We start from the raw sequence: 65,191 nt of genomic DNA, 5'->3' as shown, positions 1-65,191 counted from the left end.
CAAAATCGAACGCCAGGAAATTGTATCGTCATATGATACTATAGGTAGGTACCACTTTATATGCATCATAGTACCATCATATTACAATGTCATCGAAGATACGTAGTATACCAAGTTTAAACCCAATCGAACCCCAGGAAATGGTATCGTAATATGGTACTACATTATGGTACCTCTTGATATGCTTCATGGTACCATAATATTGCAATGTCATCAAAAATACGCAAGTATAATCAATCATAATATGGTACTATAGAAGGTACCACTTTATATGCATCAAAGTACCATCATATTAGAGTGTCACCGAACATACGTATCATACAAAGTTTAAGTCCAATCGAACGCCAGGAAATGGTATCGTAATATGGAACTACATTATGGTACCCCTTGATATGCTTCATGGTACCATAATATTGCAATGTCATAAAAAATACGCAGGTATAATCAAATATGAGCCCAATCGAACGTCAGGAAGTGGTATCATAATATGGTACTATAGAACGTACCACTTTGTATGCATCATAGTACCATCATATTACAATGTCACCGAAGATACTTATTATACCAAGTATAAGTCCAATCGAGGAAATTTAATTACAATCAAACGTCACAAAGTGATTATAATTCAGCTCTAAGATTTAACTCCTACTAACATGGCAATTTAAATACCTAAACGTTTGAAAAAAGAGCTCTGATCTATTTTAATATGTTTAAATCATAGACAAACTAACAAAATCCTTTTGTTAGTTTGTCTATGGTTTAAATGGTGTAGCAAATTTGAAGGTAGGCTTTATAAGGAAGTATTACAATATGAATTGCACAATGGCAACACTGCATAAAATTCGTTTAAATTTCGTTTGTAGAAAACTGTTTTCCTTTAAATTTATCGCCATCTATTATGTAGTAGCGAAACTACCGCATCAAAATATCTGATTTGGAGACAGGCTTTTAAAACCATTTTAAAACCTGTCTCCTTTTGATACCTACGATTTTATACGTGTAACGAGGCTTCTGTTGCGTAGCTAGATATTCTGTGCTTCTAGCCTTTTTCCCTTTTGGGCTTCTTTTGGGGAAACAAAACGCTGATAACACACTCTATGGCAATAGTGAATCAAATACGTTTAAATTTAGTTTTGTTTCCCCAAAGAGTTTTTATTTGAACGTATTTGTAGTGAATGTATACCATAGATATAGATGCTATTATGATTATTATGATTAATGTACGTCATTAGTCTATGGTGGTATGGTGGTTAGTAGTTGGATGTATGACCCTTTTGATCTATGGGTACTACACTCCATACTCCATAGCTATTTGGATAATCCATAGTACAAAAACTTGACAAATGACAAAAACAAAAACTCAAAAACGTGTCTTAATTATCCTTTAAACTGAAAATATAACAACAAAATTTATAACTAATATAACATTTAAAAAAATATGGGTGACAAAAAAACTGAATATGAGAATGTGCGAATTTTCACCATATATTAAATACTGTATATTTATATTAATAATTTTCAATTCATCTAGGTCCATTTTACAACGAAGATATTAGGCCAAAGCGTAAATAAACTAAACAATATATCTGAAAGAACATATGTTAAGCCTGTAAGATATAATATTCTTGTTACTAATATATCCAGTCACCTAAAAAATATTTTTTTTATATCTAGCTATGTGTGATTAAAAAAGGCTCAAGAGACTATTACCCAAGTAATATTCCTCGAGCTAGAGATTCCATGACCAATACCTATATTATTTGTATTATTTCAGTAACCTTTAGTAAGTTTACAATTTGAAGTGATAATTTAACATAGTAAAACACTTTATTTTCTTTGCAGTTCACTTTGTTTTATCTAACAACAAAACATCACTTTTATGTAAGTTTTATTTCTAAATATTTTTTCTGTATATTTTTAATTAAATTTATATTAATTTTAGGTACCTATTTATTTTCAATATTTTTCTACCTTATCTTGAATATAATTTATAGAATTATACTTTTCCTCCATGAATTGAAGCACCTCCATTCACGATATGACAGTTATAAAGATTTAATTGTAGCATCTTTTAGTTGCAATATTAATTCAATGGTGTGTTTCGGAGCATGTGTTTTAATCATCGTTTATTATGTTACTTCTCAAGGATTACCAGTCTTAGATGACAAGTATCTTATACCCTGTGTTTTATTTTTCTTACACAAATTACTAGATTTGGTTAGTATATTCTCTCCAATATAGTTTATTCGATGCTCCTAAACCCTCAACTTTTTTAAGGATTCGAATTCAATCAATGATTCTCTATGCATAGCTAAAGAGAATGGTTTGGATTATGGATCAGGGATGGCTTATTCCTTTTTCTTTGGATATTTAAATTATATTTTACCAAAAACAGGAGACAAGATGAAAAATTTAGAGGAAATGATGAAGGATTATGAAAGTTTAAATAATGTTCAATTTGAATGTCATAAAATCTTTATTTTAATTCCTAAATCTTTAACGTGCCACGTTGAAATTAATGCAGTTTCAAGCTTAATGGAACTTCGAAGTGTAAGTGAAATAATCTATTTATTAATTCCACTATATGTTTTTAATTCCAGTCATTAGAAGACAAAGTAAAAACAGTAGCGGGCGTTCGAGACAGGGTTTACAGAAACTCTGTATACACTATCCAGCATGAAAGAACAGGAAAATTGATATACGTGTGTGCTGAGTATGCTACACCATTGAAGACTTTTAAAGAAGTTTGCGAAAAGTCAACTCCACACACAAGTAAAAGAATGCTCTATCCAATATAATATTCGAAATTTATTATGCTACTTATACAATATGATCGAAAAAAAAAACGGCGTCAGCGATAGATGTGAAATTAAGATAGATGTCACTTCATATCTAAAATTATATGGGGTCATTGATCCTCATTTCTAAACCAAATGGACACCCTTTTTTTTGCAATCATATGGTAGTTGTATTAAAGAAGTTTAAAATTGCATCGGTTGTAATACCATAAATAAACTAAATTGTTTTTAGATTATTATACTCGTCACAAAAACGATATTCTTCTACAGTTTTATTTAACTTTGAGTAAAATATTGGAATTTACAGAGATGGACAAAAAGTGTGAATTAGTTTATTATGACGGTAGGTTTTATGTTAATAAAAATATACCCATCAAAATTAACACTGTGTCTTTCTCTAGATAAAGATGATAACAATCAATATTATGACGTTGGAAGAATTTTGTTAGGAAAAATAGTGGAGCTTAAGAAAAAACAAAATGATTCCAAGAATAAATAATAAGTCAACAAGTGCCTGCTGCTGTTTTTTGGTATTGCTTAGGTATATATTTTGTAAGAGCTTTTTAATGAATATATATATTTTCTATAGGTAACTGTTTTATTGGAACCCGGCATTGGTTTTAATTAACAATAAACATAATTCAGATAATTTTATATCCGATTTAAAAATCATATTTGAACTTAATAAAAATACTTTATTTGTATTGAGTTCTGAAAAGTACAGGGTGGGTCAAATTCGACGCTTTTAAATGGAAACACCCTTTTCTATAGGAGATAGACAAAAACTAATATCGGTGTCTGGAGCTCAATTTTCATCAAAAACATAATGCTGAAAACCGCACATCAATATCTGTTACTGTTTCGGAGTTACGGGGTGTTTTTCAAAAACGTGCATTTTTAACAAATCGCTGTAACTTTTTTGCTATGGAAAATTTTGTATTTCTATGAAAATATTTTCAAAGCACCTTTTTACGTAGAATTTAATGGTTTAAGTATAATTATTTTAAAATTAATAATTTAAGAGTTATCAACAGAAAAAATGATTTTTTATTTGGGACACCCTCTATATTTTTAATTAACTGAAAAGAATTTAAAATTACCTTTCCAAAAATATAGCACACTTAATATTTTGTTATAATCCCCTTCGAAATACAGAATTTTGAAAAGTTCGCCACTTTTAACTAGTAGGCTTTAGGCCCCTTATTGATGATATGCCCTTAATGGAACTCGAAAACATATTTTTCCACAAGACGACGCACCGCCTCAGAACGCTGAAGTTATCAGCGTTTTTTTGAAGCCAATTTCAAGAATAATAGAATAACTAACCAAGATCCCAGCCGTTGGCCGTCGAGGCCGCCTGACTTAGTGCCCATGGATCTAATCCTTTTTGCCAAAAATCATGTTTTTGGCAAAAAATTGAGCTCCATACACTGATATTAGTTTTTGTCTATCTCCTATAGAAAAGGGTGTTTCCATTTAAAAGCGTCGAATTTGACCCACCCTGTACAAGTGAACTAGGTATGTAAAAATATTTAATAAGTTATCAAATTTTCCAATTGAATTTTCAAAAATTGCGAAAAGCCTGTTTTACGTGGGTCTATTACGTCAATCTAAAAACTGCCGTGAAAATTAATGCAAATTTTGTTGTTTCTTGATATCAACTTTTGGTCACTTCATTGCAAATTTACGTTTATTCGAACACGCTCATAAAGGTCGTTCTTTATGACTTTCAAGCGTATTGATAGTATTATTCAATTCGTTCTTATAATTTAATAAATTTATCAAACATTTCAGATATCTCCATATCAATCAATCAGAATTAAATGAATAACATGAATAAGCAATAACAGATCAATATACAGGGTGGACCGAATTATATTCGGAAAAGTTGGCACGATATTCTGCAGATCTGAGATACAGGATGTAGGAGTTTCATTTTTATTTCGATTTTTTCCCAATAACCAACGTCGATATTTGGATCAAAATTGAGGTCTGGGAGTCTTTTGACGTGGGAAATCTGATTTTGATGTCAATATAACGGCAACAAAGTTTCTATTCTCTGTATTGAAGCACAGCCTTTTAGAAGATACATTTATACAAACTTTTTTACTTATTTTTATCTGCAAAATACGTTGCTGAAGTTTCCCGAAAACAATTCGGACGACTCTGTATACTTATATCAGAATTCATTGATCACGTTAAGCAAAAATTTACATAGTTAGGAGTCAAAATAAAACACTTTCCTAGAGTGCTTGTTAAGATTTATTATTCAAATACACTTTAATCATAATTTAATAAACAAAAATCAGCACAGGATTGATATATAAACAAACAGCACTTTACACTTATACATGACATTAATATATTAACACTAAACACTATAATTAGACTGAATTTGTCAAATTCTTTTTTTTTTGGTTTCTCCACCTTGCAACCGGCTTATATAAATCCTAACACAACTTTTTCTAAGCGACAATATACGGTTATATAAATACGAATGTGACTATTAACGTGTCAAGAGCTATGAGAGAAAACAAAGAACGTTCCATCTGATCTGCTTAACCTAGAGAGTACTAATACTTAGGCATCCTTGGTCTGGATGAACTTGATGAGGTCGACGACGCGGTTGGAGTAGCCGTACTCGTTGTCGTACCAGGAAATCAGCTTGACGAAGTTATTGTTGAGGGAGATGCCGGCGGAGGCGTCGAAAATGCTGCTGTGGGTGTCGCCGATGAAGTCGGAGGACACCACCTGCTCCTCGGTGTAGCCCAGGATGCCCTTCAGTTCGCCATCGGCAGCCGCCTTGATCTGTAAGCAACAAATTAAGGTGCACGTTATTCAACATATCATATCACATACAAGAAAAATCTTATTAAAAGTCCTCCAAAAAGAAAATTATAAATGGGATTAACCAATATTAGGAAAAACCTCTAAAACCATTAAATCAAATGATTCCGCGCACACTAAGGTCCTGGCCGTCAGTTGGTCATTGCGACCAGTAGACTGCACTAAAATATTATAATTTTCTGCCGCTTGTTGCCGGTTTTCTTCCAAATTAATAATTTTTCAGATGAATTCCCTCAAATTCAACGCACAATATTTTATTTTCTATAAGATATAGTGTTTTAGTGTAGTTTTTGCACACGTGCAGAAAATCTAAAGAAATAGTCTACAGACTGGATCAAAGGGAAACTTAAATCTAGTCACTTTTTTTTATCAAGGGTCGATTCTAGTAAAAATTCAAAACATTTTTATATGACATACTCTATTTATGGTTGGTATGATACCTGTTATTATACCTTCGAGTTTCGAGTTCTACAACCACTTGTTTTTTTTTCTATTAAATCATTTTTTTTAGTTGTCTTGTAGTCATGTACAAGGAGGATAACTGTATTTTAAATATTATATTTAATTTAACGTTTTTCAAACAGGTTCCATTAGACTATATTTCTACTAGGTACATTTTTTAAAAAAAAAATGAGTAAAAGTAACTTAAACATTCATAAAAATATAAATATTTACTGTTGTAGATTCTCAGTAACAATAAAAAATGGGAATTTATATTGTAAACATTGAAATAACTGGAAGCTAAACTTTCTACCTGCTTATACCTAGAGTCAGTGTCTGACGACCTTTTTTTACGATGGCCCTAATAGGTTTACTTCTAAAGTCGATAAGAGCCATCAGTAGAAGTCCATATGGGTAGAAAAAAGAAACAGAATATCTCCCTTTTTGCCATTCGCGCGTACACAATGCTTTATGTTCGGCCTATTTGTTCTGCTTGTTCGTGCGCGCACCGTTCGTTCAGGGTTAAAATGCTCAAGTCTGGACGCACCTTTAGGAACAATACTGTTTTTGTCCTTTATTGATATAATGCTGAAAATCTCACGAGTAACATGTCTCACTCTACACATATTAAATTACATAGACGTAGGATGTAGAATATTCTGTTATGAAACGACTGATGGAGTAGCAGGCATCGCGGATTTGAAAAACATGGAAATAACGACGTTGTCGTGTAGTCGGGGTTGGGATTTTACTTCATTTACGACACCAGTATTTATTAACGAAAAATCCAAGAATATTTTAAATGCATTATTTAATATTAGAACATTTAAAAAGCTCATGAATAGCAACTTCGCTTTTTAGTTAACTCGGATATTTTAACATTTCTGAAACTTAACTCTTTCTGAAACAATATTTTCTAATCGGTAAAACGTAAAAAATCGTTAGATCTGACAACTCTGTTGAAACTGGTCGTTCATCTGGCCGCAGCTATAAACGCTATACATCCGGCCAGCCGGCGGCCAGGTCGTTGCGACCTGGTCGTCAGTGAGTTAGAGCCCTTAGTCTATGTTTTAGAAATTAATATATTGAATAATAGTTTACCTTGGCCTTGATTTCATCCATGCTGGCCCCTTTGCCTAACCTGACGGTCAGATCAACAACGGAAACGTTGGCAACGGGCACTCTGAAGGCCATTCCAGTCAGCTTTCCATTCAACGATGGGATAACTTTGCCGACAGCCTTGGCCGCACCTGTCGCGGCGGGAATGATATTTTGCTGGGCACCGCGACCTGAAAACATAATCACACCCCATATTATTGTGTCACAAGTCACAAGTCGTTTTAATTTAAATAAAATTAATAAGAATGTCAAATTGAATTAGATTTTACTAACCATCTCTCCACAATTTTCCGGAGGGTCCATCGACAGTCTTTTGGGTGGCAGTGGTTGCGTGCACAGTGGTCATCAAACCCTCAACAATTTCAAAGTTGTCGTGAACGACCTTGGCCAAGGGAGCCAGACAGTTTGTTGTGCAGGAAGCATTAGAGATAACCTACAAAGTAGAAACAAACTGTTAACATTTTATTAATAAAATAATACTGGGGATATTATGATGACGAAAGGAAATATTAACCTTATCGGCCGGGTTGTATTTATCCAGATTGACACCAACTACATACATTGGGGCGTCGGCTGATGGAGCTGAAATGATGACTTTCTTGGCACCGCCCTCCAAGTGAGCTGAGGCTTTTTCAATGGTAGTAAAAACGCCAGTGGATTCAACAACATATTGGGCACCGGCTTTACCCCATGGGATAGACTAAAAGAGAAAGAAAAGACATAAAATAACAAAGAAATAGACCACAAAAACCATGTTTGATAAAATAACCTGGAATAAATAATGTAGACAAAATAATTTTACACTCAGAGTTATACTAGTCAATAGTCAATAGAAAAATCCAACTTTTTTAACGTCTAACTTAATAGATAGTTATTTTCTTTTAGCCATGCATTTAACAAAACATTTAACAATTCATGGCCGTGAACTACTCCATAGGTATATGTTATTCATTACTTTTAAGCTATTTTTTTATCACAGCTTATATATTTTGCTTAGAATTGTTAGAGTAGATATCTTTACTAGAAAACCCTTAATAAACATATAATTGATAATTACCTTGGGGTCTCTTTCTTGGAATACTTGAATGGCTTGTCCATTTACAACCAAATTTCCTCCTTCAACACCAACTGTACCCTTAAAGCGGCCATGGGTAGAGTCGAATTTGAACAAGTACACCATGTAATCTACGCTAATGAAGGGGTCATTGATGGCTACTACTTGAGCACCCTTATCCAATGCAGCTCTTAGTACCAAACGACCAATACGGCCAAATCCATTAATTCCAATTTTAGACATAATGTTTCGGTAATTTCTGTAAAACAATGCAATGCTGTTATTGAACAAAAAAAAATAAAAAAAATTGAAATACCTAGGTAGGTACAAAAAAAAATTTATATATTTTCATCATCTTGTTAATTAGTGTAATTACTCATTTAACGCTACAATTGAAACTAAAAGACAAACTTAATACCTAACTGATGAAAGGATAGCTAGAAAACAGACTTTAAATGTAAAATAATTAATTTTGATTGATTTTTAACAATAGGTACATTTTTATTCAACAAAACATTTAAATGTAAAATCAGCACGCTGCGACAAACCATCTGATTTATTACAAATTACAAATACTTAAGTAACTTAACATTAAGTAAAATAAACTAAAAATAGGGGAAAAACGAATAAATATATTTTATTTTCCTCATAATCTTTTCTGATCAAACTCTGAAGGTCAAAGAGGTCAAATACCGGCACTACTCTATATTTCAATATTGCATAATAATAAGAAAAAAATTAGGAAAAAAGAATTTACCCTTCAATAATATCTCAAGGTGGGCACTTCTCATATTTGATAATGTTTATTAGATGTTAATAAGATTATAAATGTGTAAAACCACAAAAATGGAGTTAAAATTATAAGCTAAAAATAGCAGTCAATTTAAAATATAAAGTTGCCTAATTTAATTAAATATTTGGTAAAATACTAAATCAGATAAAACTATACTATGCAAATTAAAATAAGAAAAAAAAACTTACAGGTAAAAACTAAACTACCTTACCTCCAAAAATATCAAACACCTCAGTGCTGCTACAACCAATGACACGTTCAAAATGTCATTTGAAGGGCATGAATTCTTTTAAAATGATTCTTGCCAGTCACGTGATCAATCATCTGATCGAACATTACCTCTCTTCGTGTGTGTTTGACTGCAAAAAAAGATGTACACAAAGCACGTAGGAAAAGGATAGAGATACGTAAGAGAGACTTTATTTTCTCTTTGGTAGTAGTCTGGTATCAGCTGGTATGGAGTCTGAGTTTGCGGCCACAGCTCTAGGTCCAGGACTATTCGGCCGGTAGATAAAAGTTGATAAAAGTCATTTGGGCAGTGTCCTAAAAAAATTACGAATCTATGGTTAATGATTAGACAAAGACATGACAAAGACAACAACATAAAAAAACAAGGAACTTAAATCAGAGATAACTACGAGATGCCCAAGTCAATGTGTATAACTGGTTCTCTAATAACTATATATAAAAATCACAGATAAAAATCCAATGATGGACCCGTTGAATCTGGAGAGAGCTGGCGCTGCGATCGGCGCTGAGCGATTCAAAAAGCGCGCCTTTATTTGAATTTAAATATTTTTATAATATATATTATAATTACCAAATAAAAGACTAATATAAGAATTAAATTATTTATTCAGAGATAAAAAAATAATATTTTCAAATATGTTACAATAAAATGATAATTTTAAATAAACATATAATAAATAAATGGTAGAAGGAAATAAAACAAACATTTGAAATACAAATGTTGCAGTAAAAAAACAGTAAAAAATTGAATATCCGCCTTTTTTCATATGAAAAAACCATGACATCAGGGAAAAAGCTTCACGTGCCATATGCTTAATGCACGTTGGGTCCACGTGGAAACACACAAACATTCAGCACGGCGAAACAACGTGGCCGCATCCGAAACTCCTTCCAAAGAAAACTTTTCAATACATTGAAAATTTTTTATCCTGTGTCCATCCTTGAAAAAAAAATATTATTAGATGTGAATGAATTGGGGTTTCTATTTCTATACATCCGGATTTGGCATGTTTGAGTTTTTATGGTGTCTGGGGTATTATGCGATTAAACTGTTTCACAAAATTATTTAGTTTTTATGATCAGATTTACCGCACTTTCTTTCAATTTCCAATTGGATTACCCTTAAAATCGATCGGACACCTTAAAAATTACAAAGAACATTCTTTCTAAGGTTTCCTTGTTTAGGTTTTTAAGGTCGTGTTTATTAGGTGCATACCTAATTATAGTAAAATAAAATATATTCTTTAAAGTCTTAAAAAAATTGAAAATTAAAAGGGTTACAAAATATGTATTTCTTCTTTATGTATGTATATGCTAGAAGAGCTAGAAGAATGTCAGACTGTACTAATGAAAATTACACATAATTAATTGCAGTATGCCATATATAAATTCTAATATAAGACCATATGAGGAATACATTTTTTTATTTGAAAGTGGAAGACAAAGACATATTATGAAATAAAATATCTTCTTTAATTAATATTATATTTAATGTTGAAATTTTGTACAAAAAAATCAACATTCTACTGATATTTTTCTGATCTATCTACTGATACTGATCTGTACAGAATACTGATATTTTATATGCTACACCAAGGATATTTTTATATATACTTAAATACTTCTATCAGTACTTTTTGAAAACATATTATAATCTACGTCCTACATCCAATCTAAGTCCAATGAAAAATATCGAATTTTGGATTGTAGATTTCAGAGAATCATAGTGCGTTGGAACAGTGTAGAACAGATGGTTGTATGAACATCAGCATTTTCTACAATACTAAATATAATAGATTTATTTGGTATTTTAGTATTTCAGATTAATTCTATAAAATGTATTGTTCGTTCTTAATATAAATGTTGGTTTAATTAATTCACGGTTATTCACCTCATTAGACACGGAGTAATGTACTGTAGCCAAACGATTAGATTTTTACAAATTGTAAGTTTTGGATTTGTTGTAGGACTATTTATAATTATTTGCAACAAGTACAGTGTCCCAAATAAATAAAAATATCAAACTCTAGTTAAGTAGATGTAAAAGAGGACTAATTAATATGATCTCAGTATTCGAACTACATACATTAATTGACTATTTGCGTTGATTAATAATTGCTCCACTACTAAAAAAAACTGAATTTTGTATGTGTATTAGACAACGTGGTAAAAGTAACACCTTCTAAATTTTATGTCATTTTTTGATAAATGCTTATTTATATAACAGAGACGTTCATATTCATAACTTATTAATATATTGATTTCTGATTCAAATCTACATTTATTTATAATAATTTATTAACTAACACAATTAAATGTGATTAATTAATATTTGGGCGGAAATAATGGTGGTATATTTAATTAATGGTACACTCTTTTGCAAATATTTAAATAGTTATATCTTTGTAAACAAATGGGCTAGCAATATTATCGTTTTTAGCATCGATACAGTCTAAAATGTCAATATTATAAGAAAATGCATTTTCTATGAGAATTTGGAGATATAGGTAAAATGTTATATAATACAATTAAATTGTGCATCTGATTCACGTAAAATATACAGGGTGTTCCATTTAAATTAATCAAGTTGTTGCCGTTTAAAGCTAGCAATTGTTCAAATAAATTTAATATAAAATGGGTACTACCCAGGCACTCTAGATGATAAAGGTTGCAATTGTTCAGGAAAAATGTAATTACAGAAAGATTTTTAAAAAAGTATAATTTGTTTTCAAAGAGAATTGTAATTTTAATGAAATTTTGCAGTTGCTTCCAAGAAAAATGTTAAATTTTAGAAAAGTTGTAAATTTTAGAAAAAGTGAAATTTTCAAAAAAGTGTAAATTTTCAGAAAATGTTTTTTTTTTTTTTTTTTTTTTTTTGAAAAAAATATAAATTACAGAAAAGTGTAGGGTACGAAAGAAAAAGTAAATTTTTTCAAAAAGGCAGAATTATCAAGAAGAGTGTAATTTTCATAGGTTCTATGATTTTTCAGAAAAATGCAAATTACAGAAAGAGTCTTAATTTTTGAAAAATTGAAATTTTTCAAAGAAGTGTAATTTTCAAGAAAGTTATGGTGCTGTAAAAGAGTTGCAATTTTTCGAAAAAAAATGTTATTTTAAAAATTAAAATGCGTTTAAATTTTTAGGAAAAGTGAAATTTTTCAAAAAGATAACTAGAAAAAAAAAAAAAAAAAATTAATTTTTCATAAAAAGTTACGTTTTCAGAAAAAGATATGAATATTTACAGAAAAGTCAAAGAAAGAAATTACATTTACTCCATTTGCTATCAATTTACCTACTTACTTTTCCAATAGCCCAATGTTCTAACTTATCGTTTTTGTTACTTTTTTACGTTATTATGTTTTTTTGCCTCTTTCAGTGGGAAAAACGATAGGTCCCTGCAATGGCAAAATCGTTACTTTTTTTGTAAAATTTACATTTTTTCTAAAAAATTGCACTTTTTATGAAAAATTACACATTTCCTGAAAGTTTACACTTTTTTAAAAAATTTCACTTTTTCTAAAAAACTACACTATTTCTCAAAATTTACACTTTTTCTGTAAATTTACATTTTTTTCTGAAAAATTGCAACTTTTTATGAAAAATTACACTTTCCTTGAAAATTTATACTTTTTTTGAAAAATTTCACTTTTTCTCAAAATTTACACTTTTTCTGTAAATTTACATTTTTTTTTGCAAAATTGCAACTTTTTATGAAAAATTACACTTTTCTTGAAAGTTTATACTTTTTTTGAAAAATTTCACTTTTTCTCAAAATTTACACTTTTTCTGAAAATTTACACTTTTTCTGAAAAATTACACTATATCTAAATAACCCATTCATTAATTAACGCATCTAAAAGATGTTAGACTAACAAAAGCCAGAATAGATGCCGAATGCGGCACTTACCACCAACTTTTAATTTCAAAAATGAAAATCTAGTTAAAACCCAAACATCCACACTGTAAAAAGCAAAACAACATGACCAGATTGAACGTACGGGGTCTAGAGAACAACAATACCGCCGACGCCCTCCGGGAAGCCGTCAAAGAATCACTTCAACCGATAACTTCAATCTCAATATTGGAAGCTGAACAAGGCTGGACACAATTAAGGGATGCGATTCATAACTGCCAATATACAACTAATGCAAGAAAAACACCACATGGGAGGACAAATTCTAGCTATGCAAACCTAAATTAGTAATTATTAATAATTAGTAAATGCAGGACAATGCAATATATTACTAATTATTATTACCCTTTAATATAATTAATTAAAGGGTAATAATAATTAGTAAATGCAGGATATAAAGCAGTCTTCGCAGTGGAAAAATTACTGGTAACCGCAGTGGGAAAATTACGAGGACCTATCTTACTTTGCTCATTTTTATCGCGTCTTTAATATAATTAATTAAAGGGTAATAATAATTAGTAAATGCAGGATATAAAGCAGTCTTCGCAGTGGAAAAATTACTGGTAACCTCAGTGGGAAAATTACGAGGACCTATCTTACTTTGCTCATTTTTATCGCGTCTTTAATATAATTAATTAAAGGGTAATAATAATTAGTAAATGCAGGATATAAAGCAGTCTTCGCAGTGGAAAAATTACTGGTAACCGCAGTGGAAAAATTACGAGGACCTATCTTACTTTGCTCATTTTTATCGCGTCCCTAAAAGACGAAACAAAACGGGACGACACGGGACGGACGGGATGGGACGGGACGGGACGGGACGGGACGGGACAGGACGGGACGGGACGGGTCGGGACAGGACAGGACGGGACGGGACGGGACGGGACGGGACGGGACGGGACGGGACGGGACGGGACGGGACGGGACGGGACGGGACGGGACTGCAACCTAACCTACAAATATAAAAATATTATTGCGAAATCATTCCCGCTTTAATATGACCTAGAACACCGCCCAGAGCATTCTACTCTCCGTCGCACGGGCAATGCCAGGAATGCACGGACAATTCGAGGTGTACGCGAACAAAATCGCGGGAAAAAGCTAGTTGTAATTTATTTGTTAAAATCTCATATTAGCATTTTGTAACATTTTTTGTACAATTAATTTGGATAATTTTTACTTTTATGGCTTTACTAGTGTTTTATTGTTTTGTTACCTGACTTTGTTTGTTTGACTTACTTTCGGTGTTTATTATTTGTAACATTTTAGCTTCCGGGCATGAAGATGGGATTTTTATTCCCGAAACATGTTGAATAGATTTTTTAGAAAGTAGAAATTTAAATAAAAAATGTTTTATAAGAGGCTGTGAGTTTGAGTCTCCTGGTCTCTAGTTTAACTAATTATTATGTACATATGTCATTATTATATACTCACATTGTGTCGCTGAACGCTTACTATATAATATAATTTATTACAGTTATACAGTTATAGTAAAATTAGTAACTAATTATGGAAATTAAGATCCAACCGTAGATGATTTTTCCTAACCGACTGCTTTTGCATATTGAAATTTTGTTGCAAGATCCGGCAATATCGCATAAAAGAAATGTTCCAACCCAACATTTATCTCTTTTTAATACATTTCATTTCCCATTAAGCTGTCTACATCACTGTCTTACACGTTAAAATCCAGACCACACTTCTAAAATCACCCAATGTGTTTATCAGTGTTTACTTTCTTACGACATGTGATATTTACAATTTTGACGTTAATTTGAATAAGCCTATCAGTTTAATTTATCTATTTACATTCAAACCAAATTACAATTTCGTTTACAAAAAAGTGCGTATTAGATACTTGTTCGTTTCAAAATCAAGCTTAAATAATTCGAAAGCTTAGCATGCATTCAAAACAATTTATAACTATATATTGTATCTTCTTTTGTATCGGCTGTCTTTCTGCTAGAGCTATCATTAAATCCGAATTGGATAATACGAAGAGCGGGCTGCAAGAAACGAACCAGATATTCAAAGTACTACGTAAAGAGTTGGCAGTTAGACAATATAATAATTCCCAATCAAAAGCAAGTCAGAAATGCATTTTGTGTTCGATGAAGTGTAAAGCTGGATACATCAAAATAAATGGTAGTTGCGTACGAACTTATACATAGATTGTATTAAAATTATAACTTATTTTGGTGAGTACTACTATTCAAATATTTTTATTATAATATTTCAGACAATTTCTCAATTTTTCAAGTTTAAATTATCATTATTTTCTACGTAATCAACCATTTCCCAATTATGGTGTGAAGGCTACACCATATTAGATAGTCTCTTTGTAGTTGTGCTCATTGTTGTCTATTGTTGGCTAAGTTATACCTGCTCATTTCCTAAAATCATGGTCCCATATCAGGTTTGGCCTTCTTCTCGGTCTCTTAGTTCCTCATGAGTACCATGCTGTAATTTTTCTGGTCTATCTGTTGTCCGTCCTTCTTGTCAGGTGTCCTGCCCATTGCCACTTGACGGATTTGATTCTGTGGATGACGTCTCTAGTACCTGGGTCTTTTATCGTATCCACTCTATTCTTTTACGGTCTTTCTATGTTATTCCCAGCTTATTTCTTTTCATTGAGCGTTGTGCGACTTGTAAAAATTGTTCAAATTAAGCATGTGTTTTCAGCATACTCAGTCCTTTAAAAAACTAATTTACTATTTTACTGTAAAATCAATAGGGCTGCCAATATTTAGACAGTTCAAAATTTGCACGGGATTTCTTATGTTTCTATCGCCGGTGCCCCCACCACCCGGATTATATATTTCTCTACTATTTCCAGTGTTGTTATTTATTAGTATGTCTTTTTTTGTCTGCTAGAGTTCGTTGTACATTACTTTAGTTTTTGTTAAATTCATGTTGAGACCTACTTTATAAACTTAAACTTAGACATATCTGTAAAGGTTTATAACTCCCGTTTTATTGTTATAATAAAATAGTTAAAGTTATATAAAAATGATTTTTAAAAAATTTATACAGAGAACTAATATGTGCTAAACATTAGCAAATAAGTCAATGTCATTGTTTTCAAACATCCTGTCGATATATAGATAAGAAATTAGTAAGTATTATTGATCCTGAAACACTCTTATTTACTTTTCTACTGATAAGTTATACACATAGATAAACCATAAATATAGAAAATGTTCACTGTAACTTCCTTTATCTCATACACATATAACACGTGGTGAACTATTTGAAATATCGAAAAAAAATGAGTTCCAGAAGTTTTTTGAATGTGGTACTGGTGTTATGTTTAGTGTTTAGTGTAAACTCGAAATTTTCTTCTTACGAAACTTTTTTGAACAAATCCGGAAACTTATCGAAGGCCAATATTCTAAAGACTAAACAGAATTGTGGGCAATATCAAGTACAACTTTTTCCAGGGCATTGCCGTTCGATTTACTTTTAATTATGAACTGTTATGTGGCAATAATGGTATGTGATCGATCAATAACCTGAATTAGTGTAAATGCGCTTAAATTTAAAGTCAGTATTAGAATTTTGTTTTAAATTCATGTATAAAATAAATCTGTTATTCGTTAGAACTATACGCGTTGTATTGCTTTTGTAATGCAAATCCATTTACTCTAACTTTATTTCTAAATACCCCCACCTTAATATATTTTGATTCGAGTCGACCGATTTTGATGATATTTTAAGAAATATGTAGCTAAATTATTTGGCTTTTTAGTGTACCTTTCTGAATTAAAAATAAAAGTTTCCGTCTGTCAATTATGCGAGGGAAAACATATTGTTGATATTTTGGTGAAAATTTTAAACATCTTATGGAATATGTTAACAAATACCATTTTGTTTAAGCGAAAATGTCAAAAGTTGACGTATGATATGTCATTCAGTATTCAGAATTCAAAATGTTATTTTCTCTTAAATAAAGTAAAAAATCATTTTATCATCTAGGTATGTTTTTTCTCGAGTTTTTTTAAGTTTCAAATTCCTTGCTTTTTATCATCTTAATCATTTTATCATCTAGGTACGTCTTTTCTCGATAGTTTGTTTTAGATTTCAAGTTACTTGTTCCGAACTCTCATCAAAGTAACATCATTTTGTACTCACTTTCATTTTTAATTTAGAGATACTAAAAAGCCAAGTAATTTAACTAGAAATTGCTTTAAAATCATTAAAATGGGTCCACTGGATCACAATATAATAAAACTTTAAAATACATGCCGTTGAGTGTTCTAATAAGAGGACGTAGAACACTACACCTTTTCTAATTTTTTTCAGTTGAAAATATAAGTACATTTCAACCAACAAAAAAACATACTATTTCACATATATCGATAATATAACTGTGATAACTATGAGGTCATGAATAATGATCTTTTATCAGTAAACGTACTTTATTACAAACAGGAACGAGAAACACAATATTTCGTTTTATAAAACGCTCTTCTGTGTTGTTTCGTGTTTAAAGTTATTTTACAATAATTAATTCAGTCAAAATTGCTCAAATATGTCCTCCACGTATTGGCTGTGTATATTTTTATTCATATCAGTGACCGTTTGTACAAAAATGCTAACAACAGACGCGGGATTTTTGACCTACAAAGAGTTTACAGAAAACAACGGTTTTATCGATAAAAAAGGAAATATATTTGGTATAAGACAGTGTATTAAAGGTTTTGTGTATCTCAGAGGAAAATGTCGGAAAACTTTTAATGGAAAATGACAGTAAGTAAAATTATTGTTTTTGTTTTAGTAAATATATTTTGTTTCAAAAGTTGCTCCATCTGTTTCCTCTACGAGATTCTGTGATTGCACTTCATTTTTATACAAAGTATTCAAGCAAGCTTGTTTGATATTTTCAAATTAATTTGATGTATTAATAAATAAAAAATCGGTAAAAAAACTTTTAAGTTAAACGGTTTTATCTTATGTGCACTGAAAACTAGAAAATAATAATAACAATTAAGTATTTTGAACTTCTAGTTCAGAAATATTTTAGTTCTAGACAGAATAGCTTTTAGGCATATTAGACTAAAATAAAAACGTGGGGCCCATTAACTATTGCTGTAATACTTTCTTCTATACTAAGTGTGGATTGCATCGACTTACTATAATCGTAACTGGAGATTTTGACAATCAATAACCAGCCGTGGCGGCTTCACCAGCGAACGCCGAGCTCATGATCTACCAAAGTATAAAGATATGCTTTGCCATAGGTAGGATTTCAGAGGGGCCCCACGTTTTTATTTTAGTCTAATATGCCTAAAAGCTATTCTAGTACTAAACTATTTCTGAACTAGAAGTTCAAAATACCTAATTGTTATTATTATTTTCTAGTTTTCAGTGCACATAAAATAAAACCGTCTAAAATGCTTAGTTTCGGAGATACAGGGTGTAGAAATTTGATTTTTATTTCGATTTTTTCCAAATAATTTAAGAAGTAACGTCAATATTTGGATGAAAATTGGTTTCTGGCAGTTTTTGGACATGAGAAATTTGATTTTCATGTCAATATTACTCCTACTTGTAGAGGGCGCCACCTACATATGCTTTAACTGGTTTGAAGAGTAATAACTTTTCATCCATTCCTGTATAAAACTACTGAGTAAAAAAATATAAATATACAACATTTTTTACATAATAAAGGTCTCTTGGTAAAAAATCGCTACGAGTAATGGTTCACGAGATATTTGAAATTGAAATTATCAATACCTGAAATCTTTTTGTGCCAAAAGTCCAACAGAAACTGTTTAATCATTTTTTCGCAGAAAAATTTATGATTAATTTAAAAAAATAAACATTTATTATTTCAGTCAAATAACTCTATTCAACGTGTACTTATTTTTGTCAATAATGACATGTATTGACTATTTCTATTTTAAATATCTTGAGAACGGTTGCTCGTAGCGATTTTTACCAAGAGACATTTTTTACGTAGAAAGCCATGGAAATGTAATTTTTTTTAGTTAGTAGTTTTATACAGGTACCGTCGAAAAGTTATTACTCTTCAAAGCAGTCAAAAGGCATGTAGGTGGCGCCCCCTACAAATAGGAGTCATTTTGTCATTATAGTCATTAGTCAGTCATTATCACAAGACCACCAGACACCAATTTTCATCCAGATATTGACGTTACTTTTAGAAATTATTTAGAAAAAATTGAAATAAAAATGAAACTTCTACACCCTGTATCTCCGAAACTAAGCATTTTAAGACATACATTTATAAGAACTTTTTTACTTATTTTTATCTGCAGAATATGCTGCCGAAGTTTCCGGAATACAGTTCAGACTACCCTGTATATTGCTATCAAGGATTGCTATCCATGTATTCATGCATAGGCGGAGGTAGGGCCGTAAGAGTGGAAATTCATGAGAGTTCTGTTTGACGATTCATTTGAGATATTTGAATTTGATTTGAAATTTTGTGGATTTGCCAGTCTATACTGAGTTTGTTTTGGTTATTTACTATTTATTCTACAACTGGTAGTTGTTTAGAAGTACTACTACTTCCTTTAGCCAAAATAGATATTTATTGAATGATTTTGTTTTGTTTTTTCCTGATAGTGAAACACAAAATTTCATCCTAATAGGTAGATTATAATAATATATTATCATTCAGTGTATTACAATATTTTTTAAATGCCTTATCATTTTACAGCAGATACGAGCTTTCTCAGAATAGCGAAGCACCCTGTATAACTTTCTGAATAAGAATAAACCACATCCTATTTGATTCATAATATTCGTAGGTACAACAAACAAATTAACAAGAAAAAAGATAAATATAAACCTTTACGACTATTTGCTTATGGATTTGTTAGAACTTTTCAAGTATATTAGAAATTGTATGATATTCAATTTCACTAATCTGAAAAGCAAATCATTTTGACAAAATGCGTTTCAGTAGAATGATTATCATTCTGTGCAGTTTAATTATTTTGTTGATTTGTTCGATTTCTATTAATGATGTTCACGCAAAATTCGTAAAATACGAAAAGTTTTTAACAACGAAACCTGCTAAATTGGGACAGTTGATAAGAATAGTGAATTGTGCTAGAGGACATTTGCTTATGAACAGTCAGTGTTTGAAAACCTTTGGCTCAATGTAATAAGAATAAGTAATTATGTAAGTACCGAATTATTACAAACTTTTTAACATTTGTCATTCTCTTAATTAATTCATTTCCAATTGAATTTTTATTTTACTAATAATTATTAATTATGATTTATTGTATGATAGCTGACGAACAGAAAATTAGTGAATAAAAAAATGGTATGTTTACTCTTCATGTTCTTCAGATATCAATATTTGTTTCTCTACTTAATAAAAAGCAATGACTAGAAAATCTATAAAATTTTATAACGTCACTGGTTGGAAATAAATGCCAAACCGATATATATACATTACACCACTCAAAATCAACAAAGCATTTTGTACACCTATATGTAATTTCCTATTGTTCGAAAATCAGACTCAAGGCTGACCTTTTATGTGCTTTCTTTAGCGCGAATAAGCATAGTATGTAGATAAGTAGTAGAAAAACCATATGAGTAATTCTGATCTTACTGTTAATTTCTGAATACGTATAACTTTTTTAAGTCTATATCAAAATAAATTTAGTTGTTTCTTTGAGCGTGATCTATTTATATGATGTATGATTTGATAATATCCATAATTTTTTACACTGGAAGAAAATCTACAAACGAAAAAAAATCTCTTTGATGACATAAAAGCAATTTAATTAATTTGCCCTAATCCAGTTTAACATTGCTTTACTTCGTCCATAGATAAACAGGAATATAAAATACAGATAAGTGTAAAATACAATACAAATTACAATAAAATTCAGAGAAGACAAAATTCAATAAATTTCAGTGAGAACTAGTGAGGACATCGCGCTCAATATACACACACTGGTTCCCGTAGACCGTGTTAGGTACGGCGGTTAGTAAAAATTAATTTATAGAATAAAACGTATTATTGACTTCCAAATAAGATTTGATATATGACAACATTGTGCACGACTTAAAAAGTTACAGTTAGAACGGAATTACCCATACAGATTTTTCTCAGACTTGCCTGCTATTTTCGTAAAGAAAAATATAACGTATTGATGGCTTCTAATTATTCCCGACTCGTGTGATACCTGACCTTATACCACACGTAAAAATCAATTATGCTGCAGTTCGAACTGATGATTCTCATCTCGCAGCATCAGCACCAGTGATGTGCGTGATTTCGCTAAGGATAGTACTAGCAGTAGTATGTTCGATATTAATGTTACATTGTGTCAATCTAGTCCAAGCTAACTTCACAACTTACGAAGAGTTCGTAATGTCCAACGCACTCAAAGATGGTCAAGTTATAAAGATATTCAGCTGTGCCAAGGGATACTTGTTGAAAAAGAACAAGTGTATTAAGATATTCGGAAAATAGTAGGAACTAAGGTTTGTTAGTTTGTTTGTGTCTTTAATGTTGTAGAAGAAAATATAATATGGTATGAATAAAACTATTGTTCAGCTCTTTTAATTTCTAATCGTAAATTAAGTAAAATTAAACAATTTTTTTATCCAATTTTTTATTATCAGTAAGTTTTTACTCGCAACATATTTGCAAAAGCAAAACAAAAAAGCAAAACAAAAAAAATTGTCTTCAGAAGGAAAAAAATAAAAAGTAAAATGAAAACACATTTTAAGTGTCAAATGTAACTACTACAACATAATTTTAGATTTTTAGTACAAACATTATACGCTCAAGGACAGGAAAAACGGGTATCTTAAAATTTTGATGTATTTAAAAGTTTTATAATATATTGTGTTCCAGTTGACCGATATTGATGATATTTTAAGCAATTTGTAGCTAAATTATTTGACAATTTATTTTTAAATTCCTTGCTGAATTTACATATTCCAAAGGGGTTTTCAAACTGTCACAAAAATATCAACATTTTGTTTTCTCTCGTATAATTGAGAGATGGGAATTTTCATTTTTTTTTGTTTAGAGATACTAAAAGTTAAATAATTTAGCTACAAATTGCTTAAAAATAATTAAAATCGACCCACTAGAACAAAATATATCCCATCAAAAACAGAATGTAAAAAAGGAGGGCAAAAGGGGTAATCGCAACGCAATTCTTCCACTATGAAAAGTTGTGAGATCTCATGTAAAACCAAGTCAGTTTATTTTATTTTGCCTCTTTTAAGCACCTATTCAACAATTTTGTTAATCTCATGTAAACATGCATGCAACTTGATTACCTAACCAAACTTCTTTATCATTGAGATGTATATTTTTTATAAAAATCTTTATTGTCACAATTATCGCTTTCGAGTGATATCACAATTTTTTTATTTTTTTCAGTTTACGAATTATTATGAAATCTTATCTCAAATAAAAATATTACGTATTTCACGTCAACGATCTTACATATTATTTGCTCAGGCTCAGGTATAAATCAATATAAAAGATACATACACAATTAATTACTTTTGTTGGTTGAAAGCCGGGTCAGTCTAAAAGATCTATCGCTATTACTATATTATTCCGATCTAAGCAAAACAAACAATATGTCTGTACTTTTATTGTTCTTTTGTATTCTGTTCAGTGTTAACTATTCAGGTCGTTACGTGGAATGCGTGTTTCGATCTTACAACGAATTTCACTTGAGTAAATATTTACCAAACCTAAATCCTCAAACCGCTCATATCTTTTCGGTAAAACGTCGTTGTTCCAGCGGATTTATTTTTATAAGGAACATCGGATGCCTTAAAACTTATTCGTTTGTATACTAAACTGATATGGAACGAGGCGTTAGAACTGAAGGTGTAAGTTTATTAAGATATCTTAATCATTTTGTCTGTGATGATAAATGTATGTCTAAGCTAACTGTTTAATTGATGTGTTAAGTAAACATTATATTTTGTTTGTTCATTAGTCAAATATGCTTTTAGACATACAGAGTGTTTCATAAACATGTGTCGTCTCTTGTAGGGAGATTTTCCTCACGTAAAAATGTGATTTATTTTTTATATCAGTATAGGTCTAGTCTAATTCTGCCTTGTTTCATAGTTACAGGGGGTTAAAGTTTTCATTTATTTTTCGATTTATTATAATTTTCTTACAAGTGGTTTTAGCGATTCGAGTGAAATAAAAGATGCCGATTAAAAGTTGTATTTTGATATTTTGATGATTTTGATCTTCTTGTTTTCTTATGCAACCTTTCCTGCAACCTAACCTAATCTTCCTTCCACACAGTTTCAATAATATAATAAACCTGATTTTAAATGGTAACATGCTTCATAAGATATTAAAATATTAATGAATTTTATTTCTGTATGCATTTACTTTTAAAATAAATTTCTAATGCTCAATAATATTATAGTCCCATCAAAAACACAGTATGTAAGTCTCAATACAATTCTTCCACTATAAAAAGATGTGAGATCTCATGTAAAACCAAGTCAGTTTATTTTGTGTAGTTTCTCTTTGATAAGTACTTCAACAATTTTGTTACAAATTGTTTGTATCAATATTAGACATCTATATTTCTGTAATAATTATAATTACTTGGCAATTGCACAGCACCATAATTAAAAAAGAGTAATCTACCATTTCGATTACTAGTAAAATAATCGAAACCTAAGTAAATCTAAAGAGTGCCCTTAATAATAAAGTTTAATTAGCAGATAATATCATATCGTGCAATTGCCAAGCCATTTTACAGAAATAAAGATATCTAATATTGATACTAGCAATTTGTAACAAAATTGTTGAATAAGTACTTAAAGAGAAACTACATAAAATGACTTGGTTTTACACGAGATCTCATAACTTTTTATAGTGGAAGAATTGTATTGTTAGACTTGACATTTTTTACATTCTATGTTTTTGATGAGATTTTCATTTCTTTTTGTAGATTATCGTACATTGTACTATTGTATATAATTATCGTACTCTTGTAATATATCATAACTAGCGTGTACCAGCGATTTCGTTCGCGTCGAATTAATCATTTGTAATGGTGATGATAAAGCAAACCAAGAATTTCCATTAACATAGAAACTGGATAAAATGTTCTTACATTTATGTCAGCATGAGAAAAAAACAATATGGCGATATTATTATATAATTTGGTAATATTTGAGGGGTAGTTTCATCTCGTTGGAATTTGACTTTCGAAAAATCCGTTTGCGAAAAATAAGCTTTTTACGTCAAGCTGTTTAAGCAGAATCGTGGTTAAGAAATTGCCCAACTTTTTGGAACACCCTGTATGATTTTTTAAAAAATTTCAAAATATGTAAAAAAACCAAATAAATTATGCTTGTCCAAGCGTTTTCCCGAAAAACTAACCGTTTTTTAAATAACAAATATTGTAATATTTGAGGGGCGGTGTTTTCACCCTCTTGGAATTTGAGATTCGAGAAATCCCTCCTTATCGAACCTCTACACACCGCAGTCAATTCTTTTGCCAAAGATCAGCTTTAAACGTCAAACAATTTAAGCAGAATCGTGACTACCTAATGGTTATATTTTATGAAACACCTTTTATAAATTTTTAAAAAACCTTAAAGTATGTAAAACAACAAAATAAAATATACGTGTTTAAAAGTTTTTCCGAAAAACTCACCGGTTTCTAAATAAAAAATATTTTAATATTTGAGGGATAGTTTCACCCCTTTAGAATTCGAGTTTCGAATAATCCCTTCTTATCGAATCTCTACACCCTACACGTTTTCCAAAAATCAGCTTTTTACGTCAAGCGATTTAAGCAGGATTGTGATTAATCAATGACCTAATTTATCGAGACACCCTGTATACATTTTTAAAAAATCTTAAAATATGTAAAAAAAACAAAATAAAATATATGTGTTTAAACGTTTTTTTCGGAAACTTGACCGTTTTTTAAATAAAAAATATTGTAATATTTGAGGGGTGGTTTCATCCTCTTGGAACTGGAATTTCGAAAAATCCCTTCTTATAGAACCTCTACACCCTAGAATCAACCTGTATGCCAAAATTGAGCTTCTTACGTTGAGTAGTTTGAACAGGATCGTGATTAATCAGTATGTCAGTCACTTAAGGATTTTATATATTAGTATATAGATTCATAAACTTTGAATAATTAATGACTTGTGTTTCCGAAGTCATAATTTTACCAATGCTTGTTCAAAATCATGTTTTTGTCAATTTTTGTTTTATCTTTAAAACTATAAGATATAGGTATAAGATAGTATAATAGAGAAATTATATGAGATATGAGATAAAAAAAGTTTCCAAAAATATAATAATATACTAGGTGTTTCATTTAAATTAACAAAGATGCTACCACTTTTCAAATGATCCGGCAACACTGTAACGCTACATATAATAATTAAAAGTTCGCTGTACACATTGTGTATAGATTTTCTTCTCAATTTATATGGTATAACTACCCAAAGACGGGTAAAATCAAACATTTTAAACAAGGTGATATATTAATTTTCTGTTGTATTTTTGTTTCAGATATCTACATCGATTCAATGCCACCAACACTAAGAAAAAAATCTCTTAATTTAAGACCTCATTCGAATATATTTCAACTTAGTTCATAATATTTATCTTTTAGGTATTTTATGTTTGCTATTTATCAAAAGTTGTTATATTTATAAAAAATAATGTTTTACATATGTACAATGCCAAGTATAAGTTTGTTTTAAATGTGTCTTATGTGGAGCAGGTATTTTTGTTAAGAATAAGTTTAATAAAGAATAATATGTGTTTTGATAGAGTTATTTTATGTTAGACTTACTAGTTTATTATTACTAGTCTTTTTTTATTCTTCTGCATTTTCTAGTTTTATAGATTAACAAAAAGATATAACAATGATATTTCAAATCCCTTAAGGTTTTGATAATAAAAATAAACAATATTATACTTTGTACTCCCCTATATCAAATTACATTTATATCATAACGCCATTTACAAGAAAACTCATAACATTTTGAATCCTTCTACCATTTTTGCAATCAGTTTAATATGAATATCAGAATGGGTGTTTTCTCAATGGTTGTATTTTTAGTGCTGTTACCCATAGTAATAGAATCCCGACATATGAAACATCATACGACCCCAAGTGCTACAGAATCTTCTACTAACTTCATAGAAGCTTCTACCACCAGCAATCCAACCAAAGATTTTGCTTTAGGCAACATAATAACAACGAAATGCCGAGATGGTTATATTTATGTTCACGGATCCTGCAAGGAGATCTTTGGATAGCCAGGTCAGTATATTAATTTAGTTTTTTTGCTGAACTGCTAAAAAATGCTATAAAAACATTTTAATAATTATAATTATTTTCCCTTTTTAATTTTGCTCTAAACTATACTTTTCTAAGGTATGTATTACTAAAATATTGTGACTGTCATTTCATTAATACCATGTGAAACACGGCATAGGAAACCCCATGTAAATTTCGAAAAGTTCAAATATTATCTCGGCAAATAATTAATTAATAAATATTATCTCTCCTGATAATTCAACAACCCATTCTATTGTGTCCCATTATCATACCTTTAATACAGTTTTTTTTTATTTCAGGTGGACAGAATGGTTTGCTTGCTTTTGACATTAAGAAGATTTTTATATTAATATTTATCTATAATACGCTTTCCAATATTAACAATCTTTATTTAAATCTAATTATACAGGGTCAGTCTTAAATAAGAGCAAATGTTTTAGGGATTGTATATTTCGACCCCAGAAGCAGATTTGATCTATATGAAGTTTTATTCGTGCAAAAGAATTGAAAATTTGAAATTTTTTCAAATATTTTTGGAAATTTTATGAATCTTTAGTTAAAAAACATAACATATTTATAATATGGCAACATAGGTTGTAGATTAAATTTACAAGAAAAAACCCTAAAAATGATCCAGCGAGTGGTCCAATCAATGTTTTTTAAATTTTTACAGTACAATAACTCGGTTATTTTAGACTTATTTGAAAAACGGTAAAGAGAAAATATGTTTCTTTTATCAAGATCTGCCAGTCCTAAAAATATTTGCATTTATCTAAGCCTCACCCAGTGTAATATTATGTAATGCAAACTGGCGCTATTAAATATGTAATTATTCTTTAATTTGGTTTAGGTTTTTTATGTATTTTAAATATATGTGCAATAAGATTATTTTATTTTTAGTATACTTAAAATGAAAACTATCCAAAATTATTAACAACATTAACTTACAATTATTGGAATTTTAATTTTAAAATTTTGTATCGCCTAGCGCATTCGCCATAATTTTTCGAAATAGTTTTCAATTTTATTATAAAATACATGCTAAAAAGTGTAAAGATATTTAATTTTATAATGTAAATATAAATTTATAATACGGGATAACAAATTAAAAAAAAATATATATTTTCAAGTAACCAATAGATCTGATTTTAATTATATTTAAGAAGCCATTTATAAACAAAATAAACAATAAGAATAAAATTATTGATCAATTTTTTACTCTTTCCTTCGCCAAATTGTACAGATTTTTGTAGACTTTTTTTATTAGCTTCTAAAAAAATTTAAATCAAAACTATATCTTTTATGTTTTTAGGATAGTTTCTGTTGTATTTGTTAGAATATAATCACTGTTACTAATTGTTGTTGCTGCTAATAATGGTAAATTTTGCCAATATTTGAGTATATTGTCAAGGTCCGCGAATTATTAATTAAAAATGTGATAAATTCAATTTTTTTTGTTTGATTTAATATAAATTTAACGCAATTCTCACTTAAATTATATTACAGCGTTGCTAATTAAAAACTGTCTTTTTTAATTCTTTTGATTCAATAATTGGAACAAGGTTTCCATAATCGTGATAAAAAATGATCTGAAGACCTCTTGTGTTTGTCTTAAGTATGGATGCAAGATATTATACAATTCTTGACAGCATCGCCTTTTTATGTATGATATTCCGTAAATAATATCTATCAGGTGGTGCATCGGCGATGGAAACATAAGAATCCCTTGTAAATTATGAACTGCCCAAAATCTGGCTCTCCTGTTGATTTTACAGCTAAGTCGTTAATAGGTTTTTTAAAGGTCTACGTACGTATGTTGAAAATACCCAATTTGAATAAGTTTAGACAAACCGTGTTTAACTAATTACAGAACAACTGTATCCATTTCAAATTAAAACTGAACAGGTACATGCAAAACCAGACACATGTCAACATACCTTAAGTCCTCAATCTATGATTTTGTCAATTTGTTGTGCTGTTTACGCTACTACAGTTAATATTCCCGAAATGCATTTTTGTAATTTAACATTTGTTACACACAGACAAAAGCCTATAACGTTTAGGAAATACAATTTGACATTTACAAAATCATAGGTTAACAACTTAGTAAGGAATGTCGGCATTACCGTGGTTTTGCATTTTTACTTGTTCAGTTTTATTTAAAAATATAAGCATTTTTTCTTAAATTACTTAAACTCGGCTTCTCCAAAATTGTTCAAAGTTGGCATGCGTATTCAGCATAACCAAATCTTTAAAAAACCTGAAATCAGAATGCATTCTAATTACAGCTAGAAGTAGTAGAATAGAACAGTTCATTATGTTCGTAAACAATCTGCGAACCCTCGTATATATTTTAAAAAATACCATTATGGAAAATTCCGTCAATATTTCAAACAATCAGCTTCGAACAAGTGTGCATCTGTTTAACTCAGTCGTGTCAGTTGGCAGACAGGAACTATAATGAATATTAATTTGCCTTAGTAAAAAAACTCGAGGCAGTGAATCACAGTTTTTCGCATATTATTATTCTTAAATCAACCGGTTAAAAAATTGACTAAAAGATTTTTAAAGGATGCTCTGATTTACTTAATTATAGTAGATTATTTTATTTGACCAAGAAAGAAACTAAGAACAGGATTAGAAGTGACAAGACATTTATTAATTTTAATACTTTTAATAACTAACAATATAAACTAAAGTAAGGTACAGACAGAAAAGACATTGTAATAAAGAAGAATACATGTATGTAGAAGAATACATATATTTCGAACAACTAATTCACCGCTCGGGATCCCTACTACCTATCACTAGAAATCAATCGAAGAATTAAATTAGCATGGATTACTTATCGAAGAAACTCAATCATATTCTAATCTAGAATGCCAGTCATGACCTATGCATGCAAAACCTGGACTCTTAAAACGGATATTATAAGGAAACTGCAAGTCGCACAACGCTCATTGGAATGAAATTATGGTGAAAATAACCAAGAAAGATCGTAAAAGAATAGAGTGGACACAACAAAAGACCCAGATAATAGTGTCATCCAGAGAATCAAATCCCTCAAGTGGCAATGGGCGGGACACCTGGCAAGAAGGACGGACAAGAGATGGACCACAAAAGATACAGCATGGTTCGTAGAATTAAGAGACCTAGAGGAAGACCAAAACTGAGATGGGACCATGATATTAGTTAAATAAATATTTTGTGTTTCTATACTCATGTTTTTGTGTACACTCATTGGTACGAAGAATGTGCACCTTAAATTTTTGATGTATTTTAAAGTTTTATATATTGCGTTCTAGAGGACCGATTTAGTTGATCTTTTAGGAAATTTTTGTAGCAAAATTATTAACTTTTTAGTATTTCTTTCTAAATTTAATATGAAAGTTCCCATCTGTCAATTATACGAGGAAATACAAAATATTGTTATTTTGATGAAAGTTTGTAACACCCTGTGGAATAAGTTAAAAAAGCAAGAAATTTAAAAATAATTTTATCACATAGGTGCATCTTTTATCCATAATTTATTTTTTGGTTCATCTCAATAGAATTATTTTTTTTTAAGATATTCGCTTTTGAAGAAGATACTGGCATTTTTTCGTAATTTTTCCATTAAAACCATTTATTAATTTTATAATTTAAAGAGAGAGATACTAAAAGTTCAAATAATTTAGCTACATAATGCTTATAGTCATATAATAATATATATTAATTTAAATATATAAATATATAAATATATAAATATATTATTTAAATCATCTAAATCGGCCCACTAGAACAGATATATTAAACTTTAAAATACATCATAATTTTAAGGTGGTAGCTATTTTAACCGTTAATTGCTGTTTATGAAGAAGGCCAGTTCAGAGCGTTACAAGAATACCTTGGTGCATATATCGAATCATTTATGCAATCTTTTGATTAAGTATCTAACTAAAATGTAACTAAATAGAAATTAAAATCCAAGCGCATGTTATTAGATAATGTCGATGTGATTTTATATGACTTTTTCCATGTCACCCAGCGGTCAAATTTATTACAAATAATAATGCACATCTGAATCAAAACTAGATAGAGCTAGAACTTTCTAATATCTATTTTTTTTTCAATTGCCTAAGATTCATTAAGATGTAAAATAGAGGATACATTAACTATCGTTGAGTATTGTGCAATCACATGATGCTCATGTCGTATGACGGTTAAATCTTTGGTTAGAATTTTTGTTGTTGTTTTTACCTGTTTTTAGAGTTTTTACTTTATTTTTCTATTTACATCAGATTTATATTTTGTAATTGCCTATCAGACAATACGTATTTAGAAAAATAATAAGAATTAGGATCGTGTTTTTTTTTAAATCCTGTATATTAATTGGAACCCTTGATAACATTACTGCTTTTGATATAAAAAGTGCATTTTTGATTATTTACTTGGGCTAGGATATTAAAATATCGGTTGGATTGTACGACATAAATAGATGTAGGTATGATTATTTATATATATGTATGTATTTATAAAGCTTACTATCTGATTTGCATTTTCAGTTTTTGATCAGATATTTCATTTTATTTGTGAAATGCCCACAAAAAAGCTTCCAATGATTCAACATCAGTGTGTTTGCTGCATAATGGATCATTCCTGCTGAATTTTTAGATCATTTGAAGACTACACGGAAAAAACCAGATAATATGTTACATTTTCATAGAAATTGATAGCGAGACAATTTTATAGGCAAGTGTTAGCATTATTCGAGGCACCATCAAAGAAAGGAACAATAATATGCTTAGTCCCAAAGATATTACAGCTTAGTTATTTTGCCCTACAGGAGAAAAACCAGAGTAGTTCACTCGTAATTGCATTTTCTCGGCTCCAGTTAAAATGAACAAAGCTGGTTTTTCCTGTGGTCTTCATTTGAAATAACGTAAATAAATGTTTATACATATGTATGTGATGATTAAATTGGTGTTAAGGAAATAAAAATGTCTTTCGATATTAATATATATTTTTCGATATTAATATATACCTAGGTATAGGTATATGTATATTTATTTTGAAATAAATTACACTTTTAACAGTTTAATGGAGTTTTTAAAGCCAGTTATAATATTTATATTTTAAAAACTTGAAATCATAATGTGGATGTAATCACGCATTAAACCACAGACTAACTTATATAAGTCAAAAAGTAGATTTTAGTGTTAACTTTATATAACTTGTAAGTAAAATAATATATAAAACAAATATGAAAAAACCAACAATTCTAATGTATATATTAAAATACAGTACAATAATAGGTATCTGATATCCTCACTTAACGTAGAATAATATTCTACCCAACTCAATACTATGTCCAACATGAGTTTCAAATATATCGGGCCCTAATCGTTCCTGAAAATAGTATTTTTTTACATTGTTATACCATATTCTAAACTATTTAATATTTCAGTCACTTAAAAAGTTAATTTGTATTGAATAATTGCCTACCATTAAAGCAAATTTGGACTAGTATTCTTAATGGGCATATTCTGTGTATGGATATAGGTACTTCCTCCAGATTTTGGGTTCAACCAATTTATTCTTAAAACCTGAAACATCTACATATAAAAAATAGACAGGTTACTAATTATAATAAAATTTACCCTTAGAATTATACTTCTTTAACAAATAATTTCCATTGGTATACTTTTCCATGACAAGTAATCAACTTCCTAACATTTTTTAATTGATGTAATACTTCCTCACGATGCGAAAAGAAAATCTTTTCTTTAGCACACAAAGGACAAACGATATGTTGGCTTACTTTCAGATTAGTTACTTTTCCATAGATATCCTCATGTCAATTCAAAGACGATGAACATGAAAATGATCATCACATGAAACATCACAAACTAAAAACCTAATAAACAAGTTTATATCGAATATAGAAATAAATTTAGTCTTCTTACCTATTGTCGTCCAAATCCACGTTAATAGATAATTAATTTTTTGGATTTTTATCTTTTATTTTTAAATATATCTTTCGAACTACTGGTTTTAGTAATCATTAAATTAAACGTACTAAAAAGTCAAAAATAATAAACAATTAATTCTCTTGTCAATTGTCAATTTTCTCCAGGCACCGAACATTATCGATAACGCACGATCTACGACGATTACTCCTTTGATCTGATTGGACGGTTCAATGACGGTTGGTTGCGTATTTTAACAGGGCCATGTAAGTGAAATATTAAAAATGGTTCCAGCAAAAGTTTCCCAATTATGACGGATGATGGCGCTGATCGTCAAAATTTTTGGACAGGGATTTTGCTTACCGACAATACGACGTGAGCTACGACCGGACCAGGACCAATCAGAATGATCAGTCTTTCTTGGACATTTGCCGCGGAAGTGTGTGTTAATTTCTGTTGTGATAAGTGTGGTTGTGTTTGCAGTTTGATTTCTCGGTTTTGATATTATGTTAAAATTAATTTTGAAGTATTGTATCACCTGTTTTTATGTAATAGTACTTTTTTTAGTTCTATGATCTGATATGTTATGATTTGTTAATGTTTGTTTAACAATGTTATACCAAAGAGGTTATACTTAATATACTTATGAATTTGCATAGCCTAACTTTTTTATCAATAAACTTCAGATTATTTAATTCCTTTTGTTTCCGTTTGTAATTTTATTTTTAAGATATATTATGTGATTGTTTCACATAATATGCTTTAAAAATAAAATTGCAAATAGCGAATAAAAATAATTAAAATAAAAAAGTGTATTTTACAATTCCCCCCGGCCCCGCACCCCTTTGGCTAACCTATAATATCAGCTATGTCGAGAGATGGCGTTACGAAAATGGAACCTATGGGGACTGGTATTGTCATCTCACTTTAATCTTTGTTTTCTCTGTCAATTCATCTCGATTGGAGAGGGTTGGCAACACTGCCCGGGAGTGAGCAACAAGAACGAAATCGACACACATCACTTTGTATAATGCTGATGTAAATTGAACATTTTTTGTAGGAAATAAAGAGTTAAGTTTCTCGCAGTGTTCAGGATTATTGCAAGTTAAGTGCGAACATCCCTCTGGACCCTACATTTGGTGACCCCGACGTGATGGGTGTTGGTTGTGAGTGATCAAAGTTCTCACTCCTAAGGAAGCAGTTTAGACGGCCGATCGGGCATATATTGGTGTTGCTGCTGTGGACGATCTGCCTGTGGAAGTGCCCAATGTGCCTGGGGGCATCCAGCAGGAAAGTGCAATTTCTGTTTTTCGTTATATTTTTTTTTGCACCACGTGAGTACCAATAACCTCCCAAGGGCTACATTTTCCCGCCAAATCGCCGAAATTAGCCAAGGCCAAGCCTTCCTCAACGGTCAAAACTTCCGCTTTTGACAAGCAGGAATCTGCATTACCCACAGTGACAGTTGACAGACCCTAGTTGACGTCTTTGACATAAAGTCAATTACAGGATTTTGTAATAGAAGTTTTTGATCCTGAACATAGGCAAATGTTTTGACTGAGGTGCAGTTTTGGTTGCCTATCGACTTCTGTCACCGTTATTGATTTTTTTTAATCAGCTGTTCGGCTCAAGTGATATCTGACAGTTCGTTTTAATTAAAAAAAAAAGAGAATTATTTATCCCTTTACCTGTTTTTATTAGGTTTAAGAGCATTATTTGTGGAATTTTTAAGTAAGTTTTGAATTTTTGGTTATAGTTACGTAATAGAGACGTTCTAACAAGTGCATAAACATAAACATTGCATTATCCTTGCAAATCTTTTACTTATTGAGCAATTTATGTACTTTGTTATAATTTGTTTTATATGTGTTTTATAGATTTCTAAGCAATATGTCACTTACTCCGAAACAAATTAAAACAATCATTGATGAATCTAAAGCAGCCCAAGAGCGCGTTCAACATCTTGAACAGGTGTTGACAGCAAACATGGCAAGGCAACAGGTTGATAGTTACCGAGTTCCGAAAATTCCTACATTCTGTCGGGCTGATCCTGCACTGTGGTTCATGCAGGTAGAAATTTCACTTCGGAATGCTCGGATTACAAGCGAAACTACCAAAGCTGACAGTATGTTAGCAGCTCTCGATGTTGAGGTACTTGGCAGTGTTAAGGATATCATTGCCATGAGTCCACCTCCTCCTGACATTTTTGAAAAGCTCAAGGAAAGAATCATTAAGACATTTGCTGTATCTAATGAAGCCAAGCTGAGACAACTTTTAAAGGGGCAGGTGTTAACAGACGGTAAGCCATCCTTAATTTTAAGCCGACTTCGCAATCTTAATGTTAACAACGCGGTTGATGATTCAATTCTCAAGTCATTATTTTTAGAACAGCTACCCGAGCAGCACCGAGGCATTGTCATATCAAATACGGCAACCTTAGATGCCATGGCTGAGTTGGCTGATCAACTTGCGGATATTTCTAGCTCGTCTCCGTGTAATCCTCAAATTAATGCTGTTAATGCTGAGCTTTCCGCCTCCCAGGCGCAAATTCAGTCACTAATTGAATGCGTAAAAGGACTTACCGTTAAAGTAGATGCAATAGAGCGACAATCGCGGTCGCGTTCCAAGTCTAGAAGTAACTCTCGGTCGCAAGATAAATCTCGGGATAAAGAAAAGCCTAATTTGTGTTATGCACACCGGAAATACCCCGAAAATCCAACGTCGTGCCGAAGTTGGTGCACGGAGTATGCGGGTTGGAAAGAGAAAAAAAACTAAAGGTGCCTCCCCGCGCGGCGACAGTGGTGGAGGGTACCAGTACGTCGTGTCGTCTTCACATTCGCGATAGAAAAACAGGGCAATATTTTTTAGTCGATACGGGCGCGGACATTTCGTTAGTTCCCGCTGACTTAAAAATTAAAGTCGCACCCGCTAAACTTAAACTTTTCGCGGCTAATGATACGCGCATAGACACCTATGGCGAATCTCACCGCGAGTTAGATTTTGGGTTGCGTCGACCCATCAAGTGGAACTTCTGCATCGCGGCTGTGCCTTATGCCATAATCGGAGCAGACCTTTTAAACCACCACGGGTTAATTGTCGATTTAAAAAAGCGGCGGGTTATCGATTCAACAACCGGTAGTTTCTCGCTCGGAAATTATAGCTCTGCGTCGATGCAATCAATTCATTGTTTTAATCCGAATATTTCAGTTTCACATTTGTTGGCAAAATTTCCTGAAATTACTGGCGCATGTTCACCATCACCTCCGGTAAACCAGAGTGTTTTTCACCATATTATTACAAGCGGTCCACCCGTTGCTGAGCAGGCCCGTAGGCTTACACCAGAAAAGCTCAAACATGCCAAAGCGGAAATTAATGCGCTCGTTGAAGCGGGCATTTGTCGCCCATCGAGTAGTCCGTGGGCCAGCCCGGCACAAATGGTGATGAAAAAAGATGGTACATGGCGCCTATGCGGGGATTATCGCCGGCTAAACGCCGTCACAATTCCCGATAGGTATCCGACCCCTCATCTTCACGATTGTTCTCTAAACCTAAGCGGTAAAACGATTTTTTCGTCCTTGGACTTACAAAAGGCATACCATCAAATTCCAATGGCGCCAGAAGACGTAAATAAAACAGCAATTATAACTCCTTTTGGTTTATATGAGTATTTGTTCATGACATTTGTGCTTGCGGAATGCTGGCCAGTCATTCCAAAGATACATTAATCAAGCTTTGGGTGATTTGGATTATGTGTTTATTTATATTGATGACATTTTGGTAGCATCATCGTCTTCCAAACAACATTCTATGCATTTAGAGGTAGTGTTCCAGAGGCTTAAAGAGTTTCACCTCCGCCTGAACGTTGATAAATGTGTTTTTGCCGTGCCAGAATTAGAATTTTTAGGTTACTTGATTAACGAAAAGGGCACTCGACCCACAGCTGAGAAAATCGAGGCAATATGTAAGTTTGAGAGACCTAAAACGGTCGCCTCCCTGCGCCGGTTTCTTGGAATGTTAAATTTTTATCGGCGATGCCTTCGCAACGCCGCAACTACTTTCGCCCCGCTCAATACGTATCTGGTAGGTGCGGGGAAAAACGACCAACGGGAAATAGTGTGGACTTCGGAAGCCACGCAAGCATTCGAAAAAGCAAAAAGCGATTTGGCAAACGCAACTCTTTTGGCCCACCCTCGTATCGATGCGGATATTAGACTGGTTACGGACGCGTCGGATTTTTGCATGGGAGCAGCTCTAGAGCAGTCTTTTGCTGATGGCTGGGAACCGTTAGCGTTCTTTTCCCAAAAATTCTCGCCCGCCCAGACTAAATATAGCGCGTATGATAGGGAACTCACTGCTGTTTACACCGCGATTAAATATTTTAGACATTTTTTGGAAGGTCGCGAATTTCGTGTGTATACCGACCACAGACCGTTAATATTCGCATTTAAACAGCGTAGTGATAAAGCGTCGCCCCGTCAATTACGGCAATTATCTTTTATTTCCGAATTTACCACGGAATTTGTCCACTTGGCTGGTGCTGAGAATGTAGTGGCCGATTCACTTTCTCGAATAGAGGCCCTCCGATTGCCTCTAGAATTTGATTTAAATGAACTTGCTGAGCAACAGGTGGTTGACGAACAGTTAACAGCCATTAAAACGTCTCAGGACCACCCGTTAAAACTCCAAAAAATCCAGTGGGGACCGGACAATGTTGCACTGGATTGCGAAATTTCGGGTGAAGCAATTCGTCCATACGTGCCTAAATCGCTTCGGGAGAGAGTTTTTCGCATGGTGCACCACCCAGCACACCCCAGTGCTAAAGTCACCGATCGCCTTATTCGTCAGAGGTATGTGTGGCCAAACATGCAACGAGATGCTAGGTCATGGTGCAAAACCTGCACGGACTGTCAGGCATCCAAGGTAACTAGACACGTGAAAACCCTTCCAGATCAGTTCGTTGCCCCTGATGGTCGTTTTGACCAAGTACACATAGATATTGTGGGACCATTACCACAACATGACGGCTACATGTACTGTCTGACGATGGTTGATAGGTTTTCGCGCTGGGTGGAAGCAACCCCGATTAAAGATATGTCAGCAGATACGATCGCTCGCACCTTTTTCAACACGTGGATTTCTAGATACGGGTCGCCCAAATGCATCACGACAGATCAAGGCTCACAATTCGAATCAAGATTGTTTCACGCGCTATTAAATCTGATCGGAACGCAACGTATTCGGACTACACCGTATCATCCCCAATCAAACGGCCTAATCGAGCGTTGGCATCGTGTCTTCAAAGCGGCCATTATGTGTCATGCTAAAGAAAATTGGGTCCGCATACTTCCAACAATTCTGTTGGGTTTGCGAGCCCATGTTCGATCCGACACTGGGGCCTCCCCAGCGGAATTTCTGTTTGGTACCACCTTGCGACTTCCGGGTGAATTTTTCCTCCCAGAAGACATCACACCGGACCCAATGTTTTTCATAGAAGAATTTAGAGAGTATATGCGCCAGGTGCGAGCAGTTCCAACTGCGCACAAAAACAAAAATAGAATCTTTTATTTTAAAGAATTACACGAATGTTCACACGTATTTTTGCGCAACGTAGCCAAAAAGGCTTTAGAACGCCCTTACTCAGGCCCGCATAAGGTTGTCCGTCGCGTTTCTGATCGCGTGTTCGAAATTGACGTAAATGGAAAAGTTAAGGCTGTTTCCGTGGAATTGTTGAAACCTGCCTTTTTTGTGCCTGATGATCTTGATTCTGCAGGTGCCTCTACAGCGACTAGCCAGCCAGTATTAAGAACATATTCGCGCTCAAACAAAAAGGTAACATTCGCACCCAACACAAAGTAAAGATTTCGTGTTTTATCGAGTTTTCTTTTTCTTTATAAAGCTCGATCAATGATTGTCGTAATTTGTTGTTCCTATAGCGCAATATTTATTTATGTGAAATACATGTTTTTTTCTTTTTTCGTTTTTGTTGAAAGATAAGTACTAATGTACCTGTACTGCGTACCTTTTCTAAGTTAATTTTTAAGCCAAATTTTGTTAATTAGTTAAGTTTTTTTTTGTGTGTCGTTATCACTGGAAGGGGAGTGTATGGGGACTGGTATTGTCATCTCACTTTAATCTTTGTTTTCTCTGTCAATTCATCTCGATTGGAGAGGGTTGGCAACACTGCCCGGGAGTGAGCAACAAGAACGAAATCGACACACATCACTTTGTATAATGCTGATGTAAATTGAACATTTTTTGTAGGAAATAAAGAGTTAAGTTTCTCGCAGTGTTCAGGATTATTGCAAGTTAAGTGCGAACATCCCTCTGGACCCTACAAACCGATTTATTACAAGGAACTTGGGCTTCTTTTTCGTTAGTATATTCTGTGTATTTTAATGTATCCTGTAAAATAGGACAGTTGGTTATAGATTGACGACCGTTTAAGCTTTTTTTTTCTTTACGATATTTATATCTATCTAGGCTAGATAAATTGCTAATTTAAAAGTAAATAATGTTCAATTGGACATAGAAGAGCGAGCCTGCAGAACGAAATATTTTCTTTGCTGTGTGTTCATTCTGAAAAATATTTTCTTCTCAAAAACACAATAGCAAAAGTGGTATAAATTTCGGCAGAGTCAAATCCATCGAAGTTTTCTATAAAGGCAATATTGTGAATGGGATTGCCGTGAAATACGAGCTCGTATATCACGATCTTTAATGCTTGAAATTATTTTAAATCATTTCCGCCGGTGTAAACTCTCATGGAATTGGTAAGAAGTATTGTAGCTTTGTCCAGAAAAACGATTTTTTATAAAAACCAAGCAAAATATTTCTGAAATTTTTGTGCGCAATTCTTGGATATTCTCACAGACCGGCATTTTTAAATACAGTCCAACCGAAATAATTACATCTTAAAAGTTTTTATGACGCCGAACTTTTAAATCGGCTTTTTCTCCGATAGGCCGTATAATCTTTTTAATTAGTTTATCACTAATAAAGTTTTCGGAGTTGAAATTATTTCGAGAGGGTGTTACCACATAACCATTTATTACTATCCCTACCTAGAATTACTCAAAAGGAATTTTTATCTAGTCCCTTCATCAATTTCGTTGATGTTATTTTTTAACTAAATATGTCAATCTTCTGGGTTCGAGGGTTCCGCACAAATTTGTGGGTACATGTATAAATAGACTTTAAATGAAGACTTCAATAATATGTCCCGATTGTCTGTACAGACGGAAAAACTTTTTTATTATGGACATTTTGCTGACTCTTATATTACGGTTTTAATTTCAACTCGATACCTCCACGCGATCCCGAGATAAAAGGTCTTGAGAGAAAGACGGACAGACAATAAAGTGATCCTACAAGGGTTCCGTTTTTTTCCTTTCCAGGTACGGAACCCTAAAAACAATTTTTGACAATTTATCTCCTAAGAAGCGAAGGTTCGGGGTAAAAATTTCCATAAAACCTCGTGACGCGCTGCCTTTAGATACGTCAAAGTTGGCACAAAGGTGCAAAAAAGACTAAATACCCCAGTGCAGTTATGAAATTTACCATGTTGAAATTGCGAAAATTTTTAGAAAGCTGCAACTATTGAAAACAGTTAGCATTAGTATCCCTTATTAACATACTAAAAGTCCCCATTTGTCCGGTGTGTGCGTCATCAAAAAAAATCGGCCGCCATCTTGAATTTTTGTACTTTTTGGGAAAAAATGTAAATAACTCGAAAACGATGCGTTATAGTAAAAAACTTCAAGAGGTAAAAATTAAAGAGAATAAAAAACTCTACTAGAATCAATAAAAAACAGTTTATTATCATAACGCAGTGACGTACAAAATTTTTTTGAAAATCCAGCAATTTTTAAATGGAATCACCGAAATGCAAATTACTAATTCTTTAAGCTTATTAACAAATAACATGGATATTTAGCATCAATTCAACTAAAATACAATCCTTGTGACATTTCCAAGAAATATTTATTGGTGGTTTAATAATATTTCAAAATTAAGAAAAATTGTAAAAGTGTATCCTTTTAAAAATTACAATTAATTAATTATTTAAAATACATGTGTACTAATAATGTGCGAAAGATGCCTCCACCTTGTCCCGATCGGGGCTATTTGCACTTAAACCAAGGTATTTTTGTTAAAGTTTTGTAAACAACTTATTTTTAAAAATACAGTGACAGTTTGAAAAATTAGGCTACAGATACTGATTGGTTAGTTTTATTACTGCATTATCGGACAAAAAATTCTATTTTTATGCTTCGGCCTGGAAAATCCAAACCTCACAGAGTAACTGACATCGGTAATATGCAGAACAAGATTGGTGACATGAAGCATTCACTCTTATTTGCACATGCTATATGAGGATGTGATACAACCTCGTGCTTCTTTAAAAAAGGTAAACTGGCGACTCTCAAAACGTTGCAAAAAGATCCTCATCTGCGACAAATTACATCAATTTTTTTAGATCCTGCAGCACAAAAATCTGAGCTTGTCGAAGCTAGTGGAAATACATTCTTATTTTTATTATATGATCGACATAGGCTAGCAAAAGATTCAGATCAGTTGAGGTATTATAAATATAAAACCCTTACATCTCGTCAGGTACTTAGTAAAAATTTTGATTTAGCTACACCTCCAACAACTAACGCAGCTGAAAATCATTATTATATATCATTTACAAATGCAGTATTGGCTAAATAACGGAAAAGGCAACAGAATGGGGATGGACTAAAAAAACGGATACCTTAGTTCCAAAAACAACGTCAAACGCAGTGGCACCACAATTTGTATTGAAAATGATTTACTGTAATTGCAAATCTGGATGTAATAAACTATGAACATGTTTAAAATCCAATATGCCCTGTTCAAGCTTGTGTGGTAACTGTAATGGTATTTCTTGCGACAACAAACAAATCTCGGTCGATGAAGAACAAATCGAATAAAATTGTAAACTTCATTTTTTTTCTAGAGATGACAGTTTGAAAAGTTAGGTTACAAGTTGGTAACACATTTTTATTAAAATGGTCATAATTTGAATTATTGTTATTCGATTTGTAGGGGTATGTTTATAATGTATTTATCATAATGAAAAAGTGTTAAGATCGTAGATGAAATTTATGTCAAAAAGACATTCGCAAGTCCTACATTTTATTTTTTTCTTCCAACCTGTAGCCTAATTTTTCAAACTGTCACTGTATGTATTTTTAAAAACAAGTTATTTACAAAATGGTAACAAAGAGACCTTGGTTTAAGTGCAAATAGCCCCGACCGGGACAAGGTGTAGGCTGCTTTCGTACATTATTAGTACATATGTATTTAGTAAAGAATAGCTTTTACAATTTTGGTTAATTTTGAAATATTATTAAACTACCAATTAATTATTTCTTGAAAATATCACAAGAATTTTATTTTAGTTGAATTGATGCTAAATATCCATGTTATTTCTTAATAAGCTTAAAAATTTAGTAATTTGCATTTCGGTGATTCCTTTTAAAAATTGCTCGATTTTCAAAAAAATTTTGTACGTCACTGCGTCAGAATAATAAATCATTTTTTATTGACTCTGATAGAGTTTTTTATTTCCTTTAATTTTTATCTCTTGGAGTTTTTCGCTATAACGCACGGTTTTCGAGTTATTAACATTTTTTCCCAAAAAGTACCAAAATTCAAGATGGCGGCCGATTTTTTTTGATGACGCACACACCGGACAAATGGGGACTTTTAGTATGTTAATAAGGGTTACCAATGCTAACTATTTTCAATGGTCGCAGCTTTCTAAAAATTTTTGCAAATTCAAAATTATTTGCACTGGCCTATAAAAGTAACACATTAGTGACGATTAACTGCATTTTTAAAAAATCTATATTTCCTTAGGGAATAAAATTTTGTAGGTAATTACAAAATATGCTCCTTGGTGGCGCTCCTCGCTGATTGCCCGAAAAACTGGAACCGAGAACTCTCTGGCCTCCTCCAGATAAAGTGTTTATTATCCATGATTTCTTAGAGCGTCCTTAATTTCGGGTTATTTAACTTTAGTCCCTTTCTTAATAGGTTTTTAGGCAGAGCGCTGGCCTCTAAATATTTTACAGGTTGTTTGGAGTCGCCAAATTCCGAAACTGCGCGCTCTCTACACAGAAAACTTTTAATTTTATTTTAATTAGTTTGATTTGAGTTGTCGACGAGAATTTAGAGGCGAGTTTTCGGCCCAAGAATTTACTTTTTGACGAAGGTATTATTATTAATAAAGTGCTTTATTTCTATGAAAATGTTTCTTGGAATTGTTTACTTTTCAGACCCTTACAATCTTTTTCTAGATTATGACGTGTCAATAGACTTCTAGATTATTATTGGTGTCAATAGTGTATCTACCATATTTGCGTTGAATGCTTAGAGAAATAGCCGAAAAATATCGTACCACTGCTTGACGCATTTTGAAGAAGCATAGTTACTGCGAGTACTGCGTACTCTGTAGATTTTAATGAGTCTAAAATTTAGAATATTCTTGATAGATTCCTGTAGAAGAAAATGTTAATCAATTTGTTATATTGTAATATAATTTGTGATTGTTGTGCTGGATTTAAATTTTTGGTTAATTTAGTATTTTTGTATATCTTATACAGGGTGGCCCATAGAAAACGTTCCGCAAGGCATTACGGCCAGAGTATTCCTTCTTTAAAAAAATCCAAAAACACGTCAATTTTGTTTGTGAGGGGGACAACTTATCTAAGCGGGGCTGTCATCCCCCAAGTTTTTTCAAATGGGTAGGGGGGTCAAGTGGCACGAAATCGCAATGAAAAGAGCTTTCTATTCTCTATATTTCCCCGCTTCGTTTTTGAAAATCGGTCGAGGCGTTGAGAAAATATGAAGGATTGAAATTTAAAAAGTTTATTTAAACATTTATCAGAGTAAATGATAAGGATAAATTCCTTCGACCAATTTGCTGTTTTTTATTTCTAGATGGTTGCGCATTTTTTCACTTGCCACAAGGTTGAACGATCAGGTGCGGTAGTTGCTAGATAGATGTTCTGTGACTTGTACGTTGAAGTTCTTCTCAATATCGTTAAACTGACCCACAATAGAATTTCCAAAAATACCAGCCCACATGTTCAATTTCTGAGGGTTTTGTGTGTGCACCTCGTGAAAAACCCTGGGGTTGTCCTCGGCCCAGAACCGACAGTTGTGCCGATTAACTACACCGTTCAAAAAGAAAGTACACTCATCTGAAAAACACACATTAAATAGGAAATTATTATCATTCGCCACTCGTTCATTCATAGTTTCACAAAATTGCAAGCGACAATCAAAATCGTCTTCGTTGAGTTCTTGTACCAACTGAATTTTGTAAGGGTGGAACTTGTGTTTTTTTCCTTTGGACAAGTGTCGTAAGTTCGTACGATCACGTACGATTCACGCCGGTCCAATTGGCTAATTGTACTCAGCGTACTCTCCATGGCAACTTGGCCCAATATGAATACCTCCATAGCTTCATTTACTACAGAATTTTTCCTCTGCCTCTTTTTATTCATAACGGAACCAGTTTCGCGAAATTTTGCTACTAACTAGCGAACAATTTTGCCATAAAGGTGTTTGTCAGGATGGCCTTCATTGAATATCTGCGCAACCCGATACATTCATTATTTTTAAAATAAAGTTCGATTATTTCCACTTTTTATGGAAGTGAGTACACCATAGTTGCTAAAAAGTTTAACGATATTGAGAAGAACTTCAACGCACAAATCACAGAACAGCTATCTAGCAACTACCGCATCTGATCGTTCAACCTTGTGGCAAGTGAAAAAATGCGTAAACATCTAGAAATAATAAGAAAAAGCAGCAAAATGGTCCAAGGAATTTATCCTTATCATTTACTCTGATAAATGTTTAAATAAACTTTTCAAATTTCAATCCTTCATATTTTCTCATTGACTCGATCGATTTTCAAAAACGAAACGGGAAAGTATAGAGAATAGAAAGTCCTTTTCATTGCGGTACCACTTGACCCCCCTTCCCATTTGAAAAAATTGGGAGATGACACCCCCGCTTAGAGGGTTGAAGATTTTGCAATCATTTTTGGGGCAAAAGTTGTCCCCCTCACAAACCAAATTGACGTTTTCGATGGGTCACCCTGTATATCAAAAGCGTATAAACGTACAAACTATTCAAAATTAAAAATTATCTTTACTTTAAGGAGCTCTTTAAAATGACTCAAATTAGTTTTGCTCTAAAATATGAAACTTTTATCATCTCTCACGTGATTTCCTAAGTTCAGGTCGGCGGTGCAACACACGGTATGTTTTTTGCACACGCTGTAGAAGATTTTATTATAAATATAAACCAAAATCAATTCGGCCATAAATTGGTAATTAATTTCCCGTGTTTCGAATTTGCTCAGGTAAGACGTTGAAATTGAATTTGGGCCAACAACAGCAACACGGCCGGCGCTCCGACAACTACCGACAATTTATAATAATTATTGTCCTTTATCTATTAGCCGGCGACAAGGTAATCCTTTTGCGGGGCTGCCGCTTGTTTATAGGACGCTCGGCCTTAGCAGGAATCGTCTCACTGCCGGCTAATATCCTGCCAGCACCGGGATAAGCTTCCCTGAACCCGTCTTACCTTCATCGACCGTCATAATTCTTGCTTAGTGTCAACTTTTTCTTTCCGAAACACCTCAGTCTTATTGTTTTTCTGCTCTCGTTTGTTATTTTTTGTGCTGAGTGAAACATACATCTTAAACTAAGAAGGAGAAACTTTATTTAAAAAAAAAATAATTAGAATAATTTTTTATTCGACAAAACAGTACTAGAAATGTACGAAAATGTCGATACTTTTATGTTAGATACTCAATTTAGTACTGGTTTTATCAAATAGTAAATGAGAGGCAGAGCTGTAACTTTTGAGGCTATGTTTTTGTAAGCACTTTCTACAGGGTGTTTCAAAAAACATGTGCCATCTCTTGTGGATAGATTCCTAAAGTAAAAATAATATTCATTTTTTATAAATCGAAAAAAGATGATACGAAAAAAAGCAGAATCAGACCTATGTTGATATAAAAATTAATTTTATTTTTCTCGTCTCCCCACGAGGTGGCGCATGTTTTTTAAAACACCCTGTATATTCCTGGTTTAGTAAAAGCAAAATAATAATGTTTTTCTTTTTGTTTCAAATTATTGTAACGAAGATTTTTTGTTTCTAAATCTAATGTTGCGGCTGTCATGGCCTAAAAATAGATTTATTTTGAAAGAGACGCTTTTTGAAAATCATGCAGATTCGTTCTTGAAGCCCAATTTCCTTATCAAGCCAGTACTGCCAACTGTTCCGTATTGCGATAACCTCGGACACATCCCAGTCTAAATATCTAAATTACTGTTGTACCAGTACCCGTTCGAATACGTAACTTAATGTAATTTTGAGTTTTGGTTCGATTCATTTTATTTTTGTTTTGTTTTACGCGGTTTGTATATAAACAGTTCAATCGTCGGTCGTCTCTTTGTGCTTCTTAGAATACAGAGTGAGTGTACGTCCCTTGATTCAACGCATCTTTCTTTAACCAAGTGTTCTTATACAGGGTGCTCTAATATTCCGAGGACATAGAACTACTGCGTATTTTTGAAATCGAAATAAGTTTATTGCACACAATTTACCTCTAAACAAATGCTTCGTTTGTTCGTTAGAGGGCATCAAATTTTAAAAATGTAAACACATTTTTTAAGATATTTTACTAACCGATATTACGATTTGAATGAGATTTTGGGTGTCTTTGTTTTTCTAACATTTACTGACTCACATATAACTTTCATAAAAATCAAGAAAAAGTACAGGAAGGATGAAATCTACCCCCCCTATTTTTTTTTGGAAATATTCTTTATATTTTGGAAGGTAAATTGTGCCCAATTATTTTGACTTCAAAAATGCGCAGTAGTTTTATGTTTACGGAATATTGAGACACCCTGTATAAGGTGGACAACTTTTTAATAGCAGAGTTTTATGAGCCCTTAAAAAAATATTCTAAGTAGAATGTATCATATTATTGGTGAAAAAAACTAATAAATAAATAAAAATAATTAAAAAACATCTCAAAAAATGTTGTTAATCCTATATTATGTTATTATTTTCATATTAATACAATTAGAAATCTTCGAACTTATTTTAAACGTGTTCTCTATCCATATCCATCCAAATAAATCACAAAGAACCGCCCTGTATACACTATATATGTTATATTATATTTCTAGAATGAACAATCAACTTTGGTTCGTACGAGCGCTGCTAACAATTGCTCTTTTCACCGAATTATCGAACGCAACGTGCACCTCGAGCGTAGCCATAACTACCTGTTCGTGGGACAGCCTCAAAGAGCACAAACCTCTACGCCTTGACAACTACAAACAATACCTCAGCATTTCCAAAGGAAACTTGGAACTAATACCGAGCGACAGTTTCAAATTTCTGCCGCAATTGGCGATTTTACAAGTGAAGTACAACAAAGTGCGAAAATTAGACGACGACTCGTTTAAAGGACTTAACGCTCTCCAGGAGCTCAATCTATATGACAACAGGCTCACATTGATCAGTAGCAAAGTTTTTAAAACACTGCCTCTCTTAGAAAAACTTGACCTAGGCATGAATAAAATAAGCAATATTGAAGACGGAGCTTTCGATAGCCTATCAAAACTGAAGCATTTAAATCTAGGATTCAATAATTTAAAAGTTATACCAAAAACAATAAATTCTCTCATTAATTTACAAATTTTGAATTTAAATAACAACCAAATAAGTTCACTCAAAGCAAATACATTTACTTCACTGAAGAAACTCGAAACCCTTCAATTAAACGACAATAATATTCAGTCAATCGAAAGGAATTTCTTTAAACATTTCAACAGTTTATCTAAGTTAGATTTAAGCTCGAACTACTTAGCTAATTTAGATGTGGAAGACTTGAAAGAAGGCGCTGTGAAATTATCAGCTATCAAGTTATCGATAAATAGTTTTAAATGTGATGTTTTGAGTCAAATTGTGTCAAAATTCAAAAGATATAATATCGAAGTTACTCGAGGAGTGTCGAAGAGTAAAAATAACATTGAAGGAATAACATGCATTGCCAAATAAATCTATTATTTTTTTATTTGTGTCTCTATTTTGTACTACTTTTCAATTATAAGTGAGTGTTTTATTTTACAACTATTAAATCTGTTTCGTTTCATAATAATTGCTGTAAAAGCAAAGTGTTTTATTTACTTTATGATGAGCTTATTTAGTGCTCAGATATCTGTACATATCTTTACAAAAATAAACAAATAATTTTAAAGATAATTAAATATTAATCAGAATTATCAATCAATTAAATTATATTTGGTATTTTCCTTATATTTTTCATATATATTTCGATTTTTTAGATATAAAAATATACGCGACGTTTTCCTTCAAGGTAAAAAGAACAAAAATTCTCAGTTTTCATCTTCTCATAAACAACTTATGACGCCCCAGAGGGTACGAAGTCGTAAAGAAGAACAGGTTTTTCGCAAGATTATATCATCTTAGATTTCTATTGGATATTTCCTTTTTTTGTTTTTTTTTTGTGCCATTTTCGTTCCAAGAAAACATTGATATTTCGTTTTGGCGCTCTGGATTAAATAAATATTACCTTTATGTATTTTCTTTTTATGGTTTATATTGTCAGGTGCTGACATATAAATTTATTTTTATGTTAAATATATGTATTATTTTATACCAATCCAACTCATCTGTCTAGTTTAATATAATCATAAAAAGAGAGTTCTAGGTCGATTCTACTGGAATCTTTTCAACTAAATTTCCTAGCTAATCTATGAATAAAGATATTTATTTGACAGACTAACCGAACCGTGTGTTATTCTTCAATAATATCTTTATATTTTGGACAATTCACACAATACCTTTATAAATTATAGTCTATGTGTTATTCTGATGTATAAGCTATATTATGGTAAAGTTCCATTAAAATCCATTCAGTAGTTTTTGCGTGAAAGAGTAACAAACATCCATTTATACATACAAACTTTTGCGATTATAATATTAGTAACGATTTTTCATCTCAATAATATTTCTGGTAAAGAAATTAACATGGAAATTTTTGCTATATACTGTTAAGATAATCCCACTGAAAAATAACGTTATTTTCTTATTACGGCAGGGACAAACGTCAGGCGGCCCTAATATATATCAAGGGATCAAGGATTGTGATGTTTTCCTTCGGTAAATATAAGGACAAGCAAGCGGTGTGGCGGTGGTGCCAAGGTGCCGTCACCTCGTCATAATTTAGGATTAGAGTCATGCCCGGATAATTTATGTCAGGGAAATTTTAATATCGAACAGATGTTCCAGAGCGTGGTGAAAATTCGAGGAGCGCATTTCACAGTTTACGACTTTTAAAAAGTGATAGATGGTGGCGAGCTTCTTTGCCAAAGGAAAAACGCTTTAATAAAAACATATAAAACTTTTCTGGTCTTGTTCACTACGCCTGACGATTACTCTCTTTAAGTTATTGGTTCAACCGTAAGGATAAAAAGAGATGCTTTTTTTAAATGATTAATACAGTGTTTTCTCTGTCTTAATTATAGAAATAGACTGTGTTTTTAATTAAAATTCAGATCATGTAAAGAGTAAATTAATTTATTAATAATATTAATTGTTTAAATATGTGCATAAGTATAATATTTTAATTACTATTTCTATCTAAATATTTTCATACTGACTCACAAGTAATTTAGAGTCAAAAATCTCGAGTGATTGAATTATGGAGAATAACAGATTTCGGGTTGACAGGAAATGAGAGCGAGAAATCAATCGAACTCACTTTCGGGCACATGCAGGAAATAATAGGACGACATAACAGGAAATTAAAATAAAGGTGCGTATCCAAGCGGCTGAGCAAACCAATATTCAGTGGGATATTGAGTCAAGTTGGGCCTATTATACTAGCTCTGTAACATATGTAAATACAAAATGTAATAAATTTTAATCGAAACAATAGTTTTAACAAGATTTTCTCTAAAATATTTGGCCAAATAAGCATAAACAAAGTTTAGATGCCAAATTTATTTGCAGTGTTTCATTTTACGCTAAGTTTTCCTCCAAGTTTACCTATTCGCAGGCTTTCTGCTACCTCTATCTACACCTGTAATTCGCAAATTTGCAAAATAGAAAACAACCTCCGAGTTCGTAGAACTTAATGCCCAGAATTACTTTCGGTGGATATCTCGGAAGTTTAGCCGCAGTAGAGAAACTAATCGTTAAATTATGTGAAAATACTGGATACATCCAGATATTCTACACAGAAAACCAGAATGGACGTTTGTTACAACATTTTTCTCTTTTATGTATAAGGAAGCGTGAGACTGAACATACCCCAATAAGAAACATTGCTATTGCAATAATAATATCCGCTTATTTAGCACAATGCAGGAATTCTAATTTGTTTTAGATAAGTTAATTTAATCCGGTTAATTCTGTTGCAACATCCGAACTACTGCCTGTGAGAACTGAAAATATCTATTTTAATTAATAGTTTTGATGTTGCGGAGTTAGAAACATTTCTGTTGCTTATTTACCAAGTTTTGTTTAAATTAATTTTCAACTGATAAATATTTTTGCGTAAAATTACATTAATTTTAATAACTGACTTTCATATTTTTTAAAAAGTAACTATTAATATCCTTATAATAGAGGGGTTCAATAATTAACACATTATAATTCTAATTCATTATAGTTCTAATAAAACAGATATATTATTTACAATAAAATATATATTTACATTTGGGAGATATGTTACATAATAAAAACAAGAAGAAACTATATCTAAAAATATACAACCGTTAAAGTGGAGAAAGCACTCTTATTTTGATTCAGTAATTTATTTATCATATTCATCGTAAACTCTTCTGCACATTCCCTTAAGTGATATTTCTCCATCACCACATGGAGAAATAATAGTATAATTTAACTGTGAACGCAGATTTCTTGGCCTGTTGAACGGAGCCATTTCAACTGAATTTATAAAAAAAATCATCACCAAAAAAATGACCAATAAACTCAAGAATTGTTTCTTTCGGCACAGTATCATTTTTCGAAAAGTCTCTTGTGCTTCTGAATGCTTTCAATACTTTGTTCGGTATAATCTACATTACGAATTTTCACTCTTATCAAAATATTCATTGATAACAAACAAGTTATTTTATTGGACCGATCATTTCTGTTCTTATAATCTGTAAACTAAGATTTCAGTAATTTATACGTGGGGGTAAACGGTATATTATTTAATGCGAAACAAAATTATTACTATAATGTTTATTATTTATACCGGGTGGGGCAACGGCGTTGGAAACATAGGAAATCCCATTCAAACTTTAAACTGTTCAAATATTAGCTCACCTATTGATTTTACAGCGAAGTCGTACATAGAGTTTTTAAAGGTCTGCGTGTGCTGAATACACGTGTCAAATTTGAACAAACTGATTTTAACTAATTTAAGAAAAACTGCATCTATTTTAGATTGTAACCGAACAGGTATCAATGCAAAACCAGGCAAATGTTAACATACCTTAAGTTGTCAACCTAAGATTTTGCTTTGCATTTTCTGTTTCCAACGCCGATTTACCACCCGGTATAACATTTTGTAGGCTCTAGTTTTTTTGAATTTACTCTACTTTTTTTTTACTCTACTACCTTTAGAAAATGTAAAATTCGTAATTAAAATAAACTAAAAATATTTTCATAATACATAAAATTTTATGCACTTTTAGGATATTCATCTCTTAAATGAAATATTGAAAATTCAATTTTGGTAGGGCAATATATTACTATTCTTATTATTATAAAAAAAATTATATATTTTTTAATTGAAACGCTGCTCAACTAATGATTATCACATTATCACATTTTTATCGGTATTTCTCAAAGATTCGTACTGAGGGTCAACGAATACATAAATCAAAATAAATAATAAAAAAATCTCTAAATAGCAAAATTAAATCAAAGACTCGATTATTTCGATCGCGTCTCTCTGTAACTTTTGCTCGTTTGCAAGAAATTTATTTCCATTGATGATTTAATTCGATAATTATGTGTCAAAACAGAACGTATATGTATCTAGTAAAAATAAACAATCTATACCAGCTGTACAATTTGTTTAGCGTAACCGAGACTTTCGCAGAATCAAATTGTTTGTTTTCGTTTTATTGTTTTATGTGGGGAATTTCGTCGAACCGAATGTGTGCATTTAAAATTACAACAACAGTGATGCAATATACGGCGCTGGCTAGATGCAAAACACCAACAAAAAGTAATTATTGTTAAGAAGTATAAGAGATATGTAAAACCATCAAAAACAGAAAATGTAAAAAAATACCTCGCGACCATGGTGAGGTCCACACAATAGGAATTGACCAAGGAGGCAATCGAGAAAAAAAGATATATCCTCTATTATAGATTCGGGACAACACCGATGTCAGGTCTAAGGAGAGACCAAGTTACAGATGTGGAGAAAATGAAGACAAATCATCCAGCCTCCACTTTATGGGTATCTCAGCCGTATGACCAGGAGGCCGGAGAAAAGCTCCTCAACTGTGAAGGGCACGGAAAGCCAAACCCCAACCGTGGAAGGATGTATATCCACGGAGGAGGTAGATGTCCGAAGAACATCTGTTGTCAGAGGAGAATGGGAAATACCCCCTGCCCCCTCTACAACAGGAAAATCTCTATATTATGAGTTATAGACTGTATGATGAGTCTCAAGAAAGATCTTTAATGTCGCGGTGACTAACCCCCTCCCACTCATTCTACATTCTACATTCTACATTCTACATCGCTACCCTAATTTTTTTAATTTCGACATTGACACACTCACCAATTATCAAAACTCTAAGGTACCTCTAGAAGTCGTTAACTTTAAGCCAATAAAGAGAGAAAAAAAATATCGAAATTTCATTATTTATTAAGTAAAATAATAATGAGTGTTAAAAGTTAGGGTTTAGATACTATCGGTAACTGACTATTCTGTAATCGACACGATGTTGCACGAATGAGATTTGATTGCCTTGGTTTCAACTTTTTTTAGTAATTCTCTGATTCAATTTTAATTGATAGCTCTATCAATCGAGTGAACAATTTTCTTTTGACATTTTAATTGTCGAAAACGAATAAGAATATCCAGGGGTGGCTTTTCCCTTTCCCATAATAATTATCAGTCAAATAAAGCTGCACATAATGATGATGACGTTTTTTAGAGTATCTCTGAAGAGGTCGAAGCGATGGAGGCCACTAGCCTAAACGCTTATCCATTATTACGTTCGCATCTTTCTATATTATCAAAATGACAATTTTTCCGTAATTAAGTAAATACGAACTTTTATTTAAATAATTTATTATATTCTTTATCACAGTTGAGTATTGTTATTCCCTCTGCATCGATAACCTTGCATTTGTTTTGCGTTGCATTCTGGAAAAAAATATGAGAAAACTGAATCTTTCCTGATTTTGTCTCCCTCTGAGTAAAAAAAGAGGACAGTATATTAATGATACGAAATGCGGACGTCTCCTATCGCAAAGAACTAATGAATGGTTCCGAAATATCATAAAAAAGCGATAACTATGAAGACAGCTTCTGTCATGGCACATAGTAAAGATAATTTAGGTGAACCCATGACCTTAAGACCCCGAACATCTGATAAATAATATTCCTTGTTATTAAATCTTATTAAGAACAATTTATTATTTATAATGTAAAGTCGACTTCACACACTTGTAAACATTCGCTTCATAAGATCGTTCTGCTTCGGGAATAGTGTCAGGCTGCATTATACAAGGCTTATCAAAAAAAAATATATTTTTAAGAAGTATTTTATTTTAACATCTTATATTACAGGAATAAGAATGTTAATGAAACAAAGTTGTGTAAATATTGATTTAAAAGAGAATTACAGTTTTTTAAGTACTAATATATAGTTTTATACTTTTTAGGAAGATAAATTCTTTAATAGTTTTTTGTAATTTTTGAACAAACATTTGTCTAACATAATTGAAAGAACAATTTGTCTATCATCGTCAAAAATAGCTAAATATTTTAAAAACAAAGCACGTTAAAATGTAATAAATATCTAGTGGCCACATCATGGATATTTTAATTATACTGTTAGATTTTAATCCATAATATACAGGGATAATATGAATCTTATAATATAGATAATATGAAAAAATAAAGAAAATACGGCTTATTCCTGTCTAATCCTTTCTGAAGACACACTTTTGGGTATTTCAAAACTTAATCGAAAATCTAAAATATGTAAAATACAATATGATCGAAAAAAATACGGCGTTAGCGTTGGCTATGAAGTGAAAATCACTGTGTTTATATGGGGAATGTCATCGATCGTCATTTCCAAGCCGTCCAGTTAGCTTGGATAGAGCTGTTGGGCAGTTACTCTAGTATAGATGGTTTTAAGTTGTATCCGCTAGGTATAGTTGTATTAATTAAAGATGATAGGAGATCAAAATTATGTCGCTAACAGATATACGTATGCCCGAAGCACAGTCCAGTCGCTTACTCCAGACAAGTTCATATGCTAGACATCCAGTAACCTTCATATGAGAACTCGAGACGATCGATTTATAATAACTTTATCTTTAAGAACAAAAAATTGTAATAAATTGAATTGTTGTAAGTGAACGGACTGAGAGAAGAAGATTAAACGAAGCAAATTTTATGTCAAGAAGGCCTGCGTCATGACTACAATTTACTAGGTCTGTTGATTAGAACCAAGCTAAGACATGATTTTAATGTAAAAATTACGAAAAAATGTTAATCTTCTTCAAAAGCCAATATCTCCAACAAAAATAAAGCTTTTGAGATGAACCAAAAAATAAACTGTCAAAAAAGAATATACCTAGATGATAAAACAATTTTTAAATTTCTTGCTGCCAGTGTCTGTTTCGTATTTTATTTTGTTCACCAATCCTTCCAATTTTTTTCAAAAGGATTCGTATGTATCTAATTGTTAATTGTATATGTTTTGTATTGCCTTCATTGTGTTTATTATGCCTTTGATTTGGATTTTTGATTTTTTAACTATTGAAATAACGAATATAATAAGTAATTCCCTCGTATCTGAAACAAGACGTTGATTACCATGTGTGCGATAAACGGCGTCTTTAATATTCCAGCCGAGCCTTAAGCCAACAATGCTTTAATAAAACAGCAATTTATCTTCACGAAGCGCAGCACGCGGTTTCTATTGAGAGGCAAATTTACAGTTGTTTTTTGTCGTTGCCGTCGACAACCAGACACCACGACGTTTCTAACTTCCCGAAGTTGTCGTCTTCAAGTCGCAGCGTCAAGTTGGAGCCCAAGAGAGAAAAAAAGGCAGACACCAAGAAAAAAAAATGAGTTCAAGTATGAGTTTGATGGTGATTTTTTTGAGTGCGTTTATCGTGATGGCGGTTTGTCTGTACGGAAACCTGGCATTTCCCGTTGAAGAGACTATAAAGGCCACCGTGACCAAAGTGGGCAACGAAACCAGGAAAGTTTGCTTATATGGATTTGAGTTGGTTAATGGAACATGCCGGGAAATATTTTGATAAATCAGGTATTTTATTTTTTGAATTATTAAAATTTTTGTTGTATTTTATTAATAACTGTCAACTTTAAATTGATTGTTTATTTCGTTTTTATTTTGTTTAAATTTCTTGTTATATGAAGATTTTATTTTGATTTTGAATAACCTTTTTTAACAATTTTGTACTAGTATCAAAATATATTCTTGAATTTACAGTTTTTTGTTTAATTCTTTTGTGTTTTATATCTTCAGTTTGGATATAAACATAATAGCTCATGTTTATAATTATATTGTTTAATAACATCACGTACATTTTATTAATTACATTTGTATCGTATCAAAATTCCAATTAATATGTAATTCTACTCGTTTGCCTGTAACACAAAACTACTATATTAACAAATTAATATTTATTTTCAGAACATTTGGGATATTCTTTAAGTTATTTATTGTTTTTTTTTAGGTTTTTATTAGATATATTTTGATCTGTATTTTTCTTAATTAATAAAAATTCATTTTATAATAAACTTTTGGATGTAAATTGTCCACAGTAATTAAAGAAACAAAACTTAATGTTACATCTATATTTCTTTTAGGAAATTTAAGTACTCAAATGATTAAAAAAATTTATATACCCAATTTCACAATTAAAAAAAAATGATATAAATACTAATATTAATGTATGCATTTATTTAAAAAAAAATCTAAGAGTTTTAGAAAAGAACAGTTATATATTTGGTATTTTTAAATTGAAATTTACTTTAATAATTTAATTATTGTTTATATTTTTATTAATGTTGACTGTTAATTGTGGGTAAAAATATGTCCCTTAAACATTTAAAATATTTATGATCAATTTTTTTTATAGTTTCTGAAATTAATAAATATTTTCTTGTTCCAACACTTTTAACGGAATACAGCAAATTTATAAAAAAACAATAATTTAGTTTTTTATCTCTGTCATCGAACGTGTCAACAGTATGTCCCTCGATTGTCTTTACAGCAGAAACAACTTTTTTAATCTATTCATTTGAAAAAATGCATTTTTCATAGAAATTTTTGCTTATTCTAAAATTGTTAATGCTATTTATACTTTTCCAAATCTTCATACCGTTTTAGAGAAAAATTTATGAAAATACATGAAAATATAGTTAAATTTTTTGTCCTAAAAATCAATACGTGTTTTTATGGTAATATAATTGCGTTTTCATTCTTTTATAGATTGCTATTGATAGAATTTTAATTAACGTCATATTTTTTGCTGTTTTAAATCGTTAAAGAAGCACATTTTTTTAGTTCAATCCTACGGACTGGGTGATAATAGTTATCAAAAAATGTGATACTTTAACAACAATGTGTGTTTATGTTGAATGAAAAATTTAACCATATCTTCACTTTTTTTTTATTTTCTCTAAAACGGTATGGAAATTTGGAAAAGTGTAAATGGGATTAACTATTTTAGAACAAGCAAAAATTTTTATGAAGAATTCATTTTTCTAAAAATTTCGATAATAAAAAAGTTTTTTCTCTTGTATAGACAATCCGGGGACATATTGTAGAAACGTTTTACTTTTCTCTAAATTTAATGCATGGTAATTTTTGACAATTAACTAAAGGTATAATTTTTTTTTTCAGGTCTACTCCATTCCAGTCAGCTTTACGAGCAATCAGTATCCTTCACGATTTCTGATTTTTTAATAATTATTTATTAAATTATTATTTATTTTAGAATAGTGATACATTTGATAATAATTCAGTACATTGCGATGTATACGTTATATTATTTTATCTTTAACATAATTATACTGTTACTTAATATTTTTTTATAATAAACGAACTCTTAATTTTATAGAATTATGTAGCATAGTTAGTGCAAATTATTAAGTTACTAGACATTGTTCTAAATGTATATACGCTTTTTTTCTATGATGTAAGTTTAATCCAATCTCTCTGTATATAATAATTTGTGTTATATAGAAATAAAAAAAATAAAACCACTGTAACTTAGACATTTCTTTATTAGTTTTCTTTGTTCATAAATAAAATTTGATTTAAATAATAATATATCACGTAAAACAATCCTTCAATTATGCTAAATGTACAATAATTACTAAAATATTATTACCTTATAACAATATTATATTACAAACTCTTATTTAGGCCTTAAAACTAAATATTTATTTATAAAATAATAAACAATGAGACAAAAATGATTTGTAAATATTTTTCTAGTTTCTAAAATAAAGCGTTTTATTATACGAATTTTTTCAATGCTTTATTTATATTTGTAATTATAATTTTTAGAACATATTTTATTAATTTGATTTTTCTTTTAGTTTTAGAAATAATATCACCTACATATTGTATAATTCACTTTGTACATGCTTTATTTTATATATTAGCGTATAGAATAGTTATTAAATGATAAGTGTACCTCAAATTGGTAGAAAATGCATGTTGCATTTCCATTGCGCTAATTCTGATTATGCTTCAATTTTATTACGATTTTTTAAATTATAAATCACAATATTAGGATGTTTCAGTCAATTTTTTTTAATATTTTAATGTTATAGCAAAATTTAGCAGTGGTAATTAATTTTATTTTTTTACTATAGTTCCTAACAGTCCTTACTTTTTAATTTATAATCATTTTAAAATTACGAGCTTTTTGAATTAAAAAAAAACTAGGCACACTTTTAGTACATCTACACTCACCGCCAAGAAAAGCGGACACCTTAATATTTTTATGTATTTTAAAGCAATATGTAGGTAAATTATTTGACTTTTTAGTATCTCTTGCTAAATTAAACATGAAAAAAAGTTTCCATCTGTCAATTATACGAGGGATAACAAACTATTGATATTTTGGTGAAAGTTTGAAACAAAATGTGGAATATGTTAAGACAGCAAGGAATTTAAAAACAATTTTAATATCTATGATAATAAATATCATATCTGATGATAAAATTATTTCCAAATTCCTTGATTTTTTTAACATATTCCACAATGTGTTCCAAACATTCACCAAAATAACAAAATTCTGTGCTCCCTCGTATAATTGACAGACAAAAATTTTCATTTTTAATTTAGGAAGATATACTAAAAAGTCAAATAATTTAGCTACAAATTGCTTAAAAGGTTATCAAAATCTGTCAATTACAACACAATATATAAAACTTTAAAATACTTCTAAATTTTAAGGTGCCCGTTTATCGTGCCAGTTTAAAAATTTAGTGGGAGGAAAACTAAAAATGAGAGAAAGACATTTCTTTTAACTTAAAAATAAAAAGACTATGACAAGAAAAACTATATGGAAAGAGGTCTAATAGTATATTGGAAGACTATGATACACGGCAGCGTTTTAGTTCTAATAAGCATATAACTTTTTATATTACAAGCATTTTCAGGAAAACAGAATTTTATAAAAAAAATTAAAGAAGCTTTTAGGAGCAATATTTATTTTCCTATAATACGTAGACTGTCACAAAAAAGTTAGCTGTAATGAAAAAAAATTGACAATTTTGTGTACAGTTTTGGGCACTTTCTTATTATTCGTGTTCAATGTTCATACTTAGTGAGTTTTAAAAGTGGCATATTCACAATAATTCAATACATCACATAATACTTAAATAGAAGATACATAATAAAACCACAAATTGATTGGCATATTGTTTGTATTCCCATTTTTATAGTGCCCAAAACTTGATTTCTTTAAATCTAATTAACATTTGCTTGCCAGAAAATCCTTAACTTTTTTCTCTCATTCTAATAAACAATATTGTATTCCAAGCTTCGTACCGCTACGGATGTCGCTTGGAAAATTAATAAGATATGTTCATTAATAATTACTGGCGTTTTCAGTCAAACGACAACGTTACTAGACAGCGTTACACTCCCAAATTTATTTAAAATTAATTTATGATATGTCTCGAATTTGTGTCAAATGCTTTCTTAATTACAATAGTTCCGGCTCTAGACGCCAAACTTTTAGGAGGAGTTTTTGCAATGACGGAAACCTTAACCGTTACTCTTTTAACATAACGATACATTAACTCATTATTAATATAAGATGAACAAAATTTGGTTTCTGTTTTTTGAATACCCACTTCAATTTTTTGTGAAATATATTTTAATCATAATTCTTTTAAAATATTTTACTATACAAGATCTCTCAGTGATCCAAAAAAGATAAAGAATGAAAAAGAATCAAAGATGAAACTTAATGAAAAGCCTTTGATAAACAACGTACAGGAAATATTGTTACAAATATGTAAAAGGTTAGTACCTACGGATATTGATTCGTGTAGCACGAGTTCTGGGCAATTTTATAATATCTCTATTTTAGAAAATTCACAATAATAAAAATATTAGTCTGTTTCAAACATTCCAGCACAAAATTCGTGAATAAAATTTAACGTAGTGACTAAAATTGTACGACTGTTTTAAATGCATGCATCCTTGCAATAACTCCTCTATCCCGCGGGATAATGCGAACACGAGAATCGCTCAGTGGCGTGCTCAAATGAAACGTCCTTGAAAATGGCACACGATATTTAATTACATCTGTTTTGTTTATCTCAGTTTGGTTGCAATTCAGTTTGTTCAGTGATGTTTCCAACTGTTGGCCTTGTAGTAGACGTCTTTGTACATGCTCGGGCACTGCTTGCCTGTCTGAAATACAGAAAAAATAACATTATGTTAGTTATAATTTAGTAGATATTGTATGTAAGAAAATAATTAAGTTTTAAGGCAACAAAATAATGAAATTACTTTTTACTTAAGTGTGAACAACATTTTAATATATAAATAAAGTAAAATCATAAACCACAAAAACTGCTATTTATCTTTATACAAATAATTTAATTTATTTATTGCGAGCTATCAGCATTTTTCCTTTTATCTTTTACCTTTCTCATGTAATAAAAAGTAAGTCCAAGCTATTTTTTCTGGTTAACTTTGTTCCTTGTAATTCCAAGCGATACAAGTAATCCATTTATTAAAATCTAAACGCCTCTGGCTTTCTCACAGCAGATATTTATTAAATTAGAACCTACAAGCTTTGTATTTACGGAAAACGCGTTAATAAGATTTAAGAAGAAAATATGTTTAAACAATAAAACTTAAAAATATATATTACCTCTTCCTAAAAATACTTATTTAATTCTAGCCATTTTATTTAATTTTAGATTTTTCTTTACTAGTTTATACATTTTTTACGGATATTTTCATTATTGTGACTTTTGGCTCTGATTTTTACGTCAAATAATGGCTTCTCTATCGGGTCTTATTTCAATTAAGACCGACCGGTAAGAGCGTTACAGTCAGTGGCGAAACGTACTTGCTATAAATTTCTATCTAGTCTTGCCACTAGCGTCGCAGTCTTCGCCCGAGATAAATAAAGAGGTCCACTCAAATATTGACTTTGGCGCGCAAAAATCAATGAACCAAAGTGCCGCTGCAACGCTCTCTCGTTATTTACTTTTGTGTTCCTGCAAAATAAAATATCGGGTCGTCCGCAATCAGTACAGGCAAGGAGGAAGTCTGGGGAGTTTCTTTTGATTGTCGCCGTATATTTCAATTTGGCATTTTTTGCTCTTCGAGTTATCGTCTTGTCGGATAGAGTAAATAATGTTTGGATAGTTATTATATATTTTATCAGAATTAGATTTATTATATGGGGTTTTGTACGCAACTGGCTCATTAAAAGTTATTCAGATCATTCTTTATTTAGTTTCTATTTAAGCACCTATTCGACAATGTTGTTATAAATGGTTAATATCAGTATTAGACATCCTTATTTCAGTATTTTTTGTGTTTTTTTTTCTTTATTTATAACAGCAAAATAAAACACTAATTCATCACAATATACCAAAACACTTGAAAAATTAATGTTTTGATGTTTTGTAGTACACTAGTGTTTTATATTATAATAAAAAAAATATAGATATTTTACCGCTCTATATCTCAAAAGTTACGATGTTTAGGATATACCTGATCTAATGCGATTCTTGAACCTTAAATATTAGCATAATATTATATTATGTAACACCCTGTATACATCGTAGATAAATGTAGGAACGATTCTAAACCAAGAAACCATCCCAAAACAATTCGAAACACTAGGGTGGTAAACAAACAACTAAAACGCTTCATCTATTTCATCCCCTACACTCTCCCCTCCAGAGCAATTACTCCGAAATTTGCCACGGCATTCGGCAGGCCGCCCCAGCAACCGACTCCGCTATAATAACATTTTCAATTAAACGCAAATTGATCGGGTGTATATTAGGCGCATCGCCATGCTTTGTCTCACCTGTTAACGGCACCGGCTAAATTAACGACGACGCAAACACAAAGACAGGTATTATTTGGCAACAATGTGTTTGTGGCGAGGCGTCAGCTAGACTGACAGTTCTCCCCCCCCCCTCCTTCACGTCTTTAGTCTTAGCGTCAATCCAGGCCGAGTAATCACGGGATTCTGCCAGACAATGAGTTTGTCATAAATCATTCAGGGGTGGTTTTGGTGTAGACAGTAAGGGAATAGTTAGTATTAATGTACACAAAGTAGTTTTAAGCTAGTCTAAAGATTCGTATGGACCAAAGAAAATTGCTCCCAAATAAACGAAATAAACAAGTTAAGTAAAACTAAAGACTTTAACTATAATTCATAACGAAGTTCCCACTTGATAACAGTCAGTGATACTTTTGATCGAAACGTTCTGTAAGCAAAATAAATAAAGACAATGAAAGTCCGAAATTCTATTAGTTTCAATTCTGAATCATTGTCTATCACATTCAAAGTTAAGGACAACAAAAGTTTTAAGGACATACATTCAGATGATTTTTTTCTTAAGATTCAATAAGTCACCAATTTAAATATCAACATGTCATCAAAGAACACCCTGTATACAATATATTTTGTCATTTTTATAAGGGTTTTAATATGAAAACTACATTTTTAATATCAAAGATATACAAGTATCTGCGAAATAATTCTAAATACTTACGCTTGCTCTATTTTTCACATTGAAATCGATGTTGGTTCTTACGGGTCTATGATGTAAAGGCTGCGGAGGTCTAAAATTATTTCCTAAGGGAGCTTTGGGATGCTTGGCATCTCCCTGCATTAGTCGGCGCAACGCATACATCTGGAAAGAAGAAAACTTTTGTAATTCCGAAGGCTTATTGCGAAAATAGATTCTTGCTCGGTAACGTGGAATCAATATTGAAATGAACAACTAGAAAATATATAAAATAAATTATTTCCTGTCGCTTTTAACAAACGTTGAATTACAATACTTTTATTTTTTTAGATCACTACTTTGTTGACTGATGGCTAGCAAAATAAACAATAAAGTTTTAAATTTTGTATGAAACTCCTTGAAATGGGGTCGTTTTTATATCGATATGTATCAGAATTTAAAAGCAAACATCAAATACCAATCGAGAAATTGTCCGGGATCAAACATAAAGAGATTGTTTTTAACGTAAAAAATACGGTTCTCCATTTATTTTGTGATATCCAAGATATTGATTGTGTAAGACTACAGCAAGTATTTTAGTAATACAGAAAAAAGTTGGATATGCTAAATACAAATTAAAAATTAATGTTCAATCTGTCAATTATACGAGGGAACACAAAATGTTGATATTTTGGTGAAAGTTTGGAACACCCTGTGGAATATGTTAAGACAGCAAGTCAGCGGTTAGTGTATAATATAAAATTATTAAAATATGATTAAGAAAATAAAAAGAAAGTTATACATAGCTAACAACATCGCTATTTTTATAAGGTAAGCGGAGCATTTTACTCGGCTTACATTACGCTTATAACTTTGTGCTGAATATGATTTAAATACGTTTTATTTTAATCATAAACTAATATTTGGCTTGGCTCGAACTCCCGCGCCCGCCGGCAGCGAGTTGAACATTTAACTTAAGTTTAACTGGGGGGGCTCGCGCGGCTCGTTTAACCCAATATTGTCTACGGGGCAAAATTAGCTTAAAGCCACGAAGAATACCTAATTTAGCTACAGTGCACTCTATGTACTTTTTTGTCTGATATAGATTAGATATGGGTAGAATTAAAAAGAAATTAATTATTTTTAATTTGTTAAAGAGAGAGTAATATTGATCTTTTACGAATATCATCAAGATAAAACATACATTCAACGACACGAAAAATGGCCTCTTAAAATTTTGATGTATTTTGAAGTGTTATACAGGGTGGTCCAAATTGTATTCCGGAAACTTCGGCAGCATATTCTGCAGAGAAAAATAAGTAAAAAAGTTCGTATAAATGTATATTATTCTAAATTGGCTTAGTTTTGGAGATACAGGGTGTAGAACTTTTCATTTTTATTCGATTTTTTCCAAGTAATTTATAAAGCAACTTCAATATTTGGATGAAAATTGGTGTCTGCGAGTTTTTTGACATGATAAACTGCATTTTGATGTCAATATGACTCCTACTTTATTTTTTACTAGAAATGACTTTTTGTGACGTACCTGTATAAAACTACTCAGTAAAATAATATTCATTTACGACGTTTTCTACGTAAAAAGGTCTCTTAGTAAAAATCGCTACAAGTAATAGTTCTCGAGATATTTGGAATTAAAAATCATCAACAATTATCAATACCTGTCATCATTGACATAAATTAAACATGTTGACTAAATAGTAATCAGACTGAAATCATAAATTTGAAATGTTTTTGTGCCAAAACAGAAACTGTTTTATCAACATTTCTTCCCAGAAAAACTTATGATTAATTTAAAAAAATAAAAATTTCCCTAATTTATTATTTCAGTCAAATAACTATCTACTCAGCGTGTTTATTTTTTGTCAATAATAGCATGTATTGACTACTTCCATTCTAAATATCTTGAGAACGGTGGCTCGTAGCGATTTTTACCAAGCGACATTTATTACGTTAAATGAATATTTTTTCTCTCAGTAGTTTTATACAGGTACGGACAAAAAGTTATTACTCTTCAAAACAGTTCAAACACATGTAGGTGGCGCCTCTACAATTTGGAGTCATATTGACATCAGAATCAAATTTCTCGTATCAAAAAACTTCCAGATACGAATTTTCATGCAAGTAATAACGTTACTTCTTAAATTATCTGGAAAAAATCAAAATAAAAATGAAACTTCTACACCCTGTATCTCCAAAACTAAGCATTTTCGGACATACATTTATAGTTTCGATTCAACTGAAACGCTTTATTTTTTTAGAGATATTTGCTTTTGAAAAAGACACTAAGATTTTTTGTTGATTATTTTTTTTTACATTTCAATAGTCTACGCAATGATTCGAAGTTTGAAAACGAATATACTACAAAACGCAAAAGTGAGTTCAAACCTTCCCCGGCAAAGCGCGAACAGACAGCGGTACATTCGTCGATCAATTTTCATTAATACCGTTTGACTTCGGAACGAGAGACCGAGCCAAAACAGAGCCCGCAGCCGCAAGTCGAATAATTCGCGGGCTATTGTTGTGCAAATGAAGCTTTTATTGGAGCTTCCGGCGCCCTGCGTGCCCGGAGCTCGTCATCGACGGCCGATAATTTGTATCGCGTGGTAAAGTAATCGCCACCATCGAAAAGGGGAGGGGGTAGGAGTCGAGACGTGGCTACGAAGAAGAAAACAAAAGAGAGAATGGAGGATATTAACGAATTGATAGTAGAAATAAAAAGCCGTTTAGTTATAATTTCTCGGTTCATGATGAACGTTTGTTGTGTGCTGTGCAAGTTAAAGTAAATAAAGGCAATGTATGATCCGATTCTTTTTTCATTTTGATTTTTTTTCCGCCACAATCAAAAAGATATCTATCTGAGAAAGCTTCTGTAAATCAGAAAATAAAGACAGTGGAATACTCAATCTCCAACACTATGAAATATTCTGTTAATTATTTCATAGCGTAGGATATTTACGTATTTGTGCTGGATATGAACCCTGATCTTGGAACGCGTGGAGATATCGAGGTGAAATTATAAACCACTTACTCAGGTCTACGGTTCCTTGAAGCTGTGAAAAAATCAAGCTTCTTCATAATCTATACTAATATATAAAATCCTTAAGTGACTGACTAACGGATTAATCACGATCCTGCTCA

At 31.6% G+C, this 65,191-nt stretch overlaps 4 protein-coding genes and 2 long non-coding RNA genes across 12 annotated transcripts; 4 read left to right on the top strand and 2 right to left on the bottom strand.

Moving 5' to 3' along the window:
- Nucleotides 1–1,325: 1,325 nt before the first annotated feature.
- LOC115881083 (stimulator of interferon genes protein) lies at nt 1,326–3,386 on the top strand. The gene is made up of 9 exons (XM_030898444.1): nt 1,326–1,468; nt 1,532–1,609; nt 1,675–1,783; nt 1,843–1,881; nt 1,943–2,217; nt 2,278–2,550; nt 2,601–2,772; nt 3,031–3,141; nt 3,200–3,386. The coding sequence occupies exons 1-9, from the start codon at nt 1,439–1,441 to the stop codon at nt 3,295–3,297; spliced, it is 1,185 nt and encodes a 394-aa protein (XP_030754304.1). The 5' UTR covers nt 1,326–1,438; the 3' UTR covers nt 3,298–3,386.
- A 1,656-nt stretch (nt 3,387–5,042) lies between these two features.
- LOC115881082 (glyceraldehyde-3-phosphate dehydrogenase 2) lies at nt 5,043–9,419 on the bottom strand. The gene is made up of 6 exons (XM_030898443.1): nt 9,264–9,419; nt 8,263–8,518; nt 7,720–7,905; nt 7,479–7,638; nt 7,188–7,375; nt 5,043–5,606 (listed from the first exon to the last, which is right to left on the bottom strand). The coding sequence occupies exons 2-6, from the start codon at nt 8,500–8,502 to the stop codon at nt 5,379–5,381; spliced, it is 1,002 nt and encodes a 333-aa protein (XP_030754303.1). The 5' UTR covers nt 8,503–8,518; nt 9,264–9,419; the 3' UTR covers nt 5,043–5,378.
- Nucleotides 9,420–15,001: 5,582 nt separating this feature from the next.
- Nucleotides 15,002–27,966, top strand: LOC115881081. Of its 6 annotated transcripts, none has more exons than XR_004049983.1 (3): nt 15,002–15,412; nt 25,741–26,500; nt 26,818–27,966. It is a non-coding gene; the product is annotated as an uncharacterized LOC115881081 (long non-coding RNA). The 6 variants fall into 6 exon arrangements; XR_004049986.1 differs by lacking the exon at nt 15,002–15,412 and adding an exon at nt 16,407–16,706; XR_004049981.1 differs by lacking the exon at nt 15,002–15,412 and adding an exon at nt 17,612–17,963.
- Nucleotides 27,967–31,763: 3,797 nt separating this feature from the next.
- On the bottom strand, nt 31,764–32,575 carry LOC115881076. Its single transcript, XR_004049980.1, has 4 exons — nt 32,464–32,575; nt 32,158–32,414; nt 32,003–32,103; nt 31,764–31,906 (listed from the first exon to the last, which is right to left on the bottom strand). It is a non-coding gene; the product is annotated as an uncharacterized LOC115881076 (long non-coding RNA).
- Nucleotides 32,576–33,791: 1,216 nt separating this feature from the next.
- On the top strand, nt 33,792–35,257 carry LOC115880984. The gene is made up of 2 exons (XM_030898330.1): nt 33,792–34,197; nt 34,344–35,257. The coding sequence occupies exon 2, from the start codon at nt 34,357–34,359 to the stop codon at nt 35,239–35,241; it is 885 nt and encodes a 294-aa protein (XP_030754190.1). The 5' UTR covers nt 33,792–34,197; nt 34,344–34,356; the 3' UTR covers nt 35,242–35,257.
- A 10,544-nt stretch (nt 35,258–45,801) lies between these two features.
- On the top strand, nt 45,802–47,684 carry LOC115880985 (leucine-rich repeat-containing protein 4B-like). Of its 2 annotated transcripts, none has more exons than XM_030898331.1 (2): nt 45,802–45,991; nt 46,716–47,684. In XM_030898331.1, exon 2 carries the CDS (start codon nt 46,717–46,719, stop codon nt 47,590–47,592), a length of 876 nt encoding a protein of 291 aa, XP_030754191.1. In that variant the 5' UTR covers nt 45,802–45,991; nt 46,716; the 3' UTR covers nt 47,593–47,684. The 2 variants fall into 2 exon arrangements, with proteins under 2 accessions (XP_030754191.1, XP_030754192.1); XM_030898332.1 differs by having other exon boundaries at nt 45,802–45,997.
- Nucleotides 47,685–65,191: the final 17,507 nt, after the last annotated feature.

Source organism: Sitophilus oryzae, unplaced genomic scaffold (assembly GCF_002938485.1).
Source record: "Sitophilus oryzae breed Bouriz unplaced genomic scaffold, Soryzae_2.0 scaffold_1693_pilon_pilon, whole genome shotgun sequence".
In the NCBI taxonomy this organism is placed as follows: domain Eukaryota; kingdom Metazoa; phylum Arthropoda; class Insecta; order Coleoptera; family Curculionidae; genus Sitophilus; species Sitophilus oryzae.
This window is presented reverse-complemented; position numbering and strand designations above follow the sequence as displayed.

What these genes read in the sequence shown, in the direction of transcription:
- LOC115880985 (XM_030898331.1), top strand. Translation starts at nt 46,717, where the DNA reads ATGAACAATCAACTTTGGTTCGTACGAGCGCTGCTAACAATTGCTCTT.
- LOC115881083 (XM_030898444.1), top strand. Translation starts at nt 1,439, where the DNA reads ATGGGTGACAAAAAAACTGAATATGAGAAT. An exon ending in AAAAAACTGAATATGAGAAT is followed by an intron (nt 1,469 to 1,531) that starts GTGCGAATTTTC and finishes CAATTCATCTAG; the next exon opens with GTCCATTTTACAACGAAGAT. An exon ending in TACACAAATTACTAGATTTG is followed by an intron (nt 2,218 to 2,277) that starts GTTAGTATATTC and finishes AACTTTTTTAAG; the next exon opens with GATTCGAATTCAATCAATGA.
- LOC115880984 (XM_030898330.1), top strand. Translation starts at nt 34,357, where the DNA reads ATGTCACTTACTCCGAAACAAATTAAAACAATCATTGATGAATCTAAA.
- LOC115881082 (XM_030898443.1), bottom strand. Translation starts at nt 8,502, where the DNA reads ATGTCTAAAATTGGAATTAATGGATTTGGCCGTATTGGTCGTTTGGTA. An exon ending in TCCAAGAAAGAGACCCCAAG is followed by an intron (nt 7,906 to 8,262) that starts GTAATTATCAAT and finishes TTTCTCTTTTAG; the next exon opens with TCTATCCCATGGGGTAAAGC. An exon ending in TGGATGAAATCAAGGCCAAG is followed by an intron (nt 5,607 to 7,187) that starts GTAAACTATTAT and finishes TGTTGCTTACAG; the next exon opens with ATCAAGGCGGCTGCCGATGG.